This window comes from Camellia sinensis, chromosome 1, assembly GCF_055761805.1.
Source record: "Camellia sinensis isolate YWXY chromosome 1, ASM5576180v1, whole genome shotgun sequence".
Classification (NCBI taxonomy): domain Eukaryota; kingdom Viridiplantae; phylum Streptophyta; class Magnoliopsida; order Ericales; family Theaceae; genus Camellia; species Camellia sinensis.
Genome location: NC_138961.1, coordinates 45,140,538 through 45,212,626, shown reverse-complemented (window position 1 = coordinate 45,212,626; position 72,089 = coordinate 45,140,538). Strand labels below are relative to the sequence as shown.

Sequence of the window (72,089 nt, the reverse complement as noted above, 5' to 3'; positions counted from 1 at the left end):
ACATAGACCTCGCTCGCTCGAGCGAAGGAAAGCTCGCTCGAGCGAATAATTGTAACATTCAGGTCCAAAACCAGACACAGACGCAAGCTCGAGCGCAAGACTTCTCGCTCGAGCCACCAGACACATCACCCAACTCTCGCTCGAGCGAAGGAACCCTGGCTCGAGCAAAGGATCTAAACACACAGAGCTCGCTCGAGCGACAAAAGTCTCGCTCGAGCGAAGACACCAAAATCTGGGCAGCAACCATTTGTTTCAAAACACTCCCAACCTGATACAAACCTGTCCAACACATCCTAAAATTCAAATACAAGGAATTATAGGACGGAAATGAAACAAATGCAACAATACTCAACCGCGGAACCTAAGTCCAGAATACAGTACATAAAGGGGAAAACCTGGGATCACTATATTTATGTATTAACTATAACGGAACGGAGCAGCTTTAGAAGATGAATTATAAATTTTCAAGTTAAAATCGTGATTAGTGGATAGAGCGATGCGAATTGATGTAAATTTGTATGATTTTAGCACATTAGACAATATTTTACACAATCCTAGTTATGAGGCCTTGTTTGGCAAGTGACTTTTTTAGCCAAAAAGTCAAAAAGTCACTAAAAAATTTTAAAAAACCAACAATCTATACCAAAAAATCAAAATTCTATTTTCTCTCTACTTTTTACACATCTTTTCGTAAAAAATTAAAAAATCATCCTAAATATACTAATTTTTTTAAATCATATTTCAGTCAAAAAATTACTAAAAAAGCATATTCTCAAACGAGGCCTGAGAATCTTTAAGGGCAAATAATTTGCTAGTAAGAATGAAGTACAGTTAATTTGCTAGTAAGAATATAATATAAACTAATTGGGATACACGTATTTGAAAAAAATATTTCTTAATGAATACCCTTTAAAAAAATTATAATTATAATTGACATGGATAGGCCCATAAGGCTTACAGCCCATAGCAAACAACCCCAAATCCATCGCTTGGGACCCATAGCATAACCCGGCTGGCAAAGCCCAGGACAGCTGGAGGCCATCTGGGCATGGAGGGCCAATGACATTCGGGCACATGGTAGGAGAAACACAGGCCACATCAGCAGACAAAGATCTGCAGAGTTATTACCACAACACATCACCATTAATGCAGCCCATCACAGCATTTATTACGACAACACCTCTCCGTCGGAACAGAGCCCCCTCACCCTGAACAAGGTAAGCTACGGCACAGGCTTTCGGCGGAAGGGGGCACGTCGCAAGGGACAGTGAAATGATTACAGTGAAATGATTACCAAAGGATATAAGCAAGAATCGAAGACAAGAGGAAGGTTAAACTTTTTTATCTCTCTCTCTCTCTATATATTTCCTTCTTCCTCTATTGATTTGCTCGCCGGAGGGTTCACTGGGGGACTACCCCGTTCCCCTTTGGACTTGCTTGCAGGTCATCTGGTGGAATCATCCGCCTAGATCGGAACTTGAAGAGCTTGGACCAGCCCGACCCATCCACCCAGGACGAACTGGCATCATCAGTTGGCGCCGTCTGTGGGAATTTGTGGTTTATTCGTGCGCTAGTTGTGTTCACTATCGCCGGAGCCCCCCTTTTCTCCCTGTTACCTTTTCCTCTCACCCGTCCAGGTGTATGGTCACGACTAGATCCATGGCTTCTCACCATAATACCGCCGATCATCAAACAGACCCTCCCTATCCCAACAACCCACCACAGTACATCATCGAACTTACCAACAGCATTAACCGCATGGCCGAGCAAAACCAGGCCCTGATCAGTGCTTTACTCCAAAGAAACCTCCCCGCTCCACCCCCAGATATTCCACCCAACCAAGAAAGAACCCCGGTCCACACTGCTCCACAACCCCCTCCGCTCAACCCAGAAGGTTTACAACCTCCTCCTCCTCCACATATGAGCCTACCACCTCCACCCCCACGCCCGTTAGTCGTGGCACTAGCCCCTGAGGGGGAAGCCAGCAGCGTCCAGCCTCCATTGACCGACCATGGCGACAACATTCCCTCTGGGACGCTGAACTCCGAGCTATGAAGCTCCAACTACAAGGGGTCATACAGAACATTCAGCACAAGCCCTCAGTCACCGCCAACTCGCCTTTTGTTGCCTCCATCCGGGACAAACCATTGCCCGCCAAGTTCAAAATGCCCACCATTGACTCTTTCGATGGCACGACGGACCCAGTCGACCATCTGGAAACCTACCGCACCCTCATGATCCTCCATGCTTTCCCTGACGAGATCATGTGCCGAGCTTTCCCCATGACACTGAAGGGATCAGCTCGGTTGTGGTTTAGCCAGTTACCGGCGGACTCCGTCTCCACCTTTCAACACCTCAGTGACTCTTTCTTGAGCCATTTTATCGGAGCCCAGCATCAGAGACGCCCAGCCACCCAACTCCTTAACATTCGTCAGACCGAGGGGGAGTTGCTCCACAGCTTCGTCACCCGCTTCAACACCGAAGCCCTTCAAGTAGCGGAGAACGACGACAAGGTCATCCTCACGGCTTTCATGGCCGGCCTACGGTCGTCCGATTTTCTTTTCTCCCTCTCCAAAAACCCTCCAACCACCATGGCAGCCCTACTATCCAAAGCTCAGAAGTACATGAATGCTAAAGATTCCCTGGCCGCTCGACAGGAGCCAATCACTAAAAATCCGACCCCCAGAGACAAAAGGAAAGACTCAAAACCCAGGACCGCCCAGTATAATAGCCAAACACCCCACTATAATGACAGACCCCACCGAGCCGACAGGTCAGCTCCGACCCAACCGCCTGGTCGGTTCGAGCGGTACACACCACTCAACTCTCCCATAGAACACGTCCTCAATCAAATCCAGCGGGACTACCCCCTCAAGTGGCCCCTGCCTTCACGAAACCCTTCCAATCGGAAAGATCAGTCCAAATACTACCATTTCCACCAAGACCATGGCCATACCACCGACGAGTGTATTAACCTCAAAGATCAGATCGAGACCTTCATACGTCAGGGCCGCCTCAGCCGATTCACAGACACCCGCCCTCAGCAGAGGCAAAGAGCCGACCTTTCCAGGAACAATCGTCGGCATACACCACCCCGGAACCAAGCCCCACCTAACCAAGGCCATGATCGCCCACCGCCACAGCCTCAACCTACAGGCAATCCCCCTCCACCAGTCGGAGAAATCAGAGTCATTTCAGGCGGCCTTGCTTGCGGGGGACCATCCCGCTCGGCTCAGAAGGCAGAGCTCAAAAAAATAAGGCAGGGCTCAGACAAAGTAGTGACGACGGTGGACCGACCTTCCAAATAGTCAAAACAGTGGATCGAACCCATCACCTTCACGGACACCGATTGTGCAGGAGTCTGTTACCCACATGATGACCCCCTTGTCATTTCCGCCATCCTCTCCAACTACAAGGTCAGACGAGTTCTCATAGACAACGGCAGCTCTTCAGACATCATCTTAATTAATTGCTTCCGCCAGCTCAAGATTGGGAAAGAAAGCTTGTCTCCTCTCCAAACCCCTCTGGTCGGTTTCACCGGCGACCGTGTGACCTCCATCGGCTCCATCGATCTACCTATAACCATTGGCGAACACCCGAGGCAGACCACTAAGTTGCTCACCTTCCTTGTGGTCGACTGCCCCTCTGCTTACAACATCATCCTTGGCTGCACAGCCCTAAACGCCTTCCAAGCCATCACATCCACCTATCACCTTGCCCTCAAGTTTCCTACCGATCTCGGCGTTAGAACTGTCAAAGGAGAACAGACTGTGGCCAGGGAGTGTTATGTCACCTCACTCAAAGAAGTCAAGCTGAAAGAGGCCATGATCATCGAAGGGCTTGACGTCCGAGACGAGGACCAGCTGGTCAGAGGAGAACCTGTGGAGGAACTTATTGAAGTTAACATTGATCCCACTAACCCAATAAAAACTGCCAAAATCGGCAGCTGTAACAACCCTCATACTGTTTACTAATTAGGGACTGATTGATTACCGATAATCACCGATTACTGCTAAACGGAACTGATAATGACTGATAACTGACTGATAATTGAACTGATTAAAGTACTGAACTGACTGACTGAAATTGGAAACCGAATTGATTGAGTATATGTTAGTTAAATTGCATTTTATCTGTTGACAGTATGATTATCTGTTCATGTTCATATGTTTAAACTGCTAATTGAAGGCCTTATCGGCGGCCGAATCCGAAACCGATTAGTGTTCTATGACCCTCATAATTTATGTGATTTTATGGTATATTTATCTGAAAACTGATTATGTATGATTAAATTAGATTAAAATAAGCTAATTAAAGAGTTGGACTTAATTACCGAATTGCCCCCCTTAGTGGTCCACTCAAATGCACACACTTGAGCCTTGTATACACTTCAATCAGAGCATTTCATCAGCTCATTCCTTGAGCTTAACCGACCAAGAGAGGGAAAGGGAGAGGAATTGAGTTCTACCTTGTGAATTACTTGGAAATTGAAGGAATTGGAACATAGGTTGCAAATTTAGCTTCCTCACCTTGTAACTAAAGCTCTAGGTAAGGAATTCAACCCCTCTTTGTTGTGTTTAAGCTCATTCATGTAAGATTCTTGAGCCTCTAGTGCTTCAAGTCTAGAATTGGTTCATTGTTGTTGATTTGGAACTCATTTCATGCATGCATGTTTGTAATGTAGATGTTTGAGTTGTTTTCATGGCAAAAGGTTACATGCATGTCCATCTTTTGTTCATACTCCATGAATTCATCATGTTCTTGAAGAAATGAGCCCATTTGAACAAGCTTTGAAGATTGAATTTGGTTTGAATCCATGCATGTTTGCATGTTCTTCATATTTTTGAAAATGGGTTTGAGTATGGTTCTAATTGACTCACCTTTGGGGCTTGAATTCATAAATTGAGCTTTGAAACTTGTTATACATTGAATTTAGTGATGTTTTCCAGAATTTGGGCCCAAGAGGTCGAGTTTGGAGTGGTAGAATGCTTGGTTTGAGCTTGGGAGGCAGATCTGGAAATTCCAGATTTGGCTTCCTCGCTCGAGCGAAGGATTCCCCGCTCGAGCGAGCACCTTTGTCCAGGGCTCCGCTCGAGCGACCATCGAGCGACCATCGCGCGTAAAATCTCAGCATCCAGTATTTTTACTGTTTTGCAGGCCGCTCGAGTGAAGGATTACTCGCTCGAGCGAAGCCTTTGATTTTGGACTTACGCTCGAGCGGAGAAAGTCTCGCTCGAGCGAAGCTCCTATTTTCAGCAACTTTGCAAAATGTTTTCTAAGTGTATTTTTGCATCCTCATCCCATCCTAGGCATTCTTAGGCCTAGTTTAAGACATTTAGATGAGGATATCGTTGTAGAACACACCAAGGCAAATTAGGGATTAAATTATGATACTCCCCAACTGTGTAGCTTAGTGTGTGTTCAATCTGTGAACTGTGTAGGGTTGGCAACTGGGGAGACACGCTCTAGCATACTGTAGCCCAGAACTCTGTGAGTAACAATTGTGTAAAGATATGTTCAACTGATATCTTTGAATACTGAACTGGTATTACTGAATGAATGTATGTCCTTTATTTCTGAACTGTACTGTGGCATCCTTAGTACCTACTGTTTACTGTTACAGAAATCTCTGTCGGTTCCCTCGTGGAACCACTACTGTTTACTGACTGATGGCCATCATTACTGTTCGGTCTTTCAAGACCTACTGTTACTGTTATGCTAATGGATGTACCACATATGACTGTTTACTGTACTGAAAAACTGAAATATTGATTGAATTGAACTGTTTTCATTACTGTAAGGACATTCATTCTAAACCCCTTTACGCATCGTGTTATTCACTGGGCTTTAGCTCACTGCTCATAAATATATGTAGGTGTACAGGCACCAGATCGGAGCTAGGAGCGTCAGGGTAACTCCAGTTTTGTCAAGCCAGCCTTTGTGCCTCACTGCGAGGTTCCGAGCCTATCTGTTAAGGCTTAGGGGTCTTTTACAATTCCCCCTTCTGTACTGTTTTACTGTTCTGTATAGACTGAGTGTTACTGTACTGTTATATAGGGTCGAGTCCCTAGTCTGAATGATTGTAAATATTGTGTATACTATTCTGTACTGTTTATGTATAAATGTATGAAAAGCCTTTTTGCATACAGAATGTCACAGCTCAATGGACACTATTTATTTACTGTATTGGCTTCCGCCAGGCCCTGTACTCTGTTTTACTGTACTACTGTTCTGCAGGCCTTCGGTAATCTCGGATTACTGGCCGGTTACGGTGCTAAACCCATAGGGCCGGGTTTGGGTCGTGACAGCAGCCAACTACCTTCCTAAGCCAAGGCCGACCTTACCGCTCTCCTAACCGAGCACAGAGATATATTCGCCTGGACCCATTCAGACATGCCAGGCATTGACCCCTCCTTCATAACCCATCGCCTCAGCATCGAACCCCACTTTCGACCCCACCGCCAGAAGCAACGCATTTTCCATCCAGAGCGCAACACTCTTATAGCCGCAGAAGTTGACAAGCTCCTCGAGGCCCAATTCATCAAAAATGTGGACTACCCTAGATGGTTGTCCAACGTGGTCCTCATCCGCAAACACAATGGCAAATGGCGACTCTGTGTTGATAACTCTGACCTGAACCGAGCTTGCCCCAAAGACAGCTACCCCCTTCCCCGCATAGATCTGCTGGTCGACGCCACGGCCGATCATCAAATGCTCAGCTTCATGGATGCTTTCTCTGGGTACAACCAAATCCTGATGCACACATCTGATCGGGAACACACATCATTCATTATCGACCGAGGGACCTACCACTATTGTGTAATGCCGTTCGGGTTGAAGAATGCTGGGGCCACCTATCAACGGCTGGTTAATACCGTTTTCCATCACCAAATAGGCCGGAATATGGAAGTCTACGTCGACGACATGCTAGTCAAAAGCAAACATTCCTCCAATCACCTCACTGACTTACGAGAGACCTTCACCACCTTACGCAAGTACCAGATGAAGCTCAACCCAGAGAAATGCGCCTTCGGCGTAGGATCTGGAAAGTTTTTGGGTTTTATGGTCAGTCAGCGCGGCATTGAAGCTAACCCTGAGAAGATCAAGGCCTTAGTTGAGATGCAGTCACCTAGGACGGTCAAAGAAGTTCAAAGACTCACCAGCCGAGTGGCGGCCCTCAACCGCTTCATTTCCCGTGCAACAGATAAGTGCCTACCATTCTTCAAAGTTCTTCGGCAGACTTTTGAATGGACAGCTGAATCCGAAGAGGCCTTCCAACAGTTAAAGCAATGCATGGCCAATCCTCCACTTCTTTCACAGGCAATCACGGGCGAGCCCCTCTTCCTCTACTTAGCAGTGTCGAGCACCGCAGTCAATGCAGCACTCCTCAGAGAAGATGGCTCAATCCAACGGCCGGTCTATTACATCAGTCGGGCTCTCAGGGGAACGGAGCAGAACTACCCCTTATTAGAAAAACTGTCCCTGGCATTGGTCATTGCCTCCAGACGACTCCGCCCATACTTCCAAGCCCACTCCATAGTGGTCCTCACCGACCTGCCCCTGAAAAAGGTCATGCAGCAACCAGAACTCTCAGGCAGACTAATGCAGTGGTCAGTAGAACTCAGCCAGTTCGACATCTCCTACCGCCCTCGGACAGCAATCAAGGGGCAAGCTGTAGCTGACTTCATCTTGGAGTTCACCAATCCGGCCCCGATCACTACCCCTTCACTCCCACCAACTCCAACAGAGCCAGAAGATCCTCATTCTTAGACTCTCAATGTCGACGGTTCGTCTCGCAGAGAAGGAAGTGGGGCCGGCCTCATCCTCACCTCCCCCCGAGGGCGACTATTTCAAATGTGCCCTCTGTTTCTTGTTTGAAGCAGGCAATAATGAGGCCGAGTATGAGGCATTGATAGCAGGACTCCGCCTTACCAAGGACATTGGTGTCAGCCACCTCCGAGTATTCAGCAACTCCCAGCTCGTCGTCAGTCAGATAACGGGGGAATTCGACGCCAAGGAAGACACAATGCGAGCTTATAGGGATATGGCACTCCCCCTTGCTCGCCTCTTCAATACCTTCCACATCAGGCACATACCTCGGGCGGAAAACTCCAAAGCAGATGAGATGGCTCAACTGGCCTCTGCTGACCATCCTAATCTCAGCCATGATGTCCGTCTCGAATATCTACACCACCCGGCCATTTCACCCGACCTGCAAGCTGTACAGTTCATCCAAAACGAACTCATCCCTTGGGCATCTGACATTCTCCTATTCTTGACCACAGGGGCACTCCCAGATGACCAACAGCAGGTAGCCAAAGTCCGATCCCGAGCATCCAATTACATCATTGTCGACGGTATATTGTACAAGCACGGTTTCTCCCGGCCATATCTACGGTGCCTCAATCCAGCTCAAGCAACTTATGTAATGCAGGAGATCCATGAGGGAATTTGTGGTAACCATTCAGGCGGCAGGTCCCTTGCCCACAAGATACTCCGTACTGGGTATTTTTGGCCAACTCTTAATCAGGATGCGGCCGATTTCGTGCTCAAATGCGATAAATGTCAACATTTCGCCAACATCCCCCATGCTCCTCTTACAGAGTTAATCACACTCTGCAGCCCTTATCCGTTTGCCAAATAGGGGATCGACTTGGTTGGTCCACTCCCCACCGGTCGAGGCCAGACCAAGTTCGCGATTGTTGCCATTGATTACTTCACCAAGTGGGTCGAGGCCGAACCCCTTGCCACAATCACCGAGCGGAACACCACCAGGTTTATCTGGCAATCGATCGTTTGCAGATTTGGCATCCCTCAAGCCATCATCTCCCACAACGGCAAACAATTCGATAACGCGAAGTACAGAAAATTTTGTGCAGATCTCCAGATTCAACCATGCTTCTCTTCCCCCGGTCATCCCCAAGCAAATGGCCAAGTTGAGGTCACCAACTGTTCCCTTCTGAAAATCATCAAAACTAAGCTCGAAGCTGCTAAAGGCCTTTGGGCTGAGGAACTACCAAATGTACTCTGGGCTTACCGAACCACTGCTCGCACTCCCACTGGGGAAACCCCTTTTCGCTTAACATATGGCGCTGAGACGGTTATTCCGGTAGAAGTCGGTCTGCCCACCCCCAGGGTTTTACATCCGGATCTCGCCTCAACCGAAGAGCTCCATCGAACAGACCTGGACCTCATCGAAGAGCTTAGAGAGACTGCTGCTGTCAGATTGGCTTCGTACCAGCAGAAAATGAGAACACACTACAACCGCAAAGTTCGACCACGAGAGTTCTCTGTAGGGGACCTTGTCTTGAGAGAAGCGACTCTTGTCACAAAGAATCCAACCGAGGGCAAACTGGCAGCCAAATGGGAGGGACCCTACGTTGTGAAAGCCCGACCACGACCAGGCACTTACCGACTTCAAGACATGGAAGGCCGAGACCTCCCTCATCCCTGGAATGCGGAACATTTGAAGCGTTACTATCAATGAGTTCATACTTTTGTATTGTCAACATTGTTATATTTTCCTCTTTAATACATAATGCAAATTCCGACCGAAGTTCTCAGCTTTTATAATTCAAACTGTCTGTACGTCGCTCCCATGACACTTTCACTTGCAGCACTCAAAGCCTCGGCCAGACCGAGTACTCAAAGCCTCAGCCAGACTGAGCATTCAAAGCCTCGGCCAGATCGAGCACTCAAAGCCTCAGCCAGATTGAGCATTCAAAGCCTCGGCCAGACCGAGCACTCAAAGCCTCGCTAGACCGAGCACCCAAAGCCTCGGCTAGACCGAGCACTCAAAGCCTCAGCCAGACTGAGCATTCAAAGCCTCGGCCAGACCGAGCACTTAAAGCCTCAGCCAGACTGAGCATTCAAAGCCTCGGCCAAACCGAGCACTCAAAGCCTCGCCAGACCGAGCACCCAAAGCCTCGACCAGACCGAGCACCCAAAGCCTCGGCCAGATCGAGCACTCAAAGCCTCGGCCAGACTGAGCATTCAAAGCCTCGGCCAGACTGAGCATTCAAAGCCTCGGCCAGACCGAGCACCCAAAGCCTCGGCCAGATCGAGCACTCAAAGCCTCAGCCAGACTGAGCATTCAAAGCCTCGGCCAGACCGAGCACTCAAAGCCTCAGCCAGACCGAGCATTTAAAGCCTTGGCCAGACCGAGCATTCAAAGCCTCAGCCAGACCGAGCATTCAAAGCCTCGGCTAGACCGAACACCCAAAGCCTCAGCCAGACTGAGCACTCAAAGCCTCGGCCAGACCGAGCACTCAAGGCCTCGGCCAGACTGAACACTTCAAAGCCTTAACCAGACTGAGCACTCCATGCTGAGATCATCCTATCCACGAAATTTCGAAAAGCAGGACCACGTTTCTAACACTCAGTCACATTTTGAAACTTATTCACAATTCCAGGACCACATTTTTACTTAGTTAGATTCCAAAGGTGTTCTCACGTATTTCATTTACTAATCAGATTATCTCCCACCCCACCCAGCTTGTTTCTCCAACCTCTTCTCTACAAGTTTACAATTAACCGTTTAGTTACGATTTGCAACATACTTTTCTGTCCTCATCCATGGATTCTTCATCCGTACTTATTAAACTGGAAGTACTAACCCCATTCGAATATTATGTTCTACAATTTCATAATCCAAATTTTCAATAAACCACTATCATCCTTTCAATTTTCATACAAATCCAATCTCACTCTGCAGGAAGGAACTTTTAACTTAACTTTGCACGAAATTTTTATTGCACAATTTTTATGACCAGTTTTTATGACAAGACTTCATTCATTTTAGACAATACAGGCCAACACAGTCAATTGACAACATAAACGAAATTTTATTCATTTACAATGTGTACACAAGTTCATTACAATAACAAAAAAAAAAAAAAAAAAAAAACAGACACAGAGAGGGGGGCTCTTCATCCCCCTTGGTTATTCCTCCTCGCTGGATACAAGCTCTTCTTCTTCAATGCCCTCGTCCAGGGGGGTTTGGGCCACATCATCTTCACCAATCGTTACACTACTCAGGTCCAAGTCTGGGAACAGCTCTTCAGCTTTGCGTTTGAACATCTTCTAACCGCTGTCCCAGAACTCAGCCATTTCGTGCTTGTAGAAGTCTGACTGCTGGAAGCTCTCAATAACTTCTGCCTCCGTCCTACCTCCAGCAGTTGTCCTTGATGGGCCCACCCCCCCAGATTCTTGCCCAGCCAGATTCCTAGCGACTGCGGCATCTACTGCCATCTGAAATTCGGGAGACCCTTTGTATTACTCCACCGCTGCGACGCACAGATCGGGGTAGGCCGCCCTCTCATAAGCCGCCTTCGCCCTCTCTTCATCCAGCTCTCTCTGCAGGGCCCCCTTTTCAGCAGCCGCCGTTGCCCTTTCCTCTTCCACTCCCTTCCTCAGACTCTCCATCTCCGCCATCGCCTTCGCTTTCTCTGCTTCCAACTCCCTCACGAGCCTCCTCTTCTCCTCCTCTGCTTTAGCGCGCTCATCCTCCAACTCCTTCAACAGATCTCCAAATCTGGCATCTGCCTCATCTTTTTGCCTGACCAGCTCTTCATTGCTGCTCATGGCCTCTTCATGCCGCTCGACTGCAACGGCGCAGGCTCTTTCAGACTCCTCCAACTTTTTCTGTTCGCCAGCCAGTTGGAACTCAAGCGACACAACCTTACGGCGTGTGTCCTCTAGCTCCAACTTGACTGCTTGTAGCTCAGCATGGGCAGTCTTCCAGTCGGCACTCTCCTTCTTCAACTTGGTCAGTTGGGCCTTGGCCTCTTCAGCTCTTAGCTTGGCAGCCCCTGCTTTCCTTAGAAGGGCCCCTGCCAAGGTGGTTACCTCCATTTGGGCGGAGCATAACCCCCTCAGCAGGTCAGCCTCATTGAATCTGGAGGCCGAGCGCAGGGCTGTCTCCTCCACAATCTTCACCAAGCGGTCTGCCCCCGTCCTGGCTGGGCCTTCTTCTCCCTTCAACCTTCCAACTACCGCGCGAGCGTGATAGATTGCCGTGGCCAGACGGACCCCTCCTTCTTGGGGTGAAGGGCCCCTTTGGGTCTGCTCCCTCCCGCTCGGCTCAGCCTCAGTCAAACCAACTCCTACTTACACTGTTGGGGCAATCTCCACAACCTCCAGTGTTGGGGTGACCCCCACCACCTCTGGGGTATCCTTGGCCACAGGGGTCTCCACCTCAGCTGGGGCCATCTTAGCCCTCTTGGCCCCAGACTCATCTGTAGCTCCCTCTGGGGCACTCCTCTTTTTTTTTTCCTTCTTCTTCAGAGCCTCCCCCTCCTTTTTGGCCTGTCCTTTTACAGGATCTACTGGGGGCGGTCGTGGCTCAAAACTGCTTAAGTCCTTCCCCCCTAGCGGCCTTGGGCGCAGTCGGATCCTCTCCCGCGCGATTGGTTGAGGCGGTCGGTCTCCTCGTGCTTCCTTCAACTTCGTGGCTTTGGCAAGTATGGCCTGATCTTCTGCCTCCTGAACTTCTCTTCTCGCCTCCAATTCTGCTCGGTCGAGGTCCCCACCCCTCGGCTGCGGTCCCAACCCCGCCTCAAACAATGCAGACGGTTGAACAAGCTCGTCCCATTTGGCCTTCTCTCTCTCCCTCCACTCCTTCACCCTCTTCACCCTCTTTTCCGCCGCTACCCCCAGTCTTGACTCCATCGACCTAATGGGCACCTTCCAGATGGTGCGCACTCCCAGTCCCCCATTGGAAGACACGTAGAACCACCGTGGCCGCCACCCCTTGATCAATGTCGGCAGCCCCGCCACCAATCCCCTCCCCATCACTGCCTGTAGGGTGACCCACGTCTCTTGTTGCCCCGAAGCCTTATAACATGAAAAGAACTCGTCTACCGCCATGGCTTCTCCTCCATTCGCCTTGGGCCACGCGCTAGCACAGGCCAGTAGAATCTTCCATGCATTGGGCATCAATTGCCCCGGTGCTACCTCCAGATGGTTCAGTACGTCAACCACCACTTGGGGCAATGGCAACCTTAGCCCACCTTTTAGCGCCTCCTCGTAAAAGGAAAACTCCCCCGGCCTGGCATCAGACGGCCTTTCCCTTGATGTTGGCAGCAATAACTCCACCTCAGCCGGAATCTGGTATTTTTCCCTGATAGCCTCCAAATCCGCCGCAGTAATTGTGGATTTGTCAGCCTTAGTGTGCCACTGATCCGGCTCTACCTGGCTTATTGGCCTTGGAACCAATATCAGGGCCGACGCCTGCGATTGTCCCACCGGTTCCCCCACACCCACCATTCGTGTCTCCGTCCTATATCGCGCCGCTAGCTCCTCTGCATCATCGTCTCCCAGGAGGTCCATTCTCACATTCACCACTTCTTTTTGTGCCATTTCTAGGGTTTGCTTACGAATCACTTCTAACGCAGGAGCAAGGAAGTTGAGAAAATGTTGCACAGGTGTGTCGTACATAATGAAGGAATTAACACTTGGGTATTTTGAGTTTTTGTAAAAAGGTAGGTGAAACGAATTATACCAAAAACCCACAGTTTACCCGTATTTCATGGATCCAAATTAATTTTCGCTCGTTTAAAAACCTTTCAAATCAACTGCCAAAACCGCCTTTTCAAAACCCCCCCTCGTAACCTATCGTTTCATTTCTACTCCAACGCTTCACTTCCCCCACGATATTGCCACGTATATGGCCACGATGCACTGTCCCCTCCCCTTACCCTGTCCTTTCCATTTCACATTATCACATGGCACACCCCCCCTTTTTTTTTGAGCCCCGCGCCGTCCTGGTCGGCATGCCCCACGCTCGCCCACGCCTCGCGGTCGGCACGCCTCACGGTCGACCTCTCCCGCTCGGCGACCCTTGCGATCGGCACGCCTTACGGTCGACCCCTCCCGCTCGGCCACCCTTGCGTTCGGCACGCCTCACGGTCGACCCCTCCCGCCCGCCTCGAGGTCGGCACACCTCACGGTCGACCCCTCCCGCTCGGCCACCCTCACGGTCATCTCCTCCCTCTCGGCGACCCTTGCGGTCGGCACGCCTCACGATCGACCCCTCCCGCCCGGCCACCCTTGCGGTCGGCACGCCTCACGGTCGACCCCTCCCGTTCGGCCACCCTTGCGGTCGGCACGCCTCGCGGTCGGCCTCTCCGCTCGGTTCGCACTTCTCTTCTTTATTACTATTCCCTTCGTTGGACTAAAGCTGCACTCGGAAATGGGGGACTACTGACATGGATAGGCCCATAAGGCTTACAGCCCACAGCAAACAACCCTAAACCCATCGCTTGGGACCCATAGCATAACCCGGCTAGCAAAGCCCAGGACAGCTGGAGGCCATTTGGGCATGGAGGGCCAATGACATTCGGGTACATGGCAGGAGAAACACAGGCCACATCAGCAGACAAAGATCTGCAGAGTTATTACCACAACACATCACCATTAATGCAGCCCATCACAACATTTATTACGACAACACCTCCCCGTCGGAACAGAGCCCCCTCACCTGAACAAGGTAAGCTAGGGCACAGGCTTTCGGCGGAGGGGGGCACGTCGTAAAGGACAGTGAAATGATTACCAAAAGATATAAGTAAGAATCGAAGACAAGAGGAAGATTAAGCTTTTTTATCTCTCTCTCTCTATATTTCCTTCTTCCTCTACTGATTTGCTCGCCGGAGGGTTCACTTGGGGGACTACCCCGTTCTCCTTTGGACTTGCTTGCAGGTCATCTGGTGGAATTATCCGCCTGTGTCGAAACTTGAAGAGCTTGGACCAACCCGACCCATCCACCCAGGACGAACTGGCATCATCAATAATTATTAATATTTATAAAATTTATGATTTATAATTATTTTCTGTAAATTCCAGTTGATATTTTCCCAAAATATCCACACACCTTGGTCAACTATTGCATTACACTTGATCCTCTCACCAAACAAACAGTACAACAATCGGAGCTTACTCGGAGCTCAGACATACCTACCTACCTACAAGGCTACATCATCATCATAATCATCATCATCATCATCAAATTGAAGATGTTCACCAGATCCAAGTTGCTTCAGTTCGTCCTCCTCTGGATTCTGGTTCTATTCGTAACCATAGTTTTCATTCTGGTACTCCCCAATTCCCTTTCCATCTTCCCTTTTATTTCTTTCATCACGAAATTTTCATTGTAAACCCCCCAAAAACCTACTCCTTCCCAACAATTTCCAGATTTTTTTTCCCCATCTGTGTGTGTTGTTTGGTTGATTTGTTTTGTTTCCAGACTCGATTGAACGATGCGGGAGTCTCGTCGGAGCACAGGGTCATCAACAGCGAGGTCAGCTTTAACTTCACCATACAATACATATGTCATCGATACACATTTAGGGTTATTCATGTTCTTTAATGGTTTCAAATTTTTTTTTTTTTTGGGTTGTTTGGCTAGTGATGAGTGCTGGAATTGGTTGATGTGGTTATGCATTTGACATTGTATTGCATGGATTTGTTTTTTTGGTTTTTATTTATTTTTATTTTTTTAGGGAAATAAATCTGAGGACAATTTAGAAGAAGTAACTCACAAGGTTTACTTTGATTTCATTTTCTTTTTTTGTTGATTGGTTAGTGATGAGTGCTGGAATTGGTTGATGTGGTTATGCATTTAACAGTGTATTGTATGGATTTATTTATTTTTTTTGTATTTTTTTTAGGGAAATAAATCTGAGGTCAATTTAGAAGAAGTAACTCACAAGGTTTACTTTGATGTGGAGATTGGTGGAAAAACTACTGGTATATCCATTGTTATGTATAATATGCAAATCAATTTAAATTTGTGTAATGTGTTTTATGTGAAGAAGTCTAACCATTTAAGCTTTGAGTTTGTTTTGGTTTTGTTTTGTTTTGTTTTGTTTTGAATGGCATCCGCAACCTCAAAAAAAAGTATATGAATTATAATCAAAATTCATAGTTCAAAATATCTAGAATAAGATTCTACATCATTGGAAACATGTTCTCTTGCTACTAGATTGATTAATCATGCTTGCCAATTCTTATGAGGCTAACAATGACACTCCAGTTAGGGAGTTATCGTCTTTTATCCAAGGAATTTTATGCTGGTTGTGTGCCCGCCCAATAGTAGGGGGACAAATCACAAAATATCATTGGACGGGTACATGATCACATGGTGTTCCAAACACATGTGAGAATTTCTGCTAGTTAGCAGTTACATGCATAAAAAGTTGTTAGGATCAATTCAGATAGGCTTTCATCAAATTGTCATGCAAAACAAAATGGACTTGTGGAAAACATAATGTCAAGCACTCTTGGAGCATTTGTTTCCACAGAATTTCAAAGCATGGCATTATAACCTGATTTTCTTTTTAGGGGTTTTTGATAAGTAGAAGGAAAAGGTATACAATTTATTTGATGATAAATTGTGATTCCCAATTATACTGCTTTAAGTAAAATACATTCTATACGCATGATCATTTTTTTTTTCCAGGTCGTATTGTCATGGGCCTCTTTGGAAAAACTGTCCCGAAGACTGTAGGTACAGTATCCAGCTACATAAAATACTGTTTGATCTAGATGTCTCAGCTTAGATTGCTATGCAAAGAAGCAACTGATTGGGTTTATGTGTTTAATGTGCAGAAAACTTCCGAGCTCTTTGCACTGGTAGCCAAGTAACTTTTACTCCCTTCTATTTCTTATTTTATTTGTATGGAAGCTACTTCCATTTGTTAAACATACTACACACACACAAAAAACAAAACAAAAAAAAAAAAAAAAAAACCATTTGTTTAATTATATTTATGTAGAGAGTCATACATTAATATTTGAAGATGGACAGCCATAGAAGATGGAATGATTGAGGGTTAATCTTCTCTTCATGAATTATAGATTATTATGTGCTTAAAGACAGTTTTTTGGAATCATCAGTAGAATCAAAGATTGATTATGCCATTATCTTCTTAAAAATGGCTCTTTGGAAGTGCATCAGGTCATCGGCAAGTCATAGATGGTAGTCTACTTGTACATTTTTATAGTTGCAACTTGTGGTGATCAAGTGCCTAATCAAGTGTAAATTGTTTCTTGATAACTTCAAACTGGGAATGACTGAAATAACCTGTGAGCAGGCGTTTTGTTTACTAAAAGTGGTTGTGTCATTCTAAATTCCTGTTTTTTTTTTGTTTTTTTTTTTATTTTTTAATTTACGCATTGATGCAGCTAAGTGAATCAAATGGGAAATTATGTAATATAACTCTGGTATAACGGTGTTTCCCAAACTGTAAAATAGCTTTTGTTTGGACTTGTACTTACTGTTTAGATGTGCACTACTGTATGGCTCAAGAAATGGGGGGAAAAAAAATTCTGCGTCATCTAGTGATAATTGCCTACAAGCCTTGATGCATTGGAAGCAGTAACTTTGCCGGAGGATGAGGCCCGCAATTTGATGTTAAAACTACTCACCAGAATTACGTTGGAACTTTGTTTACATATTTACATTTGCAGTGATCCCTTTCATTTCAGGGGAGAAAGGAACTGGAAAAGGTGGGAAGCCTCTCCATTACAAAGGGAGCAAATTCCATAGGATCATTCCCAGTTTTATGATCCAGGGAGGTGATTTTACTCTTGGTGATGGGCGGGGTGGAGAATCAATCTATGGTGACAACTTTGCCGATGAGAATTTTGAACTGAAGCACACTGGCCCTGGTAAGCACAAAACCCCTCGCAAGTACCTTATCTAAACTCTAGGCTTTCAAGTTTGCCACAAGAATTTTGATTTAATTTTTTTTTCCCTTTCTTATTACAGGAGTAATATCCATGGCAAATGGAGGAGCAGACACCAACGGATCACAATTCTTCATTACTACTGTGACAACTAGCTGGTAATTAACTATGTACTCCTCTCTATAGGAACTTTTCCAGCACTTACTAGAGAAATACGCATCCTGCATAGGGGTAGCACTGTTTTGGTGGCCTGCCTAATCTAGCCCACATTTTTAAGGGCTTTGAATTGATAATTAAGCTTATTGGGCCAGGCTGGCCTGAACTTTTTAAGCCCATTTATTAAATGGGTTGCACTTGGGAATAGTTCTTGAGCCAGCCTGATTATCAATATATATTTTTATAAATTATATATTATATAAATACTATATACAATTTATTAAGTTTTATTTTTGTTTAAAGTTAAAAAAATACACTAAACACTCATCAAGCTTTGAACTCAGGATATAATGAACAAAATCTAAATGTTCATGGCAACTTAATTACGACATTATTGATTTTTTATTTTTTGTTTAATAAATGGGTTTTATTAGGTGGGCTTGGGATTGGAATGAAATTTTAGAACCAAGCTTGAGATAGATTTTTATGATCGTTGTTTGGCCAGACCGGACTTGGTCACAAGATTTCTCTGTTTTTTCTAGCATAGGCCCCAGCCCAGCCCCATTAATGCCCTTAGTCCTGATGGTGTTCGCCATCCTCCAGTTGCAAGCTAGTTAGTACTGGATGGTGTTTGCCATCCTCAAGTTGCAAGCCAGTGTATGGGTAGGATCTTTGTGAAATAATTGTTGGTTTGCCATCGGTACAGTCAAATACTTATGGCTAATGGGAAAATATTTCATCGAAAACACCAGCAAGTAGGCTGGATAGGTAGTATGTTCATAAACAAGGGTACAGTGTGTAGATTCTGCACTACTGGTTTATCAATATAATGCATTTACTGGTACTAAAGTCAATATTTTGTGGCCTGATAGATTTTTTAACTACTGCATTGAATTTCAGTTTTTTATTTTTATTTATTTTGGGTACAGGTTGGATGGGCATCATGTTGTGTTTGGGAAAGTGCTTTCTGGGATGGATGTTGTCTCCAAGATTGAAGCTGAGGGCAGACAGAGTGGGGATCCCAGAAGCGAAGTTGTTATTTCTGATAGTGGTGAATTACATTCCTGAATATGCTGCCGCTTTTCATAAATTGTGTTAAGAATTATGATTGTAAATTACTGGTACCTCTCTCTCTCTCTCTCACACACACGCGCGCACACAAACACATGAAATGCATGCTCACGCAGCCTGTACGACACTAGTTTATGTCTTAAGACAAATGCACATTTTTCTTTCACTTTCTTACGCACGGTACAGTGGTAGAGGCTACCAATCAAAGATTGATATTTGTTGGATAGAAATGCTGATTGTTATGTCATCGACAAAACTACCTTTGCTGATTGTTGAGTATATGCATGAGGGAGGCAAAAGTTTGCATTCTGGTGTATCCTAAGAAGTGGGGAAAGGGAGACACAAAATGATGGCAGAATGAAAACCATTTTACAAAGATGACTGCTTCTCTTGTCACAGGACTGAAGATGACAATATGTGTAGCCAATTTTTCCAGCATCACTAAAAAAAATGAGGAAACCATCAACAATAAATCATTTTCCTTTTAGGCGGATAAGGATTTTTTTTACTTAAAAAAAAAAATAAGGGTGTGGAGTAAATTTTTCACAACTTTATATTTGCCTCAGAGAAAAACTTTCAAAAAATATTTTGATATGATTGATTATCACCTTGTAACTAATGTGTTGGTAATTGCTGCGGCGGCGGCGGCGGTAATATCTGAAGGAAAAAGTTTTCACCAAAAAAGAAAATACTAAATTTCTCTCATGTTGGGTCATTTCAAATGAGAATGTTTAGATTTGATAGGTTCGTTTTGGAATCGATTTTGTTGAGTAGAATATTTATACAAAAATCAAGATAATCAAATATTGATAATTATATGCTTAAATCAAATTTATATTACAAAAAATGGATGTTTAATCAATTTGATTTTTTGTACAAATATTTTATTCACCAAGTTTAAAAAAAGGGTTCGAATTACCAAAATTAATTTTAAAATAGATTTACTAAGTCCAAACGCTCTCTTAAGTTTTCAGATGATAACTTGAGAAAAGTTAAACTCAAAATGTAACTTTGGTAATTCAAATAAATTTCTTTTACACTAACCACAAAAACAAAACCAAACCAAATCAAAAAAAAAAAAAAAAACAAAACAAAGAAGCACGATTTTTGTTGACTTTAAACTTTGGGACGGTAAGACGTATCAAGTTTTCATGTGCTCACATGCTCCTTAGAGATATTGCTCATAATTTCACGACACAGTGTGAGTGCTGCAATCACCGAGGGTAGTGGCCCAGTGGTGAAGGCATTGCCTTTCCACAGCCTTGGGTTAAGTTCGACTCCTGAGAGGTGCGAAAATCCTGGATTTTTTAGGGACTCTTTCTTAAGATCTCGCGCTGTACTCTGATCGCACGTGGTCAGGGCTGGTGCGGTTGATGAGTTCCACTGGTGCCTTGGTGGTAGGTTCCTTCCTATGGACTGGGTTAAATCAGGCCGACAACTGACTATCCCGGGACCTGGGCCTGCGGAGGTCATGACGCCCCCCACAGAACAAAAAAAAAAAAAAAGAAAGTGTTGAGTACTGCAAATTTCAAAATCACTTGATCATTATATTCTTTAGTAGTTAAAGCATCAGTATTCAAACTCCCAAACCATCCCCACAACTTATAATCCTTAATGTTCCGAAAATTTAAATCTAATTCCATGTCTTGCTTTGATTATATTTCCTCAATCAATCAAATTTAGCAATTATTTGTTTAGGAAAAAACACTAGATGCTCGTTTAAATTAGAATTTTAAATATAGGAAAACTGGCGACAAGGTAACAATCTGAAAATGTGGAAAGAAAACAATATAAAGTACTAATGAAACATGATTTTTCACCAGTTTGTTTAAATCTACTCCATAAGAATCGAAATCAATTTCACTATCCCAAACCAAACATATCTGATGGGTTGGTGATCAACTGCAAATACCAAGGGGTCATGCAGAGTCTCAACAAAAAACTTAGCTTTCATGACCAAAGCCGCCCTGTATCCAATTTTACAAACGACAACATCGCAAGCTTCAAAAATCCTCTTTCTGTAGCACCAGTAAATAAATGGCAGTCCAGCGACCAAATTTAAAATACTAACCTCAGCTGAAAAACCCTTCACTCTGATTCATTGTACTAAAATTTGGATAGCATTTTGCAGTTATCACACATTGTAACCATAAACCAGCCCCACATTCAAAATAGTATAAAGTCCACAAATTTAGCACAATTCCCTCATGTTTCTTGTGCAGGACGGCTTTGAAATTCTTACCTTTCTAATTGGATCCAATATACTACTTGGGAGTAAGATCCAGCCATATGGTGAATGAACCAACATTCCTTCTAACCCAATTACCTCCCGAGTTCTCTTCTTCTACTCATCTTCTTCTTGTTACTTAGGCCAAGTTTGGGAAGACTAAATAAGTGCACTTTTTGACTTTTTATGAAATATATGTTGGATTTGGGTTGGGTTTGAAGTGATGTGTTAGAGAGGTGATGCGACTTAAATAAAATGATGTGACTTAAATAGAATAGTGACTTTTTGACTTTTTAGATTTTTTGGAGGATGCCAAACTTGGCCTAAGTCTGCTAACTATAACTGACATTAAGGGTGGACGCGGGTCGGTTGCAGCCACGGAATCTCCAATCCGCCATCCGTCTGCTAGATTGATGGATTGGAGAAAATCAATCCGCATCCGTCCGCCAATCCGGCATATGTGGATTGAGCGGATTGGCGGTTTGACGGATGAATGCGAATTGGTTTGGCGGTTTAAAATTTTATAAATTTTCAACATAATTCAACTTGTGCACTTCCTCAAAAAAAAAAAAAAAAAAAAAATTACATTTAATGACTTAAAAAATATTACAATCATTGAATTTCTCATCCAAAGTAAGAAAGTTTGAAACTTTAGAATATCACAATCACTGCATGCCTCATCCACATAAAGTATTACAATTTGTAGTTTTTAAAATAAAAAAATAATTCAAACCACCAAAACCATGAACAGAACAGTAGTAGAGATTGTATGTCTCTGTATTGTTACATTTATATCTGTTTTTGAAAACAAAAACCAACCAACATATATCATATTTTTTATTTATTATTTTTAGAGATAGATTTAAAAATAAAAAAATATAGATAAATAATACGTTTATTTTTTTCAATTTAAAAAAGACATTCAAGTTGAAAACTTTTTTTTAACAGAATATTTAAACTCTTTTTTAATTGAAAACACAAACAGAATATTTAAACAAACTGAAAACACAAAGTCTTATAAATTACTAGGGGTGTTCGCGGTTTGGCGGTTCGGTTGCAGCCAAAGGAATCTCAAATCCACTATCTGTCCGTCAGATTGGCAGATTGGAGAAAATCAATCCGCAACTGTCCGCTCGTTATCACGCATCCGTCCAAAATGCGGCGGATCGGTTCGGTTCGGTTCGGTCGGTTTTGACGGATCGGTATATTCGCTGCTCACCCATCATCAAACTTGAATAAAAGAGAACAAGCAAGATAATATTACCAATTGAGCATTGATCCCAGAACTGACACTTACAAATAAATCCTTCTCTATCTGTAAAAGTTGTTTAACCATCTGAGGAATATTAACCCAGCTAAAAGAAAAAGATTTCTACTCATAAGAAAAAGATTCCTACTCATAGCCAATAAACTAAAACCAAAAACCATAGTATCTATCAACATGTTCTTTGAGGCAACAATTGTAACCTTGCACCCTTCAGTAGAACTTGTTTGGTAGTTTGCAACTACTTTGATATCAGATCTGACACTTGAAAACCCACCTTTGTAAAAACTGATGAAGTTATTCACAATAAAAAGCATAGGAATGAAAATAAAGCAGACAAAATATAAATACTCATCAGGCCTGTGTGTTGAACAAGAAGGTAAGCTCTTTCCAGCTGTCGTTCTCATAACAAATCAAAACAAACACAAGATAATAACTGTGAGAATAGTAGTGTATAGCTTAGTTGCAGGAATCGTCCTAACAGGTGACGAATCTTCTTAAGAAACGCGATTCCGCGCTTCCTAGAAAGAAACGTGTAGGAATCGCGTTTCTGTGGAGAGAGAAACGCGATCCAGTCCAAGATGGGATCGCAAGGGGGAGAGAGAGAGAGAGAGAGAGAGAGAAACCTGAACTCGCTGTCGCTTCTCCTTCAACATCGATGTCGACCTTCGACATTGCCTGGACCTTCGATCTGCTCCTGGACCTTCGATCTGCTCTCGCGATCTGCCTCGCCTTCGATCTTCGCCATCGCCATCGCCATTTATGTTCTGCTCTCTCCCCCCTCCCCTCCCCCCTCTCTCTCTCTCTCTCTCTCTCTCTCTCTCTCTCTCTCTCTCTCCCTTCTTCGATTTATGTTCTGTTCGTCGAGTATAATAAATATAATAAATAATATAATTTGTTATAATAAATATAATAAATAATATAATTTGTTATATAAATATAAATATAATAAATAATATAATTTTTTATATAAGAATAAATCTAATTAAATCAAATATAATAAAAAATATCAAATCAAATCTATAAAATAAATATCTAATTTTTAACTTTTATTTACTTTAACATACTTTATTATTCTTTATTTGTTATATTTTTTATTTATAATATACATCAATTAAAAATAAAAATAATTATATAAATAAATTAAAAATATTATCAATAAAAATAATACCAAGATAAAAATAATAAATATATTTAAAAATAACTATTTAAATCACCTTTATATAATAAACATATTTTAAAAATAACTATTAAAGTATATATATATATATATATTACCGCTCCCCGAGACGCTCCCAACCTAAGAAACTTCTATCGGCTCACGCTCCCCCGCTCCCGCTCCCGCTCCTGCTCCCGCCCCCGCCCCCGCTCCCGCTCCCGCTTCGTGCAACTAAGGTGTATAGTAGTGTTCGTTTTAAGACGGGCTTCCTCGGAGAGGAGTTCACGAACAATAGCATCCACAGAGGGAAGAGGAGATCGGTGAAGGATGCCATCTCGAATAGTCTCATACTGAGGGGAGAGAGCTGTTAAGAACTGGACTAAACGACCCTGCTTCCGAAACTCAATATAAGCGTCTAGTATCTTGAGACTAGGTGGTTCCATAAGAGCCAACTGATTCCAGAGACCTGTCATCTCAATATAAAAGTCCTGAATAGTCTAATCCCGCTGACGAGCACTCTGAATAGTTGTTTCCAACTCATACTGCTTGGCAAAGTTGGACTGTTGACAAACACCGAGTAAATAATCCCACACTTCCTTGGCAGTACTGTACTTGGAAAACATTATTCCAATACGGTCATCCACAGAATTATGAAACCAGGTTAGAACTTGGACATTATCACAATCTCAAGTGTCACAGGAAGACAGATACCCTTCCACCTTCTGGTCCGATGGACGAGGAACAGAACCAGAAACATAGTCCTATTTTTTTTGACCAAGAAGAAAATTCTTCATGACACTGACCCAATAGGCATAATTGCCACCAGTGAGTTTACATTTGATAGCTTGAATTTTAGTATCTAACATTATAATAAAACAAAATTTGTAATAAACAGACAAATATGGGGTTTTAGCGCAATAATCCTGAAATAGGGTTTTAAATAGAAATAGCCAAGTTGAAGACACAGAGAGAGAGACTGAGACTGATAAGCGAATCAGACAGAGATCGTGAGGAAGAGAGAGGTAGACGAACCAGAGAGATGAAGTAGATGGCTGTGAATCGAATCAGACAGAGATCTCGAGGAAAAGAGAGGCCTTCGCGAGACGAACCAGAGAGGGCTAGGGTTTCGAACCTTCGCGAGTATGGAGAGAGAAAAGTCGCGACTCCGATGGCGACAAACCAGTCGAACCAGAGAGGGCTGATGGTGATGACCCAGACAAACCAGAATGTCACCACTTAGGGCTGATCATGAACCAGAAGAACCAAGGAGGGGTCAAGATCGATGACCCTTTGACCAGCAAATCACGATGGCGACAAGCGAAGCAGCTACGGTTTCGAACCTAGCTCTGATACCATGTAAGATTTCTAAACAAAACTGTATATTAGATTACGTTGAACAAAGAATACATCACTCAAGTATATAGAATGCTAAATCCTAATCCTGAACAAAATACACCACTGACAGAGAATGCTATTAGATATAGAACACTAACACTAATTCCTAATCTTAAAAGGAAAAGGAGAATAGTAGTGTATAGTAGTGTTCTCACAATAACAACAATATTAAGACCCTAAAGCCCACAGTAACGAGCATTTGTTAAAATGGCTTCATTGAGATGTTGAACCAAGTGTGAAAATTAGAAACCATCTGATAATATTTAAGGTCCGCTGGTCAGGGAATAAAACTAACTATTGAATTACCCGTCAAGAATAACAAGATCAATACAGACTGCATTTAGAGTCTCAAGACTTCTGAAGGTGCCGAAAAAACCAGGGCACTAATTCTGTACCCATGAAATATACATCAAAACTATATCTTTACATGAATACACAATTTGCCCAAAAACTGTACAAAATAATCAAGAGCAAAAGAGAAGGGATCATTTAACTGAAAGAAAAGAGACGTGAGGAGTCTTCCTTTCAAACGCAATATAGCACTCTCCTCATTTTCAAAAGATCTATTTGTTTCTGCCAAATGCACCAAAAATACATAAAGGTGTAGTCACCCAAGTATCCTATGTCTGCCTCTCGGACACCCTCTAATCCATGAAGTCAGAAGATCCCTGACCATGTCAGGCATCACCCATGTAAACATCAAAGATGAACAAGACAAGATTCCACAATATTCTCTCCCTTGCCATATGTTTTCTTCTTTTTGCAGTTGTTTCATGATAAAAGACATTATCCATGGTTAGGCCCCATTAATCAGGGGTGCTGGGAGAGGTAAGAATAAACCTACCATTTAGCATTATTAGCACAAAGTGGTTGCTCCATGATCTTGAAATATTTGAGATCAAAATAAAGATCCAAGGCAAAGCAAACCTTAAATTTCTATTCATTAATCTTCTAAATAAGTAAGATATTTTCAACAAGATCATCACTATCTTGCCAATCATAGTATGATTTGAGTCTAAAACTTCTCAAATCCTTGGAAAAACAAATTTCAAAAAAAGTTAAATAGCTAAACCATCCCCTTCCTCGGCTTCCTTGCCTTCATTGTTATATTCTTTTCACCAACTTCTATTCACCAAAACCACAATGGTGGTCAAATTTGAGAGATGTTGTCGAAGCAAACATTAAGGCAGATGAAGAAGTGTGTACCTTCAAACATATTGTATCAAACGACATATTATTGCAGCAGTAACATTTTTATATATATATTATTATTGCAGCAGTAACATATCTCTCAAGGGCCCGCATTTTGAATGTGAAAAGCAATTTCCATTCTGTTTAATATCAAAATAGCATTTCATAGATACATGTATCCATTAAAACTTGCAGTTCCTTGTTCTTACTCAGTCCAATACAAAATGTAATTTCTTATAGTCAAGATTCGACGCAACAGATATATTTGACAATATGTTTCTTCATAATTCTCACATACGGATTTATGAATTTATGACAGCGCTATTTGACGATAGCACTGTTAACTCCTTGGACTTGAAAGAGCAGCCAAATTTTTAGTGTTGTTTGAGACCAATCTCTGATGTGTGTATGGTATGGTAAACAATGTGCTGAAACTAGCATGCTCCACCCCAAAAGAAGAGCACACCATTTACTAAACCACTCAAATGAGGCAATCTTTTCTTGTATTAGTTTTTAACCATTAATTAAGAGTAGGAGGTACAAAAAACGGTTGAGAGAATAGAAATTCCTTAATGTGTAGATCTCAGTTGCAAGAATCTTGAAAAAACAAAAAACTCAAGCTGCAATTTTGAAAGGTACTCAATTTACACATTTTTGTATGACTTCCTCATATCGTTTTCACTAGATGGTCCTGTGACCTTATTGACGCATCGCAACAACAATTGTTCATCATATTAATTAAACTCTGCTAGTTTCTCTTCCTACCAAAATCTCCATGGAAAAAAGGGAAAAATCCACACACAAGATACACCAATTTAAAAAATGAATTCACTGTTCAATAAATAAAAACCTATGATCCTCAAGTCAAAATTTTAATCTAACTTCAACATATCAGATCAGTTATATGTTGTGTTATTCGGACTCTTCTATTTTCCCAAAGTGCCATTGTTCACCAGATATGACAAGTACCCAATTTAGAAACTCGGATTCTTTAATTTGTTACAATATATGAAGAAGAAACTCAGATTTCCTAGCTTCTCATATGAATTAAAGTTAGAAATTTCATATTTTTCTTGAATCCTATTTAATTTTGTATATGTATCTTAAGATTTAAGTTTATAAACGTATGACGCTTGAATGCACACCCACAACCGCACTCGATACTCGTACCCGAGTTCATGTAACATATGTTATATGCAGAACCAAAAACAAAAAAGCAAGAGATAATGAACGAACGAACAGAACATAAATACCTCATTAAAGTCAACAAGTTGAGGAGGAAGATGGTAAGTCCCGCAGTCATGATTCCTCCTTATAAAACCATGAGAAACGCAACTTATAAGCATCACTACAGAGATCTATCACGCCTATGGTTCCAACAGCCAGTGCTCAGACAGTTAAACACACACACACACACACCATTAACTTGAAACTAACATCAATTCAAACAAACAAACACAGAGGGGGACTGAATTTACTGAAAATCGATGGATTCAATTCAAGCCTGAGAAGTATCGTCCTTGCTCTTGGAATCAAGAGGTTCGTTTCGTTGATGGAACATAGTGGAGAAATTGGTTGAAAGGTCGGAGTAGAGAGAGACGACCTTCGATATGTTTCCATTAATCTCCTGAATTAGAGCAACGTTCTTGATCATATTGTCGTGAATCTTCGACTGGTGGTTCTCGTTAACTTGCTGAATCAGTACGCGGTTCCGATCGAGAACCGACTGGACTTGGCGAAAGTTCTCGGTGAAGGTGCCCCAGACCTCGGCGGCGTCGCCCTCTGCGGCAAAGCTGTCTTCGTCTTCCTTATCACGGCGGCGGCGGCGGGAGTGGTGGTTGGTTGTGGTGGTGGTGAGGGAATTGGAATTGGAATTGGAATTGGAATTGGAATTGGTTAGGGTTTGGAGATGGAGGTGATTGTTGTCGGCCATGCTCGATGATGAATAGAGGGAGATTTGTGATTCATTCACACAAGAAATATAATTCCATCACTTTTTATTTCAGCAGGCATTTGTGAAGGAAGGTTGATGCTCCTATCTACTATTTGTTTGTTTTCACGCGCTGTGTTGTGCGCGTGGGAATAGTTGGGTCGGTCACAAAATATCTTATTGTCGACTTTGATTGGAGATTGGAGGATGTTAAAACTGAAAGTGAAAAGATATCTTATCGCGACTATGAATAAATAAAAAAAAATAAAAATAAAAATAAAAAATTCTACCAATCAAATTTAAGCCCCCCACCACACCACACCACACCACACCACACCACACCACGCTTTGACTTCGTTTGAAAAGTTGGTTGGTTTTTTAATTTTTTTAATTATTTTAATTTAGAGTTAAAAAGTTTGATTTGAGAAGTGAGTCGATTTTCTTGATTTTTTTTTAAAATTTTTTTGTGAGAGAAAGAATATAATAATTATAAATTGATGTGATATTTTGTCTTATGAAATTAAAAAATTTATTTTATTTTTTGTGACTGTTTTAGTCCGAAACCCACCCAAACCATCTTCTCAAACGAAACCTTTATTTATTGAGGGGGTGGTTGGGAATAGGGATGGCAATGGATAACCTACCCTGTGGGTATCCATGGAGACCCAACCCAAATACATGGGTTTTCCCCTCTTTTTCTTATCCATTGGGTAGGGTAGGTGATATTCTTTAAATATCCACAGGGGATGGGTTGGGGATGGGTACCCACTAATTTCCCCATATGTTTTTTTTTTTTTTTTTTTTTTTTTTTTTTTTTTTTTTAAGATTCACAACTAAAACTAAATATACATTCAATCTTTTTTCTTTTTTTATTTATTTATTTTTTCAGGTTCACAACCAATTTTTTTTTTTTTTTTTTTTTTTTTTTTTTTTTTTTTAAGATCCACAACCAAAGCTAAATATACGTCCAATATTTTTTTATTTTATTTTTAAGGTTCACAACCATTTTTTTTTTTAATTTTTAAGATTCACAACAAAAGCTAAATATACATTTAATTTTTTTCCTTTTTTTAATTTTTTTTAAGGTTCACAACCATTTTTTTTTTTTTAAGATTCACAACCAAAGCTAAATATATATTTAATTTTTTTTTCTTTTTTTTTTACCAAAGCTAAATATATATTTAATTTTTTTTTTACCAAAGCTAAATATATATTTAATTTTTTTTTATAAAGGTTCTGACTTTGTTATATAAATTTAAAGGTTCTGACTTTTTTATAAAGGTTCTGACTTTGTTATATACTCCATGTGTGGAAACTTTATTTCCATTTATACTTTTTTAAAAAAAAAAAAATTTAAATTCTGAAAAGAAAACAACTTCCAATCGTTTGCCATATCGCTGCAATATTTAAGGTAATTAATTGATGGTTATCAATTATACATGGAACTACATGGTTGGAAGAGCTAAAGGTTCTGACTTTGTTATAATTTATATATTTAGTTTTGGTTGTGAATCTTTAAAAAAAAAAAAAATTAAATATATATTTAGTTTTGGTTATAATTTAAATATATATATTTTAAAGAGTAGGTAACTCATCCAATATATAAATTTTTTTTTTACCAAAGCTAAATATATTTTTTTTGTTAAAAAAAAATAAAAAATAAAAAATAAAAAATAATAAAAAAAAAATTGTTAACATTAAATATATTTAAAAAGAAAGAAAAAAGATTGAAGGTATATTTAGTTTTTGTTGTGAACCTTAAAAAAAAAAAAAAAAAAAAAAAGTGGTTGTTAACATTAAATATAAAAAATAAAAATGGGGATTAAAGTGGGTTGGGGAAAATCCATACCCATTAAAAAATGGGGAGGGTGGTACCCATGGGGAATGGGGAATGGGGAATGGGGAAAATTTATTATAGGGGAATGGGGATGGGGAATTAATATCCACCCCATTGCCCCCCATTGCCATTCCTAGTTGGGAAGAAAAATTTTAACCTAAATCTTTCTTTAGGTTAAAATTTATAAAATAAAATAAAAAAATAATAAATTATAAATACACTTCTTGAGATTTACGTAAAATATGAATATTTTTTTATGGTTTAAAAAATTACAAATATTTTTCTATTAAATTTTTTTATTTAACAGAATTAATTGAAAAAGTGAAATTTTTATCAGTTCACCTATATAATAATAAAATTATTTGAATTATTAATTGAAATAAAATTTTAATATTATTAAAAATTGTTAATTAACTTGATAATTTATTAATAAAAGAACCTATTTATTATGAAATTAGAAACCTTAGAGGCCATAATGTAATTTTTTGAATCACAGGGGTAATTTATAATTTAAGTAAATTTCAGGGGGTGTATTTATAATTTATACAAAAAAATAAGGGTAAATTACAAATGCACCCTCTGAAGATTGCTTAAAATACAGATTGTCCTTTGTGGTTTAAAAAATTACAAATACTCCCTTATTAGAATTTTTTATTTAATAGAATTAACTAAAAAAATAAAATTCATAATGTGATAACCCAACCCATACTATACTTAATTATGTATGTGATTATGCGGTTGATATGAATTTCCAAATTTAAGTATGTGAATTTGAAAAAATATCTGTAGAAAATAGGAATATCTATTGCAATTGAGACTTTGAGCTGACATTGAAGGCCTTAGAGGTGCGATAAACAAAAACTGACTTCATATGTATGATTAGCATGATTTATAGTGTTTACAGTGAAATTTTGAAAATTATGATTCGTAATGATTTAATTTGGTTTTATGTGTTGGGTTATATATGTGTGTTTAGCCCTATTGCTCTTCATTGTTGTTTGAGAACCCTAGAGAGTGAGTTAGAGAGAGAGTGGAAGAGAAAGCTAAAGATTTGAAGAAAATCAAAGGGCAAACCTTAGATTTGAGTTGAGGTATGTTAATTTACTTACAATCTTTGTCTCTAACTCATCTTTGTCATGAAATCAAGAAGAATGGTGGCTTGAGCTAAATATATGAATTTGAGCCCCAATCTCTCCATCTTTGTTTGATCTTAGTTCACTCTTGTGTTTGAACCATGAAACAAACCCTAGGCGATTGATGAAAACAATATTTGTTGTAAGATTATTCACGGTTTATGTACTTTATGTAATATATGAATATGTGAAAGAGATGAGTCCATGAATTTGTTGTTGATGCATGTCACGACCCAAACCCGGCCCTATGGGTTTAGCACCGTAACCGGCCAGTAATCCGAGATTACCGAAGGCCTGCTTAACAGTAATACAGTAAAACAGAGTACAGGGCCTGGCGGAAGCCAAAACAGTAATTAAACAATGTCCATTGAGCTGTGACAGTCTGTATGCCAAAAAGATTTTTCATGCATCCATACATACACAAACAGTACAGTCTATACAAAATTTACAGTCACACAGTACAGGGACCTAATCCCTTGATAACAGTACAGTTAGCAACAGACAGTCTATACAGTAATCCAAACAGTATGGAGACAGACGGGGGAAACAAACAAAACACCCCAAAGCCATAGCATGGCAACTCGGAACCTCGCAGTGAGGCACAAAGGCTGGCTTGACAAAACTGGAGTTACCCTGACGCTCCTAGCTCCGATCTGGTGCCTGTACACCTACATATATATATGAGCAGTGAGCTAAAGCCCAGTGAATAACATAATGCGTAAAGAGGTTTAGAATGAATGTCCTTACGGTAATGAAAACAGTTCAATTCAATCAGTATTTCAGTTGTTCAGTACAGTAAACAGTCATATGTGGTACATCCATTAGCATAACAGTAACAGTAGGTCTTAAAAGACCGAACAGTAATGATGGCCATCAGTCAGTAAACAGTAGTGGCTCCACGAGGGAACCGACAGAGAATTCTGTCGCAGTAACAGTAACAGTAAACAGTAAGTACTAAGGATGCCACAGTACAGTTCAGAAATAAAGGACATACATTCATTCAGTAAATAATACCAGTTCAGTAAACAGTTTAGTTCAGTATCCAAAAGATAATCAGTTGAACATATCTTTACACAATTGTTACTCACAGAGTTCTGGGCTACAGTATGCTAGAGCGTGTCTCCCCAGTTGCCAACCCTACACAGTTCACAGGTTGAACACACACTAAGCTACACAGTTGGGAAATATCATAACTTAATCCCTAATTTGCCTTGGTGTGTTCTACATCTATATCCTCATTAAGATGCCTTAAACTAGGCCTAAGAATGCCTAGGGTGGGATGAGGATGCAAAAATACACTTAGAAAACATTTCGCAAAGTTTGCTGAAAATAGGAGCCTCGCTCGAGCGGGACTTTCTCCGCTCGAGCGTAAGTCCAAAATCAAAGGCTTCGCTCGAGCGAGTAATCCTTCGCTCAAGCGGTCGGCAAAACAGTAAAAATACTGGATGCTGAGATTTTGCGCGCGATGGTCGCTCGATGGTCGCTCGAGCGGATCTCTGGACAACGGTTCTCGCTCGAGCGGGTAATCCTTCGCTCGAGCGAGGAAGCCAAATCTGGAATTTCCAGATCTGCCTCCCAAGCTCAAACCAAGCATTCTACCACTCCAAACTCGACCTCTTGGGCCCAAATTCTGGAAAACACAACTAAATTCAATGTATAACAAGTTTCAAAGCTCAATTTATGAATTCAAGCCCCAAATGTGAGTCAATTAAAACCATATTCAAACCCATTTTCAAGAATATGAAGAACATGCAAACATGCATGAATTCAAACCAATTTCAAAGCTCCAATTTATGCTCTAAGGAGCTAATTGTTTCCAAAACATGATGAAATCATGGACCATTACAAAATTATGGACATGCATGTGAGGAAACATGAACTTACAACCTCAAAACTCAAGAATGGCAACATGTATGCAACAATCAAGCTTCAATTCAACATTAATGACCCAAAACATGACTTAGCTTCTACAATCTAACCTGGACCATGCAACAATCAACTCAAAACATGAACAAGAAGACAATGGAGCTACCTTTAGTCTTGTAGTTCAAGAAGGGAGCTCAAATATGCAATCTCCTTAACAATTTCTTCAATTTCCAAGCAAAACCAAGCCAAAAGAGGTGAAATCTAACTCTCTCCTTTAACTCTCTCCCTCTAGTCGGCAAAAGCAAGAAATGAGCTGAGCAAAATGTTTGATTCAAGCATACCAAGGATCTAACATGTTATAATAAGGGCCCACTAACAATGGCAATAAGGTAAATAGAGCAACTATTGCAATTAACTTATTTTAATCTAATTTAATCATACCTAATCAATTTTCAGATAAATATACCATAAAATCACATTAATTCTGAGGATCATGGAACATCAATCGGTTTCTAATTCGGCCGCCGATATGGCCTTCAATTAGCAGTTTAAACATATAAGCATGAACAGATAATCATCCAGTCAAACAGATAGAATGCAATTTAACTAACATATACTCAATCAATTCGGTTTCCAAATTTCAGTCAGTCAGTTCCGTACTTTAATCAGTTCAATTATCAGTCGTAATCAATTCAGTTTAACGGTAATCAATCAGTCATAAGTCGGTAAACAGTATGAGGGTTGTTACAATGCAAGATTGATATGTTTGATGAGGAATTACACTTGTATCATGCTTATATATCATGTTTTTGAGTTGTTTTTACATGGATTTGGACTTGGGAATGAGAGGAAAACGTTTGCATCTTGGAGCCATTTTCAGACTGCCTGAATGAGCCCAAACCACTCTTGCGGCCTCAGGCTCCAGACGAGCGCCCAAGATTTAAGCCTAAACCCACTCCTTTCTGTGCGCTCAAGCGGCGGCCATTTTCGCACGTGTGGAGCTAGACCGCTTGAGCGGCTGGACCGGCCGTACGTGCGGCCAAACAGGAAAAAAATTGTGTTGTTTTACTTTGCTACCCCCGCCCTCTGGAATGCATTCCCAACCTTATTTAACCCCTTTTAGGAGTGAAATGATGAATAGAAACTCATTAAAAAAGATTGTGAATAATGAAATAAAAGAGTATAATTGAAGTGAATTATTTATCGAATATGTGTGTGACCTGTTTGGTATAGGTCGTATGTCGGAGGAATCGCTGCAAGATCAATCATCACTGTGAGTAATAATACCATATTTATATGTTCGTTATTGTATACTTCGAACCATGAAGGGTGATTGGTGCTGACATTGTGATTTGTTTGAAATGAGAAACCTTATTAATATTATATGACATGTGTGTAGATACCCTATTTTTGACTGCTCGCAAGACTTGGACGCTTTGTCCTCGGCACTCGATGATGAAGTTGTGCTGTGTGTGATTCGAAGTCTCAATGAAGGAATGTAAGCTCTCGCTCCAAAACCAATCATAAACCTTTCATATTTATACTATGTTTACCCCATAAATTCATTTTTGATCATTGTGTCACCCTACATTGAGTTTAAAATAGTGGAACAGGGGAACATATTGGAAGCCAGCCGTACCACATTGGAAGCCAGCCGGCTCTCGATAACGAGAAACACTGTTCTGGGTGGGAATGGGCCAGTTGTCCATTTTTGAAGATATTTATGACCTATTTTGCTAAAATTCTATAAATATGAACATATATCTCAGTGTTAGAGGTTGGAAAAATTTCAAAGAAATTAAACAACCCTTGAGAGCTCGTTCTTCTTGTGCAAGCTACCTTTGAGATATTTAACCAGCCAACCTTAGAGCAGGAACTTAGAACCTTGTTTGAGCTTTGTAAGTCACAATTCAAGTTTGAGAGTGAGCTTAGACCAAGTTTGGTTTACAAACAAGAGCTTACCTTCTTCAAGAGGTATAAGCTCATCACCTTTGCATTGCTTTCATCTATATTTTTCTTTGTTTATTTCTTGTGTTTTTGTATTATTTTGATCTTATTTCAAGTGTTGAAACTTGGGTTTAAATGGCTACCCAAGGGTAGAGAGGGTTAACACCCTTTCTTGCTCTCTACTTCATAGCTTATACCTTCATTCTACCCACTTTTCTTCGCCTATTAAACTGATTTTTCAGAGTTTTCAAAAGGCTAAAAACATGGTTTGAGGTTTCAAAAATGGAGAGGTTAGCCACCTCTCTTTGTTTTTATTCACTAGCCTTGCTTTGTCTTATTTTTTCCTACATTTTTTATGCTCTTTAATATGATTTTTAGCCACTGTTTTTAGCATATAAGGGACTGTTTTAAGCATATAAAGGACTGTTTTAGGGCTGTTGTAATTTATTTAATTATATGCTTTGAATATTTAGCTTGTTGTGTTATAAGGCTTCATATCTAGCTAGTTGTGTTGTGTCAACCATGCTTTGATAGTTTTTATTTGGTTAATTTTCATGTCAAGAGTCTCCATTTTAATAATCAATTTAGTATTCATTTATGCAATCTCCCTCATTTCTTTTCTTCTTTTGTTTATGAGTCATTTCAACCGATCGATAGTTATTCAATGCATGGAAAAGAAACCTATACTCAATGGCTTAATCTTTATGGAGGTTCATCGTCAAGGCATAGGCTCTCTTTTATGCCAAGAATCACTTCTCGTTTGACATTTCTTCTCATTTAGTGGACTTAAACATCACTTTGAACAAATCGATTAAAGAATGGCAATGACAAATAAAATCGGCTCAAATTGAACTAAACCGACATAAAGAAAATGCGTAGAGTTGATTGGATCCGACCGGACGTTATGCCGAGCCCATCGTTCCGTGAATTGTCACGTATCAATTCATGATACGTTGATAAGTCTTAGAGCGTGTCTATTCCCCTCTTTGAGCCTTTATGATAGGAGGAAATGGTGGTTTTTCATCACATTTACCAATTTTGTCCGAACATGCTCGAGATCATCAAGCCATCAACTTGTGCTAATTGATGGTTTTGAATGCGAATTTGTCATTCTCTTGAGTTTCCTATGATAGAGAGGGGCAGAAGAGACAAACAGGGCCTAAAAAGGCTCTGTTTGCACTGTTCTCACCTCAAAGCACAAAACACCTTTTGGTACAAAATTTGGTGCCGGCCGGCACTGTTTGGGCCTAGCCAGATCTCATTTGGAGCCGGCTGGCTCCCAATGTGTGGTAAACAATGAGCTTTTTGCAGAAACAGAAGGCAGTGGCTGAAGGTGAGACAGAGCGGTTTAGGCAGACATAGCAGCTTTTAGGCACTGTGCATGCGATCATTGTGTCTCATGGTTGCTTGGATTAAATTTCTAAATATCATTGTTGTAATTATTCTTGTTGTAATTATTTTTTGTAATTATTGGTGTTCATATTACATAGATGTAATGATCGTAGTACTTCTGTTGTAATAACTTAGAAAACTAGTTGATAGTTAGTTCAATTAGTTCGTTCATTCATTTGATTTTGTAATAGTTAGCTTAATCCGGACACTCAGACATTTATTCGCACCCTCTTGCATGAGGGCGAACATGTAATAATGGTGTATGTCTTCCAACCCCCATTTCTTTCTCCCTTTTATTTACTCGCTTATGATGGTAGTATAGAGCATCATGTTTACTTAGCATTCCCATGTTCGCATACACTTGTTTCATGTACATTTGGGTTCGGCTCATCATATTAACCAATGTCAAAATCGATTTCATTGCTTGAATACGTGATTTATCACATGTCTTGAATTGGATCATATACCATGCTCATAGCCGAGCCTATAAAGCTTGTATAAATGTGTGCATTGCATTAGTCATGTTGCATTGTTTGGGAACATGTATGTTTTCTAATTAGTTTGCTTTATTTGCCTTACCTTGGAGTACTATGTGAGTGTTTCTCGCTTTAGCATCTTGCATTGCGTGTGATTATTACCATATCGAGCATTCTTTCCATGAGTCTATTTGCTTAAATGATATACTTGTTTGAATACCGATGGATGAAAGCTAATTGCTTAAATTATGACAAATTGATTAATGTACGAACTCACCTTTTCAAGTGGCGTATTCAAACAATTTTGAAACAAACATGAAATCAAAACGTTCCAATTTTTGTAAATTAGTCTATACTTGCGTGCAACACATAGTAATGTTAGTCTAAATAATCGGAACAAGAGCATATAATGTACATAAAAATCACACTACGATTAGTAGAGGTCGATCTTTGATCGGGTGCTGGAGGTGCTCAACTCATGACCTTCCCCTCTCATACCTAAGTTCCTGAGCCGAGACACTTTGGTGATAACGGACTAATGGCTTTTGGCACGAGTCACGGGTTTACTAAATTTTTCAAAAAACATTTAGGTAGCGACTCTGAAATCTGGCAAAGCAGTCCATTTTTGGCATTTTATTCAAACATCGATTTTCCAAAAGAATTGCCGAATTTAGACTCTTTTTATGTTTTTACTGTTTCACATTGCATTTGTGAAATCAGATTCAGAACCACGGGAGTCCGAACTGTAGGGCTAGTCGTATCCAAAAGGAGCACGAAAAGCAAGCCACAATGTGCAACGTTAGGCCCGAGGCCGTTTTGTTATATGTTGGGCTCGAGGCTGTTTGAAATATGATTGGGCCCGAGGCCGTTTTGATATACATTGGGCCCGAGGCTATTTTAATATATGATTGGGTCCGAGGCCGTTTTGTTATATGTTGGGCCCGAGGCCGTTTTGAAGTATGATTGGGCCTAAGGCCATTTTGTTTATACAATTTTGGGTATTGTGAGAATCTTATGACTATTTGTTTACACCGTTTTACTGTATTATTACTTATTGAGTTTCGCTTACCCAATTTTATGTATGCACATGTAGGTAATTTGCAGCATGGAGCACACCCCTAGAGTTAGCTTCAAGAGCCATTCTTTTTAAGACCCAATCGATTCATGTCTCTGAGATGGAGTTTTGTCTTTGACTCACATCATACTTTGACTTTACTTTGTTTTGCTAATGTGGTCTTGGGTTTGTAAATGTTATGCACAAATTTCTTTCGATACTTATATTTCTTTTGCATGGGCATGTAAATGATGTGGATGCGTTATATTTTGATCATATTGGTATAGCTCAATGGGCTCATTCTTTTGTTGTATACTTCCACTTTTGGGCCCATTACTATAATTACTCTGCATGTTTGTTTGAGGCCGAAGGTAATCAAGTGATTACCGACCGGTTATGACCCAAACTTTTAGGGGCGGGTTCGGGTCACGACAGAGTGGTATCAGAGCACGAGTTAATATCTCACATACGAGTCCATGCAAGCAATAAGAAGTCTAGAAAGAGTTTAAGTTGCGTCCATAATGCATCCATAATCAAGCATGACATGAAAATGTGCATTTGTAAATGTGACTTATGTGTTTATTATTTGGGAAAGTTATAATGTGTGTCCCTCTAAATCGTGGTGAGAACAAGGGCAAAGGATGTAAAGGATTCAACCTCCGCACGACTTGATAGAGGCAATGATTATGGACATAGCAGAGTCCTTTAAACAACAACAACAATAACAACCATCGCCACCAATGCCTGTGCCACCACCTATAGTGCAAGACCACTAGGCCAACGACCGAACTATTGCTCTCACAAAAGAATTTAAGAAGATGAAACCACCTTGTTCAAAGGAGGAATTGATCCATTAAAGGCGGAGGCTTGGGTGCTCATTGCTTGGTATCGAGAATTGTTTGAAGTTTTTCCATGCATGGAGGCACAAAAAGTCTTTTACACTAGAGGATGAGGCGCGCCATTGGTGGATGCTTAGTTGAGGAGAGCATTAAGTATGAATTGGGCTTAATTTTTGGAGATCTTCTATGAGAAGTACTTCCCATAGAGTATCTGAGACATGAAGGTGTTGGAGTTTGAAAACTTGAAGTAAGGGAACAAGACCGTAGCGGAGTGTGAAGAGCAATTTACCGAATTAGCCCGTTTCGCACCGTACATAGTCAATACAGACTACAAGAAGGCAAGGAAATGTGAGGGAGGTCTCTGAGACTCCATTCTTGAGAAGATTAATGTATTGCAGGTATAGAAATATGTGGATGTATTGGATAAGGCCATCATAGCGGAAGGTAACCAAGCCAACCGCAACTGGTACTCAGATTGGAAGGGCAAAAGGCAAGGCTCCAATATGCACAAAGGGTCAGCGTCCTCACAAAGTAAGAAGCAAAATTTGGGAACTTCCAACACTTTGGGTTCTATCCGTGATTTGTCACCAACTTGCCCGTAGTGTGGAAAGAAGCACGAGGGGGTTTTGTTATCGAGCATCAGGGGCTTGCTTTAATTGTGGAAAGACGGGGTATATGGTGAGAGATTGTTCTATGTTTAGGCAACAAAAAGGGAATAGGACAACTGCTAGTTCAGCCGGTTCTACTCCTGTAACAAAGACCCCGGCAAGGCCTACTACTTCTAGAGACAATGTTAGGCAAGGGAGAGTCTTTGCTATTGTCCCGGGTGATGTCCAAAATTCAGACGTTGTGGTTTCAGGTATGCTTTCCATCAATGGCCAACCTGCTCATATGCTACTTGATTCGGGTTCCACCCATTCTTTTGTTTCGAAAACATTTGCTTCTAATTTGAATAGATCTATTATGTGTTATGCGTGTCTCTCCCATCTGGGGATTATGTGTTATGTGCTTCTATGTATCCTGCATGTGAGTTTTTACTTGGAGATATTCCATTGTGTGCTAATTTGATGCCTTTTGATATGGTGCACTTTGACATAAGTTTGGGAATGGACTGGTTAGCTAAATATCATGTAACCATTAATTATTGTGCATGAAAAATCTATTTTACAGCCAACTTTCAAAAATTCTAGGAAAATGTAGAAAAATCTTTTGGACCTCAGTTGTACATGAACATCTTCCTTAAAGAGTTTTCTTTCAAGTAAAATTGGTTTCATTGAAAAAGAGTGAGTGGTTTGAAAGAAAATTCGATTTTCATAACGGTCAACGAATCTAGACAGCGCTAGAGTGTTTCTTAAATAATTAATTATTTGGAAAAGCTATTCCATTTGCAAAACATGTTCTGAAAACTAGATTAAATTCTCTATGAACCGTAGGAAGGCCGAGTTTGGGAAAAATCTGAAATAGTCCTTTTGATTTTAATCTTTAATTGGTACGAATCTGGAAATTTAGTTTTGCATGGGTGTTTTATGCTCTTGTGTTCATGAATATGCTTATTTGTACGTGATCATGTCTTGGTATGATATTGAATGTGTTATGGTCATGTTCCTTATCTTCTTCAATTGGTAATGCTCATGCTTATGTGGATATTATTGTCTTGTTAAGTTATTCTAACTTTAATTTAAGACATCTAACTTAATGGAAACCTTCATTGGGGTGGTATTGGGTTTTTGATCACTTGAATATTGAAGAGATGATAGTGTGTTATGTCTAGATTGATGGAATGTGCTCCCTAATTGAAGGTTAAGTCTTGAGCAAGCAGTTGTCGTGTAAACCCTAGAATGGAACGGATGTATTCGGACTCTTTGCGATGGTTTGATTGGTGAGATAAGGTTGGGTTCGGATGGGACATTCAAGAGGATAAAACTTTTTTCGGAAGGAAAAGGTTGGATTCAGGGTGATAAAACTTTTTTCTTTTCGCCGTCCCTTTTGAGGCCTTGCGGTTGGCGCTACGCGGTATATAACTGTTGGTAGGCATCCAAGGTTAGTTCTGCAACAAAGCAGCAAAAGGGGAAGTTCCAAATAGTCCGGTGTCCAATTCTTGCGGTTGGGAGAATGAAATCTCTTTGGGGGATTTCTAGAATACTAACCGTTAACATTATAACCTTTGTTATCTATTTGAATGACATATTCCTTTCCTCTATTATTGAAATTGTTGTTATTGACTTAAATATCATGCGCCACTACTTGCTTGCTATAAATATGATAGTGTATTGGATTGGGAAAAAAGGATGGGGGGTGTGTGCGTTTATTGGGCATTCAAAGCTCATGGCGTTTCATACCAGGTATTGAAGACTATTAGACCGGTCGAAGGCAAGGCTGAATGCTACCCTAGGAGGATTAGAAATTAGTTTGTAAACGTGTTTTGAGATTGTAAGTGATAGATCCCATGTTGTATTTAAGACTTGATTTTGTAACTATTATATATCTATACATATCTTTTATATTACCCATCCCTTATATTTCATCGACTCATATAGACCTTGTGTTAATATCTTGTTAAGATCTGTCAGAAGAGTAGCTTTGCTATCTAAGGAGAATGGACTTTGAAGGGAGGCTAGTTTGACTCCTCCAATCTTTTCTGGGATCTTGCTAGGTTATTAGCCAAAGGACTCATCAGTGATGTTTCCTACTCTTGTAACCTTAGATAAACCATGTATTTAATTGTTAATATATTCTATGATGTTCCCAATTTTTAGGGCGTCACAGAATGTCTCGGACAGAAATGAAGGAATTGAAAATACAGTTGCAAGAATTATTTGACAAAAGGTTCATCTGACCGAGTACATCGCCATGGGGCATACCCGTTTTGTTTGTGAAGGAGAAGGATGGGACCCTTCGATTGTGTATTGATTATAGAGAACTTAATAAGGCAACGGTGAAGAATAAATATCCTTTACCACAGATTGATGATTTGTTTAGCCAATTATAGGGGGCATAAATGTTTTGAAAAATCGACTTGAGATCTGGGTACCACCAGTTGAAAGTCAAAGTATAGGATGTTGAGAAGACCGCCTTCCGAACTAGGTACAACCATTACGAATTTTTACTTATGCTATTTGGGGTTATGAATGCACCGACAACTTTTATAGATTTAATGAATCGGGTTTTCAAACCGTACTTGGATGAGTTTGTGGTGGTGTTCATTGATGACATTCTTATTTATTCGAAAAGTATGGAGGAACATGAAAGACACTTGAGATTAATTCTTCAAACACTTAGGGATAAGAAGTTATATGCTAAATTGAAAAAATGTAAATTTTGGTTGAATAAAGTTGTGTTTTTGGGGCATGTAATTAACAAGGATGGTGTGTCTGTTGATCCGCAAAAGATAGAAGCTATTGTGAATTGGCTTGCTCATACCAATGTTACAGAAGTACGTAGTTTTATGGGTTTAGCCTGTTACTACCGAAGATTTGTTAAAAATTTCTCTAAGATTGCGGTGCCGCTTACCCAATTGACTCAAAAAGGTGTTCCATTTGAGTGGACAGAACAAAGGGAGTCCGTTTTCTAAGAATTAAAGACACAACTTACAACAGCACCGGTCCTTGCCTTACCGTCGGGTACAGAAGGGTTTGTGATTTATAGTGATGCTTCTCATAAGGGTTTGGAGTATGTGCTTATGCAGAATGGAAGAGTAATTGCTTATGCATCACAACAGTTGAAGCCACATGAAAAGAATTACCCTACGCATGATTGGGAATTAGCTGCTGTGGTGTTTACATTGAAGATTCGGCAGCATTATCTTTATGAAGCAACATGTGAAGTCTACACTGACCATAAGAGCCTCAAGTTTTTTTTTTTTTTTACTTAAAAAGAGCTTAATAAGCGACAAAAATGATGGTTAGAACTCATCAAGGATTATGACTTACAGATTCATTATCATCCCGGTAAAGCCAACACGATAACAGATGCTCTTAGTAGAAAGTCAACGGGAAACTTAGCATGTTTGCTTACAGAGCGGAATGAACTATTACTTGACTTGGAAAGAATGGAGGTGGCAATTGTGACTACATGAACGAGATGGAATGTTGGTTACAATGACCGCACAACCGGTTATTATTGAGGAAATTCAACAAAGGCAGTTGGAGGATGCATTCCTCAAGAAAGTATAATGAGCTGGAAGCAAAACCGAGACCGGGGATTTTCTTTGGAAGCTTAAGTGTTGAAGTTTAAAGGAAGATTGTGTGTTCCTAATGTCCCTAAAATTAAAGGAAGAGTCTTGGAAGAAGCTCACAATTCCAGGTTTGCTATGTATCCTGGGAATACCAAAAATGTACCAAGATCTCAAGAAAGCTTTCTGGTGGCCTAATATGAAGAGAGAAATTGCAGAATTCATTTCAAGCTGCATGTCAACAAGTGAAAGCGGAGCACCAAAGACCGACGGGGTTACTTCAGCTTCTCCCTATTCCGGAATGGAAGTGGGAGCATATAACTATGGATTTTATTGTGGGCTTACCCCAAACACCCCGAGGTATGGATTCTATATGGGTTGTTGTGGATAGATTGACTAAGTCTGCTCACTTTTTTCCTGTGAAGACTGTTTATAATGCTGATCAACTAGCTACTGTGTACATTACTGAGATTATTCGATTGCACGGTGTTCCAGTTTCCATTGTGTTGGATAGAGATTCTAAGTTTGTGTCAAGGTTTTGACAAAGCTTACAAAAAGCACTAGGGACAGAGTTGAGGTTTAGTACTGAACCAATGGACAATCTGAAAGAACTATACATACGTTAGAGGACATGCTCCGAATGTGTGTTTTGGATTTCCATGAAAGTTGGGAAACTCATTTTCCTTTGGCAAAATTTGCTTATAACAACAATTTCCACTCCATATTGGAATGGCACCATATGAAACTTTCTATGGGAGAAAATGTCGAACTCTGATTTGTTGGACTGAAGTTGGGGATAGGTCGTTGATTGGGCCTGAAATTGTGCAAGTTATTACGGAAAAGATTCATATCATCCAACAGAGATTGAAAACTGCTCAAAGTCGACAAAAGAGCTATGCGGATTAAAGAAGGAGAGACTTGGAGTTTGAGGTTGGGGATCATGTTTTTGTCAAAGTCACTCCAATGAAAGGGCACACAAGATTTGAGAAAAAAGGAAAATTATCACCCCGGTACATAGGGCCATTTCAGATTTTGGAAAGATTGAGTCCGGTTGCCTATTGGATTGCTTTACCACTGGGCATGGAGCAAGTGCACAATATGTTTCACGTATCAATGTTACAAGGCTACTTTCGGGACCTTTCTCATGTTATTGACTATCATCAAATTGTGCTAGATGATGATATGGCTTATGAGGAGAAACCCCTTCTAATCCTTGATTGGCAAGTCAAACAATTAAGGAACAAGACTATCCCAATGGTAAAAGTGGAATGGAGGGAACATTATAGAAGCGAAGCCACTTGGGAACGGGAAGAAGAAAGGCAACGATATCCAGAATTATTTTCAACGTGAGGTAAACAAGTTTGGAGGACCAAACTCCCTAAACAGGAGAAGACTGTGATAACCCAACCCGTACTATACTTAATTATGCATGTGATATGTGGATGATATGAATTTCCAAACTTAAGTATGTGAATTTGAAAAAATATCTGTTGAAAGTAAGAATATCTGTTGCAATTGAGATTTTGAACTGAAATTGAAGGCCTTAGAGGTGCGATAAACAAAAACCAACTTTATATCTATGATTAACATGATTTATAGAGCTTATGGTGAAATTTTGAAAAATTATGATTCGAAATGATGATTTAATCATGTTTTATGAGTTGGGTCATATATGTGTGTTTAGCCCTATTGTTCTTTATTGTTGCTTGAGAGCCCTAGAGAGTGAGTTAGAAAGAGAGTGGAAGGGAAAACTAAGGATTTAAAGAAAATCAAAGGGCAAACCTTAGATTTGAGTTGAGGTATATTAATTTACTTACAATCTTTGTCTCTAACTCATCTTTGTCATGAAATCAAGAAGAACTTAGGAATTTGAGCTACGGTTTTGAGTTGTTTGGAGGCTTGAGCTAAAGACATGAATTTGAACCCTAATCTCTCCATCTTTGTTTGATTTAAGTTCACTCTTGTGTTTGATCCATGAAACAAACCCTATTTGATTCATGAAAATAATATTTGTTGTAAGATTATTCACGGTTTATGTATTTTATGTAATGTATGAATATGGGAAAGTGATGAGTCTATGAATTTGTTGTTGATGCAAGATTGATATGTTTGATGAGGAATTACACTTATATCATGCTTATATATCATGTTTTTGAGTTGTTTTTACATGGATTTGGATTTGGGAATAAGAGGAAAACGTTTGCATCTTGGAGCTATTTTCGGATTGGCTGAGTGAGCCCAAACTGCTCGTGCGCTCTCAGGCTCTGCAAGAGCGCCCAAGATTTAAGCCTAAACCTACTCCTCTCTGTGCGCTCGAGCGGCGGCCATTTCCGTACGTGTGGAGCCAGACTGCTCGAGCGGCTGGACCGGCCGCACATGCGGCCAAACTGGAAAAAAAATTATGCTGTTTTGCCTTGCTACCCTCGGCCTTCGAAATGCATTCCCAACCTTATTTTGCCCCCTTTTGGGAGTAAAATGATGAATAGAAACTCATTAAAGAAGGTTATGAATAATGAAAGAAAAGAGTACAATTGAAGTGAATTATTTATTGAATACGTGTGTAACTTGTTTGGTGTAGGTTGTGTGCCGGAGGAAACGCCGCAAGATCAATCATCACTGTGAGTAATAATACCATATTTATATGTTTGTTATTGTGTACCTCGAACCATGAACGATGATTGGTGTCAAAATTGTGATTTGTTTGAAATGAGAAACGTCAATATGACATGTGTAACGTTGGGCTCGATGCCGTTTTGTTATATGTTGGGCCTGATGTCGTTTTGTTATATGTTGGGCTCGAGACCATTTTGATATATGATTGGGCCCGAGACCGTTTTGAAGTATGATTGGGCCTAAGGCCGTTTTGTTTATATGATTTTGGGTATTGTGAGAATCTTATGACTATCTATTTACACTGTTTTACTGTATTCTTACTCATTGAGTTTCGCTCACCCAATTTTATGTATGCACATGTAGGTGATCTGCAACATGGAGCACACCCTTAGAGTCAGCTTCAGGAGCACTCTTTTTGAGACCCAATCGAGTCATGTCTCCGAGATGGAGTTTTGTCTTTGACTCACATCATACTTTGACTTTACTTTGTTTTGCTAATGTGGTCTTAGGAACGTTATGCACAAATCTCTTTCGATACTTATAGTCTTTTTGCATGGGCATGTAAATGATGTGGATGTGTTACATTTTGCTCATATTGGTATAGCTCAATGGGCTCATTCTTTTGTTATATACTTCTGTTTTTGGCCCCATTACTATAATTACTCTGTATGTTTGTTTGAGGCCGAAGGTAATCAAGTGATTATCGGCCGGTTATGACCCAAACTTTTAGGGGCGGGTTCTGGTCATGACACATAATTGCTCTCCTATACAATAATAAAATTATCTAAATTATTAATCGAAACATATTTTTAACATTATTAATAACAGTTAATTGACTTGATAATTTATTAATAAAATGAGCGATTTGTTATGAAATTAGAAACTTCAGGGAGTGGAATGCAATTTTTAAAACTATAGGGGGCGATTTGTATTATAATCCAATCTCAGGGGATGTATTTGTAATTTACCCTATAAAATAAATAGGTTAAAATAGTTAAGACAAAATATCATATCAAACTTATAATCATTTCATTTTTTCTCTCATAAATATCACATCCAACTACAAAAAGAATAAATATAATCATCTTTCCAAATATAAAAATTTTAGCCTACTAAAATAGTCAAAAACTAAAATAACCTACTAAAATAGTAACTTTCCAAATACCCACTAAATGTTTGGTAAAAGTTTTCAAAATTTATTATTCATGAGTTTTTTGAAAAAATTATTAGATATTGGTGAAAAAATTATAATTATAATTACTAATATTTATTATTTTTTTTATAAATATTTTTTTTCTGATTATCATGTCAGTCAGTGTAATTTTCTCTAAAAGGCTTTTTTCAACTTTTCAAAATAGCCCTTTGTAGATGTTTTGGGAAGATGGTTACAAGTTGATTTTTTTGAATTTTTTGCCATTTTTTTTTTACAGTTTTATGTGAGAGGTGATGTGACTCAAAATGGGTTAATAGTTGGCTTTTGGATTTTTTGGCATGTTGCCAAAACAGATTGTTAGGGAGACAAATGTCAGGCATAGAGCGAATATTACACAGGACGGATTGATAACTGATAGCATCTCTAGTATTAGAGTCATGTATCGTTATTGTTTTGGAAAGTAATAACCTCAAAATTTGATTAAGGGTTTGTTTGGTTTTAGCTTTTTGATTAAAAAAAGCATAAAAGATAAAATAAGTTAAATAAGTTAATAAAATAAAATGTCACATCCAAATTATAATTATTTCATTTTTTTTCTTACAAAAATTAAAAAAAATCAAATCAAAGAAATTTTTAATCTCAAATTAAAATAGTCAAAAAAAAAAAAAAAAAAAAAACTATAAAAATCAATTGCTAAACGACAACTAAGTGATTGATAATATTTGAAGATAGGAAAATAAAATTTTTTGAAAAGAGAGGATGACGTACGCGTACCCTGTTTAAATGATATAAATGGATATGACGTTATGAATATGAGTTTTGATACGGGAACAAGAGACTAATGCTTATTAATTTTACATCATCAATAGGGATGGTAATTTGTACTCGGTCCGACAGGAACTCGATCCCCTGACCCTGATTAGAACGGATTTTCTCAGAAAATAATCCTCATAGGGCCGGGAATGGTATTAAAAATTAAATCCCTGTTGATTATCAGGGCGGGGCGGGGACGGTGATAGATTCCCTACCCTGTCGCATCCCATCCCAAAATCCCCGAACAGTCCCCCGTATATATATATATATATATATAGGATTTATTACTTTATTGTTTTATTATATTATATCTAATATAATATCTTTATTGCTTTATTATATTATAATATAATATCTGACCAACTCTTCTTTTAAATATGACTTAGCTTTATGTTTATTATATTATATCTAATATAATATCCATCTCAACTTTATCTATCTCTAGGGCTGAGCAAGGAATCCGTGAAATCCGTAATCCGATTCAGTCCAGTCCAATCCGATAGGTTTAGATTGGTTTTTTGAATCCGTGGTTCGGTTCCGGATTGAAGAATTAAAAATCCGTAGTTCACGGATTGGTTCCGGATTGAATCTCACGGTTCCGGATTGGAACCGATCCGAACCGTATACAAATAGTCTATATTTTTATTATACATCCTCCCCCATAGTATCTTCTCTTATTCTATGTAAAATCTAAACTCAAACCGAAAACCGTATAATATCTTCTTTTATTACTTTTGTTTGTTAGTTTTAAGTTTTAATTTGCAATGCTCTAAATACTTATGGTGAAACCAGTTTTCTTATGGTTGTTTAAATTCTAGAATAGTATGTCGTTATTATAGAAAAAAATATTGCTATTATGGAACTAATATAGCGTTATGTTTATATTTTTATGAAATTCAAGTGTTATATATATATATATATATTTTTGTTATTTAATTATGTGAATCCGTGGTCCTAAACCGATCCAATTCGTATTTAAATGGATTGGTTCAGATTGGTTCCATGATTTAAATGGATTAGATTGGTTCCAATTTTTCAGGAACCGTAAATAACGGATTGGTCCTGGTTTTATCCCAATCCGATCCAATCCGGACCATGCTCACCCCTATCTATCTCAACTCTCTCTCTCTCTCTCTATTGTTCTTCTCCCTCAACTCTCTGTGAGAGAAATGGACATTTCTGATATGAGCACCTTCCAGATCTAAGCTGCAATAGAGAAGTCTAGAGAGAGATCGGCGATGAAGAGCATTTCTGAGCACCACTATCGCTGCGAATTCGTGATGAACATTTCTGATTGCACCCACCGCTGATCGCACTACCGTCACCGACAGCACCATCACTCTCTCTCTCTCTCTCTTTCTCACACCTCCGTTTGTTGCCTCGTCTCTAGATCTACCGCCACTGTTCTTCTCTTACTGGTATATATATAGACATACATGGTGTTGATGTTGATGTTGATGATATAGATATGGATATGAATATACATGTTATTGTTGATATTGATGATGATGATCATTGCTGATGATTTTGCGGACTATAGTTGTTGATGATGATGAGATAAAACAGATGCTGTTTTGCTTTGTTTTTTTTTTTTTTTTTTTGGGCCGGGAAATTTTTGGGGTCGGGGAAACCCGATCCCCGTAAAGGGGGTGGGGGCAGGGACAGCGATAGGTTCTCCGTCAAGGATCGAGGCTAGGGATAGAGGAATTTTTACCATCGGGGATTGGAGACGGAGAGTATGGTCCCCGGCCCCGCCCCGTCCCGGCCCGTTGCCATTCCTAATCATCAATTCCTTATCAACATGAATAACTTTATAGATATTAACAGGTATATTAAAATTTTTATTAAGGATATAAGAGGCTAACATGATTGATTTGTATTTTAATAAGATTTTTAATAAAAATTTCAGTACATAAAATATTGCTCTATTCATATAGGGAAATTTTATAGTACATACTCGGGTTGTATCACATACACCCCTAGTTACAATCTTTGCAATTTTAATTATAATATTATTTTGATTATGATCTATTTTTTTTTAATTATACCTTATGTAATGTTAGTTATAATTTTTTTTTTTTTTTAAAATTACAATTAAATTATGACATTTGTAATAATTAGGGATGGGCGCGGGTCGGTTGCGGCCATGAAAACTCTAATCCGCCATCCGTCCGCCAAACTGGCGGATTGGAGAAAATCAACCCGTATCCATTCGCCAATCCGACGGATGTGGATTGAGCGGATTGGCGGTTTGGCGGATGGATGCGAATCGGTTTGGCGGTTTAAAATTTTATAAATTTTTAACATAATTCAACTTGTACACTTCCTCAAAAAAAGAAAGAAAGAAAGTATTACAGTTAATGACTTAAAAAAATATTACAATCACTGCATGCCTCATCGAAAGCAAGAAAGTTTGAAACTTTAGAATATCACAATCACTGTATGCCTCATCCACATAATACAATTGCAGCATGCCTTATCCACATAAAGTATTACAATCTGTGGTTCTTAAAATATAAAAACAATTCAAACCACCAAAGCCATGAACAGAGCAGTAGTAGAGATTGTATATCTCTATATTGTTACATTTATATCTATTTTTGAAAACAAAAACTAACCAGCATATATCATATTTTCTATTTATTATTTTTAGAGATAGATTTAAAAACTAAAAAAATATAGATAAATAATACGTTTATTTTTGTCAATTCAAAAAAGATATTCAAATTGAAAACTTTTTTTCAACATAATATTTAAACTTTTTTTTAATTGAAAACACAAACATAATATTTAAACAAACTGAAAACACAAAGTCTTATAAATTATTAGGGGTGTTCGCGGTTTGGCGGTTCGGTTGCGGCCAAAGGAATCTCAAATCCGCCATCCGTCCGCCAGATTGGCGGATTGAAAAAAATCAATCCACAACCGTCCGCTCGTCATCATGCATCCGTCCAAAATACGACGGATCGGCTCGATTTGATCAATTTTGACGAATTAATATATCCGCTGCTCACCCTTAATAATAACCAACACCACAAATCTCATAACATTACCCATCAATATATTCTAGTCATGTTAAATTATATTCGCCAATTTTTTTAAATCAATGAATTTTGACTTTTCTGCAAAACGATAACCACGCTAGAAGTTGATTTTGCAGACCTCCAGTTTCACGTCTTACTTCTTGACGACGGACAACGACTTTTTTAATGCAATCTCTTTCTCTGTAGTAACATAATTTCATCATTTTTGCAAAATAGATAAATAAATTTTAACCTCTGTGAAAAAGTTAATACCAATATTCACATTTCACTTTGAATCAATGTATCTTATTTCTTGTCTTTAGCCTCTCATAGGGGATTGAGAGTAAGACCACGTTTGGCCACTATATATTATAGTTAAGAAGTTATTATAAATTATTAAATCACTCTTTTTATTTTTTTACATATTTTTTTGAAAAAAATTAAAAAATTACTAAAATAGTTTATTCTCAAACGAGGCCTAAAAGTGAAGAAAATTCATCACCCAAAAGTTATTGATGAAATTTTAATTCAAGAATTCTACTCTTATTTTAGCCCGACTTTAGCACCAATTTGCTTCACCTTGTCTAGTTAAGTCAAAAAGTTATTCAAAAAGTTAAAAAATTATCACTATTCACCAAAAATATATTAAAAAATTAATATATAAATATTAATACAAATAAAAAAGTTGGCCCAAATGATGTGTTGACGTGATGCTGTCAGTTGTTGACGGAGAAAAAAAAAATTTGTAGTAAAATATTAACTAAATTAGATGGTAAAATTGGATCCGTGGGGCCCATCACGGGTCCCATTTTGATAATCTGAACCGTTAATATGTAGAACTCGTCTAGTACTATATGCTTGTAAAAAATCACTTATATCGGATATCGCTAACTACATGATCAAATCATTTTTATATAAAAATGGATAGTGTTATTTAGGATAGTTAACAAAAAAAACTAACACGATCAGATACCTATTGATATCCAATCAATGTGATTGTTTACTAGTATAGAGTACTCGACGAGTTCTACACATTCAACGGTTCCGATTAGAAAAACGGGACCCATGATGGGACCCTACGGGCCAAACAACACCATCCAATCAAAGACCACAAAGTAGACAATATTTCCTCATCTACTCACCTAGCCGGCCCACTGCCAATCCGTACCATCTCTTTATCTTATCTTCTCCTATACACTTATTAATACACATTTTTTTTTTTTATAAAAAGTCAAAAAGTTAACCCAAACATTCATATTTTTTTCCTCAACTTTTTAATCTAAAAAGATAAAAAATATACTTATTTAACACACTCCAAACAATCCCGAGTTACCTGCAATCAAGGATGAGATTATGAGCGGATGCTTTGCATTTTTGTTATGCTCGAGGAGATCCATCACTTAAAAGTCACAATTCAAGAATGGTAAAATTCTCGCCAAGTAATACCAAAAAAATATTGGCCGAGTTGTAAAGCCATGATAGTATCGAGGATGATTATGTCTAGTGGCCCACTAGTACACAAAAAAAAGAGTTTTCCCCGTGGTTTTTAAATGCAGGAAAAGTCACAAAAATACTGAGAAAATATAAAATGCGTAGTAGGTAAGATTTTAAAAAGCGATCGCAATCGTTACATAACATCGTTATATAATAGTTGTGGTAGTTACTGTCACTCGTTTTGATCACTTTTACAGTGTGATTGAGATTTACAGGTGTGTTGGCTGTAGCGGCTGCCGTAGTGATCGTAACGGTGCCGTAACAACCTGTTATGCACCGTTACATAATAGTTCCGAACTGTTTTTTTTAAAAATAATAATAAAAAAAAAAGGTAGAAATGGGAGAAGATGGAGAGAGAGAGAAGACGGAAGATGAAGAAGGAAGACGAAGAGGGAAGAGATAGAGAGAGAGAAGAGGAAGATGAAGAACATGTTATTAATTTGTTAAAGCTGTTAGACTTATGCTATTCTATTCAGCTGCTATTACTCAATCATTTTGTTTGTGTGTGTCTATCTATATATTGTTTGAAAATAATAATAATAATAATAATAATAATAATAATAATAATAATAATAATAATAATAATAATAATAATAGGTGTGGTCATTATTTACTTGGCTTGATTAAAATATATATATATATATATATTTATGCTCTTATTTATTGTCTTACTTTTGTCATTATTTATCTTATATATAATAATTAGTGATTGATTTTTTTATAAAATATCTAGAAAACATAACATTTATAATTATATATTAATACATATTTTATATATGTCAATTTTTTTTGATTATTTTATTTTATTTTTATTTACAGGTTATCTAAAGAAAAAATGAATATTCAAGTGATCCAAACCAAAAAAAAAAAAATTCTTTATAATTTTTTTTTAATTTTTATATGATTACATTAGCATGTATAATTTATTTTTTGAAACTATTTAAGTTAAAATTTGCATATACTTTCACAAGTATAATAATTAAAAAAATAATTTTATACATCCAAGTCCAAGAAATTTTGTTTTTGCCCCACAAGCATAATATAAATTTATGACATATAAAGTTATAAATTATTAAAATAAAATGTAAAAAATTCAGTTTATAGTAATTTAAAAATATGAAATATATTAGATTATACTTAAAAATTAACAAAAATTGATCAATATTTATTTTAAAATCCAATAAATATGATTATGGAAAAAAAAATATGCGTATCGGTAAGTTTTTTTTTCAAGTTGTGCGAAAAATAAAAAAATTTACGTTTTCGGTTACCGCAACCGTTACGTTACAACCTTTACACCTCGCAATTGTAACCGCGCCACCGCCACCGTTATAACGACCGCAACTAATTTTCAAAACCTTGGTTGTAGGCAATAATTATGAATTATCCTCTCCATTGAGAGCAAATAGCCTACACTAGGGCCATGTGTTCATCCTATGCTGTCAAAATATTGAATAATTCATGATTGTTACCCGCAACACATTTTGTATTTTTGCATAGCATCTATCGAAAACAATACCAAATCAAATCCACGCTCAAGGAAAGTAGTGTACACTTCCAAACTAGTGAAAGACACTGAAGATGTCTCAGACAACCATTCACAATAAGACTTGCAGGAGAACATGAATGCAGAGAAAGCAGATAATTCAACCAGATGATGATGATTATGATGATGATGATTCAACTGCGAGTTTGTGATAATAAATATTATTGCAGTTAACAAGAATTTACGCATCTATACAGAGATGATTAATTTGCTTTGTGCATTTACTGTGCATTGAACAATTCAAACTTCTATTGAATGGGCTTCTGCATAAGGAATGGGGCACGCAAACGAGAAATTTCACTGCAGCCTAGTCCCATTGTATTCCCCAGTATAGACATGGGTCCCATTCGGCTTCCTTGAGCACCTTGAGTATATCCCCACTACTTTGCTCCCCTCTGCAGATAAATGAACCCTATCCCTGGATAGAAAATTAAATGGATAAATACACAAATGTATCTTATAATAAACTTTCAAGAGTAATTTTCTTCATTTGGCAGGAAGTTGATAGAACATAGACTGAAAGAATGAGCGATGAATTAGAGTTATGTCATATTTTCACCTTTCATTTTACCTAATTCATAAACATTGAGTGCTTACAAATCTTAATAAGCAGTTTATATCTCCTCATTCCTCTCAATAAGTATGGCCAATTTGATGAACTTAACAATGTACAAGGGAAAGAAAATATGCTTAACTTACGTAAAGCAAGCAGTCAACCAATCATCTTGTCGCTGAATTGCAGTCCAAAGATCAACAACCTTCATCATCTCCAGGCACAACTTTATGCAAGCTTCTGAATAACTTCAGCATAATTCATTTGTTCAGACTAGCTCACTAAAAATTTTACTGTTTCTAAAGGTAATAAAACTAAATTATAAGATAATCCTCAAATGAGAACCAAGAAACAAGACAGATATGCATTAAGCACCTTGTGTTTGCTCGAATTTTGGCCTTGTTGACAGGTGGACAACAAGGCTCTGACATGCAGATATAGGGTTAGAATGTGCGTCAAACATTATCCTCAATTAGAAAAAGGAGCTGCCAAATTAGTCTAAGGTTGGTGCACCCCCTCCATTAGTCATGTAAACTCCCTTTTGGTTCTACCCACAGGACAAAAGCATCACCTAAAATACTATGAAAGACTTTATATGCAAATAGGTACCTTTAGATGAAGTGCAATCTTTCTCATATTTTCAATAGATTCAGGAAGTGGAACGTGAGGACCTAAACCAGATAAGTGAGGAGGCCCCATTGAATCAGTCCCACCAAAGTAAACGATCACCAGAGAAGGCTGAGCAGCTGCATCCTACGATCAACAGCACACATTCCCATATCAAAGCCAGCTCTGTCTAAGGGGAAATTACCTTAACAACTTATACAGATAAGCTCTACCTATACACGACACATTCTCATATCAGGTGAAGCAAGTCATCCTCACTTTTAAATACAAAATATATTGAGCATAAGTTAGGAGCACAATCAAGTTACCAAGTTTGCTATAGCAAAACCACTCTCAAAGCATTTACCAAATCAAATGCAGTTCGTGCTATATGTGAAAAATTCACAAGTGGTCAGAAGAAACTTCTGAAGAGGAACATTATATGATAACAAAAATAAAAATAAAAATAAAAATAAAAATAAGCTTTGTTAAATTTATTCCTTCATAATGTAAAGGAACTAATTAAGGCTAAATTCCGACACAGCAAACCCATTTCAAAGACTATTTGTTAGCCTGTGACGTTTTCCAATAACAGAAATAGAAGTAACCAACACCACTGCTGTGCACCCCGCACGTGGCTCTTTCAAAGATAAGGTTGCAAAAAATGTTTTCATGGCAGATTTTATTGACAGGAAGAAAAAAAAAATTATACCTTTGGAAAAATATGGTCAAGAACCTAGATAGCACATCTTGAGTTCCAACCATAGTATCCTCGCAACAATATGCCCGCCTGTATCATCAGAAAAGATAATATCACATAAGAATGAAGTGAAGCTATATAAAGAGGCACCATAATCTGGCATAAATGATAGCATAGGATGCAAATATGTTTCATGGGTGCAGCATATGGAGCATTTCACATGTGACAAAAAGGATCATTAATTTGCTTGAGTTGGACTTTTATAATATAAATTTTTTTCTATATTAATAATTAAGTTGATGTTTGCAATCTATTTGATTTTTAAAACAGATTTGAGAAATAAGAAACTAGTGTTACCACCCCATATTTAGGAATAATTTAGAAGGAACTGGTTTGGGAAGTGATTTTTTTAGTGTCTTTTTGGCTAAAATATGAGGTGAAAAAAATTAAAGTATTTGAAAATGACTTTTTAGTTTTATATGAAAAAAAGTATAAAAAATAGAGAAAATGGGAAGGCATCTTTGACTTTTGGGGAAATTACATGCATGTGCATGTGAGAGAAGGAGAAAAAAATTTATCAATCCATGGGGGCGCAAGTGTGTCTGTGGTGGGGTACAAACGAAAGATTGCTTGCACCCCTTATGTCTTAGTATTTTTTTTTTCTTACTCATACCTTCATGTAGTCCCCCCTTGACACTTGCACCCCCCGTGTGTTAGTAATTTTTTTCTCCTGCTCCCACCTTCATGTTATTTCCCTGGACTTTTTTGTATGACTTTTTTTAGTGCTTTTTTGACTTTTTTTTGTTAAAAATCCAATTTGCCAAAATAGATTGAAAAAGAAAATACTTCACAATCAACCCAATATTAGTAACAGTTCATAAGTTCTCTAGTAGAATTTCCTACTAGCATGCAAACCATCTGTGAATTTAAATGCCAATCTCACAGTCCCTCTAATTAGATTTTTATGTCACTTTGTTCCCTACACTTTCCATTCATGCATATAAAGGAATGGAAACGAACATTTTCTTGATACGATTTCAAACAAGCTGGACAATAGGACCACATTGCTGGAAAAATGAAATGCCACTGATTTATGTACACAAATAGAAAGTACAAGAATCAAAATGACACAAAGGTCAAACCACATGGATTGCTAAACTAATCTATTCTTGCACTAGAAGTAGAAGACTGGTGCAGATGGGAGGGGGTCTATTTTACCTTTATTATTTACTCTACATACATGCAAGGCAAATAACTAACCCAAATAGGGCATTAACAAAAAAAACAATGATGAAGATTTTTGGAAGTCTAGGGTTTGTCAGGAAATTAACAGCGACATTTAGGATATGAGATGACCCAAAACTAAGTTAGTAGTAGAAACAATGCATGACAAGTGTTGTACCAATTGTATGATAACATAAAACAAATAGATTTATATTGACCAAGCAAATAGAATTTCAAAACAAGAACATGCTTGAATTTACAAAAATTCATAATAAAATAAAACTAGCAAAAGGAAGCAAACCGAAACCTGCACTAGGCAGTGTCTTTAAAACAGATTTGTCGCCTCACCGGTTGGGTGCTGGAGGTTGTTCGACGTCTGTCTCCCAGGATACGACGGTTGGCCCAGCTACGCAATGCACCTACTGAATAGCTTCGGTGAACAAAATTTTGCATCACTCTCTCACAGAAAGAAAATAATAAAATTGGAAAATTTTTGAAAGACTAGAATAACAGTAATTTCTGGTGTAGAAAGCTGAAGGAGAAGGCCTCATTTTATACACATGGAGGGAGAGGGGAAAAGGCTCCCCTACAACAAATGCAGGAATTAATTCTGCATTAATCCTGAATTAATTCTGCAAAATTGATGGGTTTAATTAATTCCATCATCAATCGAGGAGACTAGGTTTTGTGTACATATTCCTGCAGACCACTCATCTAACTTGGCCCAAAAAAATTAAGATGGGTGGGCCAAGTACAACCCTCACGCTCAATCCATTCCAAGGCCAAGCCCAAGATCCACGATCCACGGATCACAAACCAGGACCCGGCCCGGTCCGGGCGCCGCGCGTGTGTGGCAATTTTTGCATAACCAACTTGGTCCATAGTCTTGGCCCAAGTCCATCCTTGAAGCATCCATAATTCATTTCTTTCGGAAAATTTGGATACCCCAAAGGGCTTATACCTTTATGCAAAAAATGGGTTTTAAATACCCATCAATGTTCTCTTCTACAATCAATGTGAGATACAAGGTTTTACACATTTCCCAACGCCTCTTTCATGAGACCAACTTAATGAGTCAATTTCTCATTCAAACCTTAACGGTTTTTGGTTATTCTTTTTGTGATGTAAAAATTTCATTACAAAGAATTTAAACCCACTTTACTCTGCCTCAATTGAGAATTGACACTCACTTCAATATTGCATTAAAGTCACCAAAAAATCATTATTTTTCCAACAATCCCCCACATGAATAAAAATTGACCGAATAACAACAAACGGACAATGCTTAACAACAAATACTCAGAGAGAGTGCAATGGAATAACCCCGACATCGGAAAAGGTAGCTTTTGGCTTTGAACCCCTCCTAGTGAAGTCTATCGGATTTACTGACTGCCCAGTGAATACAAAGTCTTGAACTGTTCTACCGTTTATGTAAACCAAGACAACGAACCTCACACAGGAATTACTCCAACCATCATTTTGCTCTCACTGTTGTGTCTAGTTTGACCCTAGAACACTAGCCTGGTTCAGTGAGTGATTTAAAAAATTAGGCCCTGTCAATTCTTATAGAAGCAACCCCACTTCAAACTCACATAAGTGACTCTACTTGAGTATCCTACTATACTCAGCTCACCTTCTTAACACATTAGAGTCATTAAAAGCTCAGCTTAACTTCTACACTTACAAGTATCACTGATAAAAGGAATGGCTAGATGTTTAACCTCCTCAGTGACATACCACCGTTACACGCAATTAGGTTGTCCTATTGAGCCTAGATCTTGGAATCTCCAGTCAACTAGGTTGGGTTTCCATTCTAGTAACACCTTACACTAAAGGCCTTAACCCCATTCCTTCTGACGACTTTTCTACTAATACTCGATTTAACCCTTTGGTTAGCGGATCCGCAATATTGTCCTGAGACTTTACATAGTCTAAAGTGACAACACCATTCGAGACTAATTGCCGTATGAAATTATGTCTACGGCAAATATGTCTAGACTTTTCATCATACATATTACTCTGTGCCCATCCAATCGCCGATTGGCTATCACAATGAATACATATGGCTGGCACAGGTCTCGACCAACATGGAATATCCTCAACGAACTGGCGAAACCATTCAGCTTCTTCAGCTGCTTTATCCAAAGCAATAAAGTCAGATTTCATCGTTGATCTCGATATACATGTTTGTTTGGAATATTTCCAAGACACGGCTGCCTCTCCGAGAGTAAACACATAACCACTAGTGGATTTGGAGTCTTTTATATCTGATATCCAATTAGCATCACTATACCCTTCTAGTACCACTGGGTATCTGGTATAATGCAACCCACAACCCTGAGTGTAGCGTAGATAACCTAACACCCACATAATGCCCCTCTAATGAGTAGCATTTGGATTGCTCGTGTATCTACTAAGTCTGCTAACAGAGTAGGCTATATTCGGCCTTGTACAGCTCATCAGATACATCAAACTTCCAATGACTCGAGTATATTCTAGCTGAGAAACACTCTCATCATTATTCTTGGTTAAATGTAGACTCACATCTACCGGTCTTTTAGACACACTTGTATCTGATTTGTCAAATTTCTCAAGTATCTTCTCAACATAGTGAGATTGAGAAAGTACAATACCATCAGATATTTTGGTAATCTTAACAGCTAGAATTACATCTGCAAGGCCCATATCTTTCATGTCAAGCTTGGAGTTTAACAATATCTTGTGTTAGAATTTACCATCACCTACCACCACTACCACCTCACCTACTCCACTAAACCTAACCCACTACACCACTACCACCTCACCTACTCCACTAAACCTAACCCACTACACCACTATCACCATCCACTACACACCATCCACTACACCTACATCTATATAAGGAACCATTTGTAATAGATAGAAAATCAATTAATATCAATCAATAATACATATATTTTTTACATGGTATCAGAGCAAGGTTGATAACCTAGTAATTCCGCTTCACCGGCGGGTGGCAGCCTCACTTTGGCCGCCCGCCGGACCTCAACCTATTCCGTTTATTTTCTACACATACCTTCCCATCATTGCCCAAATACTTTCAGACTATGTCTCCATTGTGAGTCTTGAGAGCCTTGACAGCTTGACCCCTTGATACACCTACCTGTGTCATCACCAAATCAATGTCACGTGGCTCCACCCCAGTCTCGTCAATCTCTTTCTCTTTCTCATCCACTTGTGCTCCAGCAGCAGCAGCAGAAATGTCTGACTTTTCAGCAATTCCCGGGCCCTCAATACAAGCTCCTGATTGTTAACAGTACCATCTGTTTCAGCAATTATCATCTGAATTGCATTGCTGAGAGCTCCGTAAGCTTCATCAGCATTGCCAGATGGGCTAGCATCAGCAGAAGTTTGATCGGTTTGGCAGCCACTAATCAAAATGCCATTTTCAGGGAGTGCCCGCTTGCTTGCTCCTGCATAAACCTCTTGCTTGCTGGCCACTTCTGTTTCAAGCACAGGTTTTGCATAGCTTTCATCATTTTCATCAAGCTTTTGCTTCAGGAACTCCTGAGCCAGATTTCCAGCCGGCCTCCAGTCCCCACTTCTCTTAATTATTTTAATCTGAGTTGTGGGTGGTTTCGTAGTAAACCGTGGGCTGGTTTTGAGGTTTGGTTGAGTGTACCATTCAAGTCTTTGTAGAGCTGGCTACTGCAGGAGGGGTTGTTTGGTACTTGTGCAGTTTTTTTTTTGGTTCGGCACATGGTAGTAGCATGGAGGGAAACTCAAAAATTGGGTTAAGTTTTGATATGATTGACAGCGTGGTTCAAAGTTTATGCACATGGGCTGGTTTGTTTTTTATATATATATATATATATATGAGTTTCTTATATTTATATATTATGTATGTGTTTTCAAACACATGGGCCCACAGTTGCTAGTGTCTCCAAGAGGTTATTTATTGTTTTGTTTTAAACTTGAGCCGATTAGCACGTGGGGCAGATCAATATGGTGGCTGGTTTTCTACATTGGTGGACTGAATTTCAGTTTTGTCTGCCATACAATACACACACAGCTGTATGATTCTTTTCCTTATTCTCCACCCACACAGCCCAACACTCTCTCTCCTCACTTTGCATCCACCGCCCAAACTTTTTTTTTATAAAATTTATGGTGCACTCCTTGTTCCCCACTTTCGTTATTGTATATATATATTTTTTAATATATTTTTCATTATTCAAATCTATTTTTATTATTTCTTTCTTTATTTTTCTTTCACATTATTTTTAATCTTTTTTCAATTCCATTCATATCCATATAGCTTTGCACACCAAACCATCTTTTATTCTTTTCACCGATCACAATTTTACATCATAAAAAAAAAAAATAAAAAAAAAATAAAAAAATAAAAAAAAAATAAAAAAAACCACCAACACAACAACCACACCCACAGTGGGATTTTTTCTCTACTCTGCCGCCGGTCTTTTCTTCTTGCCTCCGTCCTGGGCGGCCCTTGACGGTGTAGCCTCCGTGCTTCCTAGACCACCAAGCAAGTTGCCTCCTCCCTGCTCCTCCACTACAGCATATGGTGGACCTCCAAATCGGAACATCACGGTGGCCTTCCGCTTCAGCTCCTTATTTTCTGCTTTCAGCACACTTATCTCTGCTCGCGCATCCTTATACATGCGTTGGAGCAGAGCCAGTTGGGCGTTTAAATGCTGCACCTCATTTGTCCTACTCTGCAGCCGGTTTGACAAATTTGTGACAGCCGTCATCGTCTCCACACAGGACTTCAGAGTATACTGATTGGCCTCAATATCAGTTTGCACCGCCATTTTTTGCTCCACCGACCGCATCGGAAAGTTCAACGGAGCAAACACAGAGGTGTTTGGTTGAGGTTCACTGGCCACCGCACTAGTTATTTCTCTTGTGGACTCGTTCAGTTCTGGAAAGAGCGTGAGCAGACCACGGGAAGAGGAGGCCATGTTCTGGGTAGCTGGACGGGAAGAAGAGGCCATGTTGCTGAGTGTTTCAGAGACGGGTTGGTTACAGCGTCTTACAGAGTTTCTCTCTCAGCAAAGGAAGAGTTTTTTCAAAGGTTTCTCTCAGTTTTTTTGTCTCAACTTCTGCCTCAGCCTCAGACTTCGCTTTGGTTTATAAAGACAGAGACGACGAGGCCGACACGCGCTCTGTCAATCACGTGCATCGCCGCGTGTCAGGCGCTCCTTTTGATGGCGCGACGCTTTCTGTCGGGCACGTCTTTTGATGAAGTGGGCGCGCCTTTTGATGGCACACCTTTTTATGGATTGGGCACGCCTTTTGATGGCACGCCTTTTTTGAAAAATTGGGCACACCTTTTGAGGGTGCGACTTTTTAGGGGTCCGACAAGACTCTGTAAACTGTCCCGACATTGATTCCGGTTAGCTCCTTTATAGGTCCGACAAGACTCTGTAAACTGTCCCGACATTGATTCCGGTTAGTTTCTACAAGGGTCCAACAAGACTCCGTAAACTGTCACAACTACTGTCACAACATTGTCTTCTACACCGGTCCGACATGACCCAAATAAACTGTCTTCTACAACGGTCCGACATGACCCAAATAAACTGTCTTCTACAGCGGTCCGACATGACCCAAATAAACTGTCTTCTACACCGGTCCGACATGACCCAAATAAACTGTCTTCTACAACGGTCCGACATGACCCCGTAAACTGTCTTCTACACCGGTCCGACATGACCCAAATAAACTGTCTTCTACAGCGGTCCGACATGACCCAAATAAACTGTCTTCTACAACGGTCCGACATGACCCCATAAACTGTCTTCTACATCGGTCTGACACAACCATCCAGTGTCCTCTACAACGTTATGACACCACCATACAGTGTCTTCACCAACGGTCTGACACGACCATACAGTGTCTCCTATCCTTTTTTATTTTTATGTATTTTCTTGTTTTGTTCCTCTCTTCAAACTCAAGTTGGTTAGTTTCTATCCTCCTTGAGTTTGCGGGGGGCTGTTAGAATTTACCATCACCTACCACCACTACCACCTCACCTACTCCACTAAACCTAACCCACTACACCACTACCACCTCACCTACTCCACTAAACCTAACCCACTACACCACTATCACCATCCACTACACACCATCCACTACACCTACATCTATATAAGGAACCATTTGTAATAGATAGAAAATCAATTAATATCAATCAATAATACATATATTTTTACATCTTGGTAGTTCTAATCATTTCATCATTACTACCAATAATAAGTATGTCATCTACGTATAGACACAAAATGACATAACATCTGTTAGTGTCTTTGACATATACGCATTTGTCACACTCGTTGATTTTGAACCCATTTGACAACATGGCATTGTCAAACTTCTCATGTCATTGCTTGGGAGCTTGCTTCAAACCATACAATGATTTGACAAGCTTACAGACTTTCTTTTTTTGTCCTGGAGCTGAGAACCCCTCGGGTTGCTCTATGTAGATTTCTTCATCTAAATTTCCATTTAAGAAAGCTGTCTTTACATCCATCTGATGTATCTCCAGACTACATAAAGCTGCTATCGCAATCACCATGCGAATGGATGTAATCTTTCTCACAGGTGAATACGTAACAAGGTAATCCAAACCTCTGCGCTGCCTGTATCCTTTGATAACTAGTCTAGTTTTATACTTATCAATTAAACCCATTAGTTTTGCAAAAGTTTGAATGAGAAATTGACTCATTAAGTTGGCCTCATGAAAAAGGTGTTAGGAAAGGTGTAAAACCTTGCATCCCACATTGATTATAGAGGACAACATTAATGGGTGTTTAAAACTCATTTTTTGCATGAGGATGTAAGCCCTTTGGAGCATCCAAATTTTCCAAAGGAAAGGAGTTATGGATGCTGAAAGGATGGACTTGGGCCAAGACTATGGTCCAAGTTGGTTATGCAAAAATTGTCACACGCACGCGCGCCGCCCGCTTGCCTGGACTGGGTCGAGCCAGGGCTGGGTCCATGGTTCATGATCCGTGGGTCGTGGATCTTGGAACTTGGGCTTGGGCTTGGGCTTGGGTTTGGGCTTGGGCTTGCTAGAATAGATTGAGTATGGGGGTTGGGTTTGGCCCACCCATCTTAATCATTTTGGGTCAAGTCAGATGAGTGGGCTACAGGAATATGTACTCAAAACCTAGTCTCCTCTATTGATGTTGGAATTAAACCCATCAGTTTTGCAGAATTAATTCAGGATTAATGCATAATTAATTCCTGCATTTGTTGCAAGGGAGCCTCTTCCCCTTTCCCTTCATGTATATAAAATGAGGCATTCTCCTTCAGCTTTCTACACCAGATATTATTGTTATTCCAGTCTTTCAAAAGTTTTCCAATTTTATTATTTTCTTCCTGTGAGAGAGTGCTGTAAAGTTCTGTTCGCCGAAGCTATTCAGCCGGTGCATTGTATAGCTAGTCCAACCGTTGTATCCTAGGAGACAGACGTCGTACAACCTCCAACACCCAACCGGTGAGACGATGAATCCGTTTTAAGGACACTGTCTAGTGTAGGATTTGGTTTGCTTCCCCTTGCTAGTTTTATTTTATTATGAATTTTTGTAAATTCAAGAATGTTCTTGTTTTGAAATTCTATTTGTTTGTTCAATATGAATTTATTTGTTTTATGTTATCATATAATTGGTACAACAAACTTAAAACAGATTATATATGTTTTCATGATATTAGATAAATAGATTCATATGTATTAGATGAAATGGAGTTAGTACTGTTGCAAATGGCGCATATGTATAATCACTCGTTTTATATAGAATTCATGATGTAAGTTATTTGCTTGCTACTGTGCTCATTGGCATATAATAGGCTCTATTTATTTTATATACAGTGCATGAGTAGAACTAGTGCTCCATGGAAAAAAATAAATAAATAAACCGTACACTGCTTCGTTTGGTTCATTGGTTGTAATTATATGTCAGGAACACTGTTTTATTTTTGTCAGTAACTTACCAAAATGATTTTTTGGGCAGCCTACAGTGTTGATCTGTATATTGGTTTTGTTCTTTGATTAAACTATCCTACTATTTCATGTTATATGAAAATCCATGATTAGGATTTGTAACCCACTGTTGCATAGAATATATATATATATATATTGTTTATTCCTAACAACCAAACCGCCTGTAGCATAGAGCTTTGGCCTACATTATTGTCTGGAAATAATATTTTGGTACACTGTTTCTATTTATTGGAAGGAAAAAATAAACAAATAAATAAATTAACAAAGGCCAATGTCTGCATGCTCCTTTCTGCCACTGTGCTATAATTCGCATGCCTATAAGTCCACTGCTTTTTTTTCTTTCTTGGAAATTCAATGATTGTAGATTATGCAAGTGTGAGGATATATTTTCAGAATACCAACACGTGGCATGGTGACGCCGACGTGTCAGCCGAGGTGCCACGTGTTGTGGTAGTTAAGCCGAGAAGATATCGGAGTTGCCGAGGTTATTCCCGAAGATATCGGAATCCGAGATAAGCAGATAAGGGACAAGAGTCCTAAGGCAAAGAGGGGACTTAACCAAGATAAGGATAAAGCTCTTAGGGAGTTTATCTTTATCTCTTAAAGAGTCCAAAGTAAGCACTAAAATTGGAGTTCATAGAAGTCATACTTCAAGTGGGACTTGGATTGAGTATATTATAAAAGAGAGGCACCCTCGTGGGTCTAAGGTATGCAATTTATGTTTTGAGTATTAAGTTCTGCACTTGATTATTTTTGAGAGATATACTGATTTGATCGTCGGAGTGCCCCCGGGTGGAAGAACCACCGCCGGAGCTTTTTCTTTCATATTCAGGTTGCTGAAGCCATCTATTCTGCCTGTGCTCTCCAGTTGATCACTAAGCAGGCAGTGTGGTCAGATTTTTACCCACACAATTTGGCGCCGTCTGTGGGAAAGAAGGAAGAATAGATGGCCAGTAACGGACAGCAGGAAAATATTGGGGAAGACGCTCCCACTGGGAGTGGCAGACCAATTGACCTTGACATTGAAGGAGACAACCACAATACAGAAGCCCGTGACCAGGGTCACAGAGAGAACGACGTCATCCCGGAAGGCGACACGTCAAAAAGAACAAACCAAGGAAAGTACTACAATGAAGATAACCTCCAAGTATGGAGGGACAGGTGCCTACGGAGGGATGAGGAAGTAAAAGAATTGGCGAACAAGTTGGCAGACCTTCAGTCAGTCGTCAACTTCATGATGCAGAATAATGTTATGCAGCCACTATACCCGCTGCAAGATACGCCGATGCCAGCAACCAACACCCAAAAGGGCGGAAGAAAAACAATCCCCGAGGTCCTTCAGCATACCAGGAGTGGAAGGCATTCTCACCGGCCTTCCAGGGAAGTTGGACAGGAAAAGCCGAGGCAAGAAGAGTCCCGAAGGACGCACCACATGAAGAATCCAGAGCCCAAAGAACATCGACATGTTCAGGGGCAGGTACTCCACTTTGACGAAACCCATGAAGAAAGATCCAAACGGACCCACCACGAGGCCGAAAGCAGTGTACCAAAAAGATTAAAATCCAAAGACAGCCGAGCTCCAAGGAGGAGCAAAGAAGACCTGAGGGACTACCTCAAAAGGAGGCAGCAGAATGCTGAAGCCGAGGTAAACTCCCCAGTAAAACCGAAGACAGCCTTTTCGATAGAACTGGACAAATTCGAACCACCCAAAAGATTCAGTATGCCGAGGTTTCAAATCTATGATGGTAAGTCAGATCCAAACTTTCATGTTGGGCTATACCTGAATTCAATGGCATTATATAGCGGAAATGAGCTGTTGCTCTGCAAAGTATTCCCCTCATCCTTTGGGGAAATTGCATCTGATTGGTTCCATAAGTTACCAAAAGGAAGCATAAAGACATGGGAAGGCTTGGCCGAGATGTTTGTGGCCAGGTTCGTGACCAACAAGCTGCAACCCCTGAGGGTTGATGCTTTGATGGCTCTAAGAATCACCAAGGAAGAAGGCCTTAGGGCCTATGCGAAGAGTACGAGGTGTTCAACCGAATACCCGAATGCAACCAGGAAGTAGCTGTTGTGTCTTTCAAGAACGGCCTGAAAGATGACTGCCCACTACGGAAGTCTTTGGCAAAAACATTGCCAAAAAGCATGGAAGAACTCATGGCAAGAATTGAGAAATACGCCAGGGCCGAAGAAGATACATCAGGAAACAAAGAGGTAAAGCAAGAAAAGGGAAACGGCTCGCCAAAGCGAGGCCGAGTCAACAATGGGCCGACCAAACAAGAAACAGAATTAAGAAATAAACAAACGGTAATGACGGTATTCCGGATCCCAATCCATAAAGTCTTAGATCAGATTCGAAATCAACCTTATTTCAGGGCTCCGGCAAAAGCACCAGGGGAATTCATGGGAAGGAACGTTGGTAGACGTTGTGCCTACCACAATGAAGAAGGGCACCCAACTCAAGGCTGCAGAGCCTTGAAAGCACACTTGGAGGACCTGGTAAGACAAGGCCTTCTGAGGGACCTGGTCGATGAGGCCAGGACAAGGGAAGAACAGGCAAGGTTGCCTCAAGCACCAGCAGCACCGCCTCCCCCAGCACAACTACCACAAGCAGGAGGACCGAGGGTGGTTAATGTGATCCACTCAAGGGTCAATGAAAACGAAGTCAGAGGAGAAACCCAGAGGGTAAGACATTTGCTGCAAATCTACCAAGTCGGGGAGAAGAGACATCGGCCAGAAGAATGCCAAGGCCCGATGATAGCCTTTACTGAAGCCGACCTGGAATGGGTCCAACATCTGCATAATGATGCCTTGGTAGTATCCCTCCAGGTTGGGGAATGCCAAGTGAAACGCATCCTAATAGATCAAGGCAGCTCCTGTGACATCATGTATGTCAGATGTTACAAAGAGCTGGGCCTTCACCCTGATGACTTAGAACAATTAGCGGCCCGATAGTCGGCTTTAATGGAACGCCGACATGGCCACTGGGCGCAACAAGCTTGGAGGTACAAGCCGGCACTAAGAAGATCCGGACGGAATTCTAGTAATTGACACACCCTCACCATACAACATCATCTTGGGAAGGCCGTGGTTGCATGCAATGGGGGCAGTCCCCTCAACGTTGCATCAACTACTGCGGTTCCCAACAGAGCATGGAATTGAAGAAGTCAGAGGGGATCAACTACAAGCCAAAAATTGCTCCATGGTAGCAACAAAGTCCACCTGTAGTATACGGGAGCCAAAGAAAGAAGAAGTTGAAGATGAGGACATGGAAGTCCTAGAAGACGTTGGGAAGGAACCAGCCGAAAAGAGCGAAGAGGCGCTAAAAAAAGTTTTCGTCCAAGAGGACGACGAAGAGCGTTTCTTTCTTCTCGGCTCAGGATTAAGTAGAGAAGAAGAGAAAGAACTGGAAGATTTTTTAAGGGCAAACATAGAGGTGTTCGCCTGGACACCTTATGAAATGCGAGGCATCGACCCCGAGGTCATTTGCCACAGACTGAATGTCGACAGATCGGCAAAACCTGTGATTCAACGAGCCAGAAGACCGACGTTGATGCACGTCGAAGCAGTAGAAGAAGAGGTAGACAGACTCCTGGAGGCCAGGGCCATCCGAGAAGTTCAGTACCCAACATGGCTGTCCAACACAGTAGTAGTAAAAAAGAAGAATGGCAAATGGAGGGTTTGTGTAGACTTTACCAGCCTCAACAAAGCCTGTCCCAAAGACAGCTTTCCCCTACCAAAGATCGACCAACTGGTAGATGCTACTTCAGGACATGAAATGATGAGTTTTCTAGATGCATACAGAGGGTACCACCAGATTGCCATGTACCCTCCAGACGAGGAGAAGACCGCGTTCATCACCCCTAAAGGCTTGTACTGTTACAAGGTAATGCCTTTTGGGTTGAAAAACGCAGGAGCAACCTATCAGAGGTTAGTAACAAAGATGTTTAAGCACCTAATTGGTAAAACAGTAGAAGTTTACATCGATGACATGGTCGTAAAGACCAAGGAATCAAAGGGTCATCTTGCCGACCTAAAAGAGGTCTTCGACATACTCAAAAGATATCGGCTCCGACTCAACGCCTCGAAGTGCGCCTTCGGAGTTGGATCGGACAAATTTTTAGGGTATCTGGTAACAAGAAAGGGCACTGAGGCCAGCCCAGACCAAATCAAGGCCATCCTAGAACTACAGAGCCCGACATCGGCAAAACAAGTTCAAATGTTTACTGGAAGGGCCGCAGCCCTAAACAGATTCATCAGCAGAAGCTCAAATAAGTGCAGACCCTTCTTTAACCTGGTAAAAAAAGCCACAGAGTTCCTATGGACAGAAGAATGTGAAGATGCCTTAACCGACCTAAAAAAGTACTTGACCTCAACTCCGGTTCTTTCCAACCCAGTTCCAGGAGAGGAGTTGTTTTTGTACTTAGCAGTCTCAGAACACGCAGTCAGTGCAGTACTAATCCGAGAGGAAAAGGGGGAGCAAAAGGCTGTCTATTATGTAAGTAAAACTCTGGCCGACGCAGAAACAAGATACCTACCACTGGAAAAATTAATACTGGCCTTAGTAATGGCTTCAAAGAAATTGAGCCGTTACTTTCAGGCACACAAGATTGTGGTCCTAACAGAACACCCACTGAAGTCCTTGTTGCAACAAGGAGACTTAACAGGAAGGATAGCAAAATGGGCAGTAACCCTGGGCCAGTTTGACCTGGAGTTTAGGCCGAGAACAGCAATAAAGGGCCAAGTTTTGGCCGACTTCGTCGCAGAACTCACACCTGAAGCCATCACACATCGGGCTCCGTCGAGCCAAGATGAGCATTATCCCAACAAGCAAAAAGAATCCCAGCCAAAGAATAAAAAACAAGAGAAAGAGAAGCTCAGACCCTGCAGCATCTACATCGGCGATTCATTCAGACTATTTGTCGATGGAAGTTCAAACCGCCAGGGAGCAGGGGCAGGAGTACTGCTGATATCTCCAGATGGAGAAATAGTAGAATAGTCCATTCGTTTGGGATTCAAAGCCTCAAACAATGAAGCAGAATATGAAGCATTAATCGCAGGGCTAAAGCTGGCAGCAGCAGCAGAAGCAGATGAGGTAATTGTTTTTTGTGATTCACAACTCATTGTTAACCAGTCAACAGGAGAATTTGTAGCCAGGGACGAAAGAATGTCGGCATATGCAAAGGAAGTCATTAGACTGGCAGCCCTATTTCAGAACTGCAGATTACTCCAAGTTGGCCGAGATGACAACACCCACGCCGACGCGTTGGCTAACCTGGCCAGTTCAATTCAAACTGGAAAAACAAGGACAATTATGATCGACTACATGTCGGTCCCAAGCATAGATAAACAGAGCACTGAACAAGAAGCAATGTGCGTGGACTTGGGACCAAGCTGGATGGATGCAATCATTGCATTCCTAAAAGAGGTGAAGCTGCCAGAAGACCATAAGGAAGCACATAAAATTAGACTGAAGTCGGCCAGATACAGTCTAACAGCAGAAGGCCATCTCTACAGGAGGTCCTTCACGGGACCGCTCTTAAGGTGCGTACATCCTTTGCAGGTTGAAGATTTTCTCTACGAAATTCATGAAGGAATCTGTGGAAGCCATACTGGGGGCAGATCATTAGCCCACAGGGCAATTACCCAGGGGTATTGGTGGCCCTACATGCAAAAGGATGCCGAAACCTATGTAAAGAAGTGTGAACAATGCCAAAGGTTTGCACCTTTGATACATCAGCCAGCTGCTGACCTGAACCCAGTATCTAGCCCTTGGCCGTTTGCCCAATGGGGCATGGATCTGGTTGGACAACTTCCCCAGGCAACTGGGCAGAGAAAATACTTGCTGGTAGCAACAGACTACTTTACAAAATGGATAGAGGCAGAACCTCTTGTAAAAATCCGAGATGTGGACGTCAAGAATTTCATATGGAGAAACATCATCACCAGATTTGGGATTCCAAGAGCAATAGTTGCTGACAACGAAACACAGTTTGACAGCAAGCTCATCAAGAACTTTTGTGCAAAATTCAAGATCAAGAATTATTTCTCAACACCAAGTTTTCCTCAAAGCAATGGGCAAGCAGAGGCATCCAACAAAGTAATCCTGGACGGAATAAAGAAGAGGCTGCAGACAGCAAAAGGAAAGTGGGTAGACGAGTTGCCCAACGTACTTTGGGCATATCGGACTACGCCGAGAAGATCAACGGGAGAATCCCCTTTGCCATGGCTTATGGCACAGAAGCAGTCATCCCATTGGAAATCGGCATCCCAGGGATCAGAACCCAGGGAGTAGAAAATGGCACTAATGACATACTTTTAGCCCGAGATCTGGATTTGTTGGAAGAACGAAGAGAGAAAGCTGCAATTCAACTTGCAGTATACCAGCAACAGCTTGCCAGAACTTACAACAAGAAGGTTAATTCAAGAGATTTTCAAGTCGGCGACCTAGTATTAAGGAAAGTCGTCGGGAACAAGAAGGATCCCAGGGAAGGCAAGCTTGGCCCAAACTGGGAAGGACCCTACAGAATTACTTCAGTATTAGGCAATGGAGCTTATTGGCTTGAGGATAATGAGGGCAAAGCACTACCCAGACCTTGGAATACTTGTAATTTGAAATATTTCTATCATTAAGATGTGCATCATTTTTTGACCGACGTCATCAATAAAGTCTCTTCAGAATTCTTTCAACACATATGATTAATAAAGTTATGCATTGTTGTTTATTGAAAACGTAATTAATGTGAACCCAAGTCAAACTCAAGTTCATATTGGGGGCAAAGAATAAACCGAGATTATTCCTTAATTCACTTGTTGAAATTTGTAGCAATTTACAAGTTGGAATTAAGCTGATTCCTTATCTTCACTTGTTGAAATTTGTAGCAATTTACAAGTTGAAGTTAAGCCGAGATTATTCCTTAATTCACTTGTTGAAATTTGTAGCAATTTACAAGTTGGAATTAAGCTGATTCCTTATCTTCACTTGTTGAAATTTGTAGCAATTTACAAGTTGAAGTTAAGCCGAAATTATTCCTTAATTCACTTGTTGAAATTTGTAGCAATTTACAAGTTGGAATTAAGTTGATTCCTTATCTTCACTTGTTGAAATTTGTAGCAATTTACAAGTTGAAGTTAAGCCGAGATTATTCCTTAATTCACTTGTTGAAATTTGTAGCAATTTACAAGTTGGAATTAAGCTGATTCCTTATCTTCACTTGTTAAAATTTGTAGCATTTTACAAGTTGAAGTTAAGCCGAGGTTATTGCTTAAATTCTCATAGCAATATGTGGGTTGCTTAACCCTAAGGAAAATACTTAACACTTGTTGAAATTTGTAGCAATTTACAAGTTCATGTTAAGCCGACATATGATCACCCACTGAGATCAGTATCTTGCCGAAGTAAAAGTTTTGTAATTATACCCGAGGTATGAAACCCCGAGAAGATTGCACAAAGGAAGCAACATGAAGAAGCATGCAAAAAAAAAAAAAAAAAAAAAAAAAAAAAAAAAAAATTCTAAGTACCAGACTATGCAGAAGCAGTCAACAGAACATCACAAGATTAAAACA

At 39.8% G+C, this 72,089-nt stretch overlaps 1 protein-coding gene, 1 long non-coding RNA gene and 1 other non-coding gene across 4 annotated transcripts; 1 reads left to right on the top strand and 2 right to left on the bottom strand.

Annotated features, from left to right (window-relative positions):
- Positions 1-14,836: 14,836 nt before the first annotated feature.
- Positions 14,837-19,142, top strand: LOC114283401 (peptidyl-prolyl cis-trans isomerase CYP19-4). Of its 2 annotated transcripts, XM_028226201.2 has the most exons (9): positions 14,837-15,089; positions 15,242-15,295; positions 15,498-15,539; positions 15,666-15,744; positions 16,457-16,504; positions 16,606-16,629; positions 17,485-17,667; positions 17,768-17,843; positions 18,771-19,142. In XM_028226201.2, exons 1-9 carry the CDS (start codon positions 15,012-15,014, stop codon positions 18,907-18,909), a joined length of 723 nt encoding a protein of 240 aa, XP_028082002.1. In that variant the 5' UTR covers positions 14,837-15,011; the 3' UTR covers positions 18,910-19,142. The 2 variants fall into 2 exon arrangements, with proteins under 2 accessions (XP_028082002.1, XP_028082003.1); XM_028226202.2 differs by lacking the exon at positions 15,498-15,539.
- A 6,719-nt stretch (positions 19,143-25,861) lies between these two features.
- LOC114283402 (uncharacterized) lies at positions 25,862-28,294 on the bottom strand. The gene is made up of 3 exons (XR_003636551.2): positions 27,627-28,294; positions 27,402-27,459; positions 25,862-26,163 (listed from the first exon to the last, which is right to left on the bottom strand). It is a non-coding gene; the product is annotated as an uncharacterized LOC114283402 (transcript).
- Positions 28,295-53,526: 25,232 nt separating this feature from the next.
- Positions 53,527-54,738, bottom strand: LOC145789675 (uncharacterized). Its single transcript, XR_014327894.1, has 2 exons — positions 54,135-54,738; positions 53,527-53,853 (listed from the first exon to the last, which is right to left on the bottom strand). It is a non-coding gene; the product is annotated as an uncharacterized LOC145789675 (long non-coding RNA).
- Between the last annotated feature and the right edge of the window lie 17,351 nt (positions 54,739-72,089).

Bases quoted from the DNA above. Each gene is read 5' to 3' on its own strand.
- LOC114283401 (XM_028226201.2), top strand. From the start codon at position 15,012: ATGTTCACCAGATCCAAGTTGCTTCAGTTCGTCCTCCTCTGGATTCTG. The intron at 15,540-15,665 runs GTTTACTTTGAT...TATTTTTTTTAG, and splicing joins TAGAAGAAGTAACTCACAAG to GGAAATAAATCTGAGGTCAA. The intron at 16,630-17,484 runs GTAGCCAAGTAA...CTTTCATTTCAG, and splicing joins CTTCCGAGCTCTTTGCACTG to GGGAGAAAGGAACTGGAAAA.